A 72,089-nucleotide genomic window follows, 5' to 3' on the forward strand; every position below is an offset into this window, starting at 1 on the left:
ATTTCTAAGACATAAAAATCTGCAGGAAAGATGAGATGATTGACCTGCACTAAAACATCTTCAAGGACTCCCTTGGGATAAACATTAGAACGATCCGCCAATTGAATTACAACGCCATCTTGTTTTAACTCACCAAGGTTCATAGATGCATAAATGGAATATGGCATGACATTAATAGAAGCACCTAAATCTAACATGCATTGTTCAAATTTAGTGTTTCCAATTATGCATGGGATAGTAAAGCTCCCTGGATCCTTACATTTTGGAGGTAACTTTCGTTGCAAAACCGCGGATACATTTTCACTTACTTTCACAACTTCTTTTCCTAGTTGTGCATAACTCTTTTAAAAACTTTGCATTGATGCGAAAATAGTTAAGCACACAAATTAATCCTCTTGTTGTCAAATTGTAGTAAGGATGCAAGTAGGGATCGTTCTAGACCGGGGATTAGGAGGGCTTGCTAAAACCTCTAAACTGACTCAAAAACATAAAAACAAAGTTAAAAACGTTCACAAAGACTCAAAGGACTCAACACAGGTTCAAAAGACTCAAAACTGCCTAAAAACACTAAATAGGCAGTTTCTGACCTTAAACACAATTTTGGACGAATTTAAGGTTATGGTTTGATTCAAAACACTTTAAAACACAAACTAAACAGATTCTAAACCCTATAGAACAAGAAAGTAAAGGGGGGTTTTGATTTGACGAAAATTGAAATAACAAAACAAGTTATACAACTAGGCAGATTGTAAAACGAATTTTGGAAACAAGATGATGGATGGATTAGTTAGAGGTCCATTCTCCACACATGACACATTTATATATGAATTGATTTTCTAATTGCTTTTCATTAACTATGATGCTCAACACCCCAAGTTAGCCGTGGATTGCACTTTTCGAACTTTCAAGTTTTCCTTAAGTTATTGAATTGGATGGGAATGCGCATACAACAACTCAAAACATTCTCTAAAAGTCCCTTACGTGAAAAGCACAATAAAGGTACAATCAAAGATCATTAAGTTTAATGAAAACTATAAGTATTGACGAGGCAATTGTTACTATGAAAAGCATGAAACTCTTGCCAAGAATTCAATTAACGCGGTTGTGACTAGCAACCTTCACTACTCATGTTTATAAACTTGTGACGATTAGGTGAAACTCGTTTATAAACTAGCATCAAGTTTATGCATGAAGACTAAGTATGCATCCCTAATGAACATACAAAAACAAGTTTTTAATAAACAGATAATTGAATTGCAATCACAACTTAACAAATCACAATTGGAAGAAATCAATTCATATTTCAAACATGTTCATGGCTTCAAACTTTCCCCTAACTAATTAGGGGTTTAGCCACTCATGATTACCGCAACCTTAGAAAGTAATAGCAAAGTAAACATTGAAAACAAGAACGAAGTACACCTAAACACTCCAATCTGCAAGCATGAAACGTTTAGGCTTCCTTCCTCTCCTAGTTGCTGCGGCACAAGGGGTTATGGTGAGTTTTGGGGATTATGGATGATGTAGAATGATGTGTTTAGGATAGGGATGGATGTAGGGGACGGCAAGGGTTGTTTTTGGGCAGAAAGTATGAAGAATGGTGAAGTATGGATGTGTTAGAGGGATGGCAAGAATTTCTGGCGTGAATGGTGAATGAATGAATGTTTTGTGGCTGCAACAAGGAGGTTTATTAATAGGATTTCAGGAAATAAAACCCTAGGTTATTTAGGTAATCAAAAATTAAGTCAAACACTCTAGAAATAGGAAAGAATCCTCCCCCTTGCACGGTAAGGAAGAGGAAGGGTCAAAGGAAGTGCACGGCAAGGCTTGCATGAAATAAGTAAGTGTTTAATTCCCTAAATCAATTCTAAGAATCAGGAATTAAGTTAAATCCCTTTAGAATAGGTAATTGAAATCAGGAATTAGGGGAAAAAGGCTAAGTCTTGCGGCACAAGGGAGGAAAAGAAGGGGAAAGTGCCAAACTTGCAGATTTTGGGAGAGAAGAGGAAGGTAAGGTGCGGCACATGTCTAGGGCTTCTAGAACATGTGATTTAGGCAACCACATTATTTGGAAACTTGCATAATTGGAAACCTTTCAAGAATAGAAACTCCCCATAATGGAAACTAGTTTCCAATTCTTGATTCCTCATTCTTCCTTCGATTCTAGGCTCACTTGGTTTTCAATTTCGTCCAATGCTTTGGCTCCAAGCATAAGCTATCCATCCTTAGCCCAAAAGTGCTCCAAAAGGCTCCAAAATGCACTTCTTTGCTCCTTTAGCCCTTAGAACCTGAAAACATACGAAAATGGCTTAAAAGACTTAAAGAACTAAGAAATAACAACGTAAATGCACAAGAACAAGCCAACAAAGTCGCCTAAATATGCTCCTATCAAATTCCCCCACACTTAGCTTTTGTTAGTCCTCGAGCAAAACAAAACAACAAAAGAACACAAAACTAGACAAAACGAACAAAACACAACCTAAACCTTCCAACATTTACCTCAGGGATTTCCAATGCACATGACATGTTAAAAATCATCATTCCCACAGATTTTAGTCATCTTCACACTTAAGTACATTCTTAATCATAGTCACCACATACTAGTTCACAATTAAGCATTTAAAACCATGTTTTGAATGTAGTAACATGCCTTAGAGAATTTGCTCAATTCCTCACAAGATATGCACTCAATTTTCCCTCAGATTTTCTAACTACACACCCTAATCTAGTTATATGTGAGAAGATTGATGTAAACATGAAAACGAACACTCACATATATGTATCACAAAGAAGGCAATTTCTGGAGTTAATAAGCATGTTTAGATATGATCTCATGATAGGAGCATATTCATGCGACTTAAATGGCTTGTTCTCGTGCATTTACGTTATGTTTCTTTAGTTATTTTAGTACTTTAAGCTATTTTCGTGTGTTTGTAGGTTCTAAGGGCAAGGTATGCAAAAGGATGCCTTTTGGAGCCTTTTGGAACAAATTAGAGATTGGAATAGATATCATATGCTTGGAGCCAAGAGGATGGACGAAATTGAAGACTTGAAGTAGGAAAGTTAAATCCTAAAAGACCTCGTGTTTGAGCATCATTGAAGACTCCTACGCATTTTAGAACACAAAAACAACATTCCTTGCAACCATAGGACATTGTCGTGTGTTTCCTTGTGTCTCCCTTCCTTGTCATGCAAGGAAGGGCTTTGTTCCCTATTTTAAACACTTAAACCATTCACCACATATCATTCACTTATCATTGATAGGAGCATATTTAGGCGACTTACTTAGCTTGTTTTCGTGCATTTATATTGTTAATTCATAGTTGTTTTTAGCGTTTAAGCCATTTTCGTGTGTTTTTAGGTTCATGTGGCTAAGGAAGCAAAAAGATGCATTTTGGAGCATTTTGGAGCAAAATTGGAATTAGATGTGGTTTACTTTTCTGTTTTGATTAAGAACTTGTTTATGTATGTGGGTTGAGGGTCGACACTTAATTTGCATGCCTAAACTTGATGCTAGGATATAAGGGAATTTCACCTAATCGTTATGAACTTATATTCATGAGTAGTAAAGATCGCTAGTCACGATTGTGTTTAGTAAACCCTAGGCTGGATTAACATGCGTATTCCATAGTTATGAATGCCTAGTCGATGTTTATGATTTCCGTTGAACTTAATGATCTTTGTTGAATGTCTCTATCATGCGTATTCCATGGTTAGGGACTTTGATTAGGAATAATTTGGTTGTAATGCGTATTCCATTCAATCCAATGAATCTAGGGAAATCTGAAAGTTAGTTTAAGCGAACCTAATTAACTTGGAGCATTGTCATTCATCGTTCGTTGAAGTCATAACTGGGAATCAAATTATATGCTTATGTTCATGTGTGGATAAGGAACCTTCTAACTAGTTTTTCATGATTCTATTTCATCACATTCATATTTACATTTTGCTTTAAATTACAATTTGTTCATTTAGTTTAATTTCGTCCAAATTTCAATCCCCCTTTACTTTATTGTCCAAATTAGTTAGAAAGTGTCTTAGTTTGTGTTTATAAGTGTTTTGATTCAATTTGTTGCACAAATTCGTCCAAATTCACCAAAGTGCTCAAAACTGCCCAGAAAGTGTTTTTAAGGCAGTTTTGAGTGTTTTGGGTGATGTTTGAGTCTTTTGGTTTGTTTTAGTGTTTTAAAGTTTAGTTTTACATTCTTTGAGTCTAGTTTAGTGTTTTATATTGTGTTTTTACGTTTTTGAGTCCAATCCAAGTGATTAACAATCCCTCCTAATCCCCGGTCCAGAACGATCCCTACTTGCACCTATACTACAATTTGACGAAAAGAGGGTTTAATTTGTGTGCGTATAAATCTCGCATCAAATTTTGGCGCCGTTGCCGGGGATTAGCAACTTTGCTAATCCCTTGGATTGTTTTATTTTCGTTTGTTTTTATTTTTCCAGATTCTTAATTTTGTTTTGTTTCTTGTTTTAGGTACTAGTTCATGACTCGGAGTTCTCATCCGATTCGTGAACATATCCTGGTGTGATTGGGTTCTTCGTCCGGCTGCAAGACGTAAAAGAAAGCGCTACTTGGGAGGCAACCCAATGCATGTTCATAAAAAATAAAAAAAATAAAAAAAAAATTCATATATTAAATAAAATAAAAGAACATGGCAGAATGATGGAGCCTTCACAAAGGATGTTTACGTGAAGCCCCACTACGAGGCGTCGGAGCGGAAGGCGTCGGAGCAGAAGGCATAGAAGCGGGAGGCATAGAAGCGGAAGGCATCGGAGCTAGAGCATTCCAGGCCTCAATACTTGGCCAAGCGCTAGATGACCCAGGAAAAAGGTGCCTCTGGAGATAAGCCGCAAGCCTTTGACGGTCACTTTGAATTCGACCCTCAGATTCTTGCAGCTTATCAAGCTTCCTCTTCATGCCCGACGAATAGTTATTTGCAAGCACATGCAAACTTCTATTCTCGTACTTAAGCTGCTGGATCTCTTGCTTAAGACTTTCCACCTCTGCCATCAATGATTCCACCTGACGGGAGCGGGCAAGCAGGCGTTGGCCCATGTTGGACACAGAGCTCGCACACTGAACACTAAGAGCGAGGGACTCTTGAACGGCCAACTCATCGGACCGTCCTGACAGCAGCCTACTATCTTTTGGAGTGAGGAGGTTCCTAGCTACTATTGTAGCTGTTGTGGCGTCCTACATCACGGAGTCTTCACCTGTAAGAGGATCGTTAGAAGATAAGAAAGAAGGGCGCCATATGTTACCTTGACGCGGCGCGCCCGTATCACTGCTGAGACTCAATTCTAAGCTAAGGTTCGATGGGTTTGCCATTTTTCAAAAGTGTTCAAAGAGAAGGGGTGGATGGAGTTAAAATTTCAAAGGGCCGGAGACGATGCTCAAGAATGGGAAATCTTCAGAGTGTGTATGTTGGCGGTGATCGATACCTCTATAAGAAGCCAAGGCGACGCGTCCATCGATTCAAAAAGCCGGAATTTCCGGCGTAAGTTTGGCGACGCTTTCTCGGCTTTTCAGAAGACGCGTTCAACTTTGTCAAAAGAATTCTTCTTTTCAGAAAACACGTGGTGGCCATCATCGCAACTACACGTCTTTAGCCGACAAGCGCAAAGTTCGGCGACGCTTTCTCTGCTTTTCAGAAAACGCGTGCAGCTTTGTCAAAAGGAGCCGCATCCGCACTACTACGTGTCGTTCAGAAATCGGAGGGGCGTCTGCTCAGAAATCGAAGAGGCGTTTTCAGAGATCGAAGAGGCGCCACTATTTCAAAAAGCCGGATTTGCGGGATCAAAACATTTGTCGACAAGGGTAAAAGAACAGTACCACCACTTGATATTATCTCTATATATGTCGACCTTCATCTTTTATGGCAAGGCAAACCTGAAGAAAATGCCCAACTCTTCCTCACCTCTGAGGCCGCAAAGCCTTTCGAAATACTCATTTTTTTCTTCTTCCCCAAAGATGATACCAGATGCCTGGAGTACAGATGACCCAGGAGGAAACAACACAACAAATACATGTGCTGATTCATTCACCGCTTCTTCAAAAGCAAAGGTATCTCATATCATCAAGGTCAAAAGCAAAAGTATCTCATATCATGCTCTTTCCCTGTCTTTTTCTTTGTCCTTGTTCTTACTCGCATGGCAAAGTGAAAGAAGCAATCAGCTGGCACTTGGAGTCAGTCTTTCGATCTGGAGCCAACTACCTGGAATCTATTCCTGGTTGCTTACCTAGCGTTGCTCTCGAGTAGTCATCTTCAACGGAGCAAGTAAGGCAAGTGAAAATGATACATTGAAGCATGTGGAGACAAGGAACAACTGCATATGCTGAGCTATCCTCTAACCCTCTTCAATAAGAATTGGAAAGATTGAACAAAGAAACAGATAAAATGAGGAAGCTCAGACCTTCGGGGAAGACGAAAAGAATCCTGCTGCCCAGTTCAAGAAGTAGCACAAAGGAAAATCAACGATGGGCAGAAACCAGTTCAAGAGTAAGCCTGTGGAATCACAAAGATCAAAGCCTCAATGCAATCACCAAGGAGAAGAGGGAATTTACACTCCATAACCAGATTTGCGTCCCTAAACTCTTCTCTTTGTTAATTACATTCTGCCATGTTTAGTATGTTTAGTTGCTTTTTGTGTGTTTACTTATGTTTTGTGTGAATCTATGCTCAAAACATTGAGGACAATGTTTGATTTAAGTGTGGGGGGGTAACTAAGTATATTTGATGCAAATTCGTGGGATTTTATCACCCATAACTTCAAATGTTGTTCCTTGCTGTTTTAAGGTGTTTTTAAGTTGTTTTAGAGTGTTTTAGTATGTTTTGTTTTTATAACTCCGAAAATCACATAAAAATTTGAAAAACATGTTTTAAAAAGCCTAAAAAGAGTGTTTTGAGTCGTTTTTGTGTGTTTGTGTCTTAGGGTACCTTCCAACACAATGATAAGGATTTGGTTTGTAATTGCATGACTGTTAAAAAGAGTTATAAACATGGATGAAAGTTTGATTTACTCTTGGTATGTGCTTGGTTATGGTTATAATGTATGACTTCACATACAATCATAAAAGAAAAATTCGTTTTTGTAACATGCTTGAAGGAAGAAACTCATAATAACGCTACATCCCTGTGAGACTCGAGCCATTACTTTCTTTGGAGAGTTATTTTCTGTGATTCTTTGTTTTCTAAAGTTGTTGCATGATCTCATTATCCTTGCTTGGTTGCTACTTAGAATGCAATTGTATCATGATAGAACTAAATGCTAGAACTTATATCCGTTTCATTCAAAGCATGACATTGAATTGCATAACATATATCAAGATGAAGTTGTGTAGTTGCCATCATAGCCAAATAGCCTTACTTCCCATATTTCGTATATATTAGTTTTAACCGTGTTGAGCCTCGTTTAGCCTATTTTCTTTGCTAACCACATCACCCCTTACCTAGCCTAGAGTAGGACTTTCCTATACCCTTGTTCTTAAAGTATAGTGAGCATGACTTAAATGAATTCCTTTTGAGTTACATTATGCAAGAAAATGAGTGTGGGGGAGTAAAAGTTTGTTCTTACGTTTATATGTATGTTTTGAGATTCAAAAGAAAAAGAAGAAGAAAAGAAAAAAAAGGAGTGAAAATAAGTAAGAATGAACTCACGAGCGTTGATGGTTGAAGAAACGGTCCAAAAAGTTGAATATGGCCCTAAGGTTTGTGTGACTTCCCCTTGGGTGTTCAAAGTCGACTTCTGCGTTCTAAAGGGAATTCTAAGTGCCTAATTCAATACTTTGCTCACTATTGCTTTAAGAATGTTTGTTTATCCGTCACCTTTCATTGTTAGCCAATACCCTAGCCCCGTTACAACCCTTTGACTTCTATCTTGAGTGTTATGTGTTTCAAAATGTGGAGTTTGGAATTGATATGAGCTTATGGAATCACTGGTTCTCATTCTAAGTAGTAGCATTCCATTCATGAGATCATATTCATGTCATTATCGTAAATCCAGAAAATGCTTTCTTTGTTATAACATACGTGAGATACTAGTCTTTCATGTTTACATCAATCTCTCACATATAACTAGTGTAGGGTGTGTAGTCAGAAAATCTGTGTGAAAAACGAGTGCATATCTTGTAAGGATTTGAGCAAATTCTCTAAGGCATGTTACTACATTCAAAACATGGTTTTAAATGCTTAATTGTGAAATAATATGTGGTGACTATGATTAAGAATGTATTTAAGTGTGAAGATGACTAAAATCTATGTGACTAATGATTTTTAACTTGTCATGTGCATTGGAAATCCCTGAGACGATTGTTGGAAGGTTTAGGTTGTGTTTTTCTTGTTCAGTGTCGTTTTGTTTTTGGTTTCTTTTGTTTTGTTTTGCTCGAGGACTAGCAAAAGATAAGTGTGGGGGTATTTGATAGGAGCATATTCATGCGACTTAAATGGCTTGTTCTCGTGCATTTACGTTATGTTTCTTTAGTTATTTTAGTACTTTAAGCTATTTTCGTGTGTTTGTAGGTTCTAAGGGCAAGGTATGCAAAAGGATGCCTTTTGGAGCCTTTTGGAGCAAATTAGAGATTGGAATGGATATCATATGCTTGGAGCCAAGAGGATGGACGAAATTGAAGACTTGAAGTAGGAAAGTTAAATCCTAAAAGACCTCGTGTTTGAGCATCATTGAAGACTCCTACGCATTTTAGAACACAAAAACAACATTCCTTGCAACCATAGGACATTGTTGTGTGTTTCCTTGTGTCTCCCTTCCTTGCCATGCAAGGAAGGGCTTTGTTCCCTATTTTAAACACTTAAACCATTCACCACATATCATTCACTTATCATTGATAGGAGCATATTTAGGCGACTTACTTAGCTTGTTTTCGTGCATTTATATTGTTAATTCATAGTTGTTTTTGGCGTTTAAGCCATTTTCGTGTGTTTTTAGGTTCATGTGGCTAAGGAAGCAACAAGATGCATTTTGGAGCATTTTGGAGCAAAATTGGAATTGGAAGGGATAACTTATACTTGGAGCAAAAGGAATGGACGAAATTGAAGAGTTGATGTCACAAGGATTCCTACTTGAAGTAGCCTCACACCTTCCACATTTCAGCCACATGCACTTGTTCCTCCATCATTGCACCAACAACAACATTGCACATGCAATCCCTTTAATTAATTAACCCACATGCACCCTTTTTTCTTTCATCATTCCAGCCACTCCACATCCCTCACCAAGAAATCATTCAACACATGCATCCATAATCATTTCTCCACACCAAAACCGTGCACATGCATTCCCCTTGTGCAATTCCATCATTCCACACCTCCATGGCAGCCACCAACCAACCTAGCTGTCATGTTTCCCCTTTAATCATTCAAACATTCACCCACATGCATTTTCGTGTGTTTTTAGGTTCATATGGCTAAGGAAGCAAAAAGATGCATTTTGGAGCATTTTGGAGCAAATTAGAGATTGGAATGGATATCATATGCTTGGAGCCAAGAGGATGGACGAAATTGAAGGATTCCTAATCCATTGCAGCCACATGCACATTCAATCATTCACACCAAAACCTTGCACATGCTTTCCCATTTCATTATTCATTCACTTTGCAGCCACCATTCACTCTTTAATCCACATGCATTCATCATCATTCACCACACCTTGCAGCCACATGCATTCCCCTTTTATATTTCCAACCCACATGCACTTCCCCCTTTAATCATTCAAACATGCACTCCCTTTAATCACATGCATAAATCAGCCACATGCATCTCCCATCACCATATCAGATTTCCATCATATTCACATGCATTCCATCCTTTAAAACATTGCACATGCACTCCCTTTAATTAATTAAGCCACATGCACTCCCATCCATTTCATCATTGCAGCCAACACATGCTTTCACATGCATTTTCAGATTGTCCCCTTGCACATGCAGCCACATATTCATTGCACATGCAATTCCAACCCACATGCATCCTTTAATCATTCAAACATGCAGCCACATTCCCTCCTAGCTGTCATGTTCCCCCCATTTCACCTATAAATAAGCATTCATTGCATTCATTCTCATTCACTCCTCCATTTCAGAAATTCATCCATTGTACATACCACAACACAAACCCTTCCATTTTCAGAATGTAGACCATCACAAACTGCCCTTGGTGCCGTGGCCTTGAGGCACCACTCCCTTACAATCCAAACACCATCCTTCCATCTTCACCACTCCCCAAACCATTCACACCATCAAACTATCCTTAGACCTTGTGCTACAACGAAGAGGAAGAGAAAAGTGCCTAAACGTTCATACAATTCAAGTTTGAGTTGTTGGAATGTTTAGGTGTTTCTTTGATTTCAATGTTTAATTTCAATACTCTTTGTTTTGTACGAATGAGGAATGGAAGAGAAGAGGACCTAAACGTTCATACAATTCAAGTTTGAGTTGTTGGAATGTTTAGGTGTTTCTTTGATTCTCTTTGTTTTGTACCATGAGGAACTAAACCCCCCTTGGTTAGGGGGTAATTCGAAATATATGTTTATGCTTGCATTTTGATTTGATTACTTCTAATTGCGTTTCATAAGTTGTGGATTCAATTTGTTTAACTGTTTGATTGATAACTTATTTATGTATGTTTATTGAGAGTGCACGCTTAATTTTCATGCATGAATATGACGCTAGAATATAAGTGAGTTTCACCTAATAGTTACGAACTTATATTCACAAGTAGTGGAGGTTGCTTATAAACAATCGCGTTAAACGAATTCTTGGCATAAGTTTCATGCAATCATAGTAATGAATGCCCCGTCAACACTTATAATTTTCATAGAGCGTAATGATTCTTGCTTGTATCTCTATTATGCAATCATGTAGGGGACTTGTGGGGAATGTTTTGGGTTGTCGTATGCAATCATCCAATTCAATAACGTTAGGAAGATTTGAAGGTTAATTAGTGCATCACGGTTAACTTGGGGTGTTGAGAATTCATGGTTTATTGAAATGCAATTGGAAATCATTTTATTATGCAAGTGTAACATGTGTGGAGAAGAACCTTCTAGCTAGCATTCATCCATTCATTTTCATCGCATTCATATTTACATTCTGTCTAGTTTATTAAACTTGTTTCGTTATTTCAATTTTCGTCAAATTAAAATCCCCCTTTACTTTATTGTCTAATTTAGTTAGAAAGTGTCTTAGTTTGTGTTTATAAGAGTTTTGAGTCATTTTGTTACACAAATTCGTCCAAATTTGTGTTTGTGCTCAAATCTGCCCAGAAAGTGGTTTTTAGGCAGATTTGAGTGTGTTTGTGTTGTTTTGAGTCTTTTGGTTTGTTTTAGTGTTTTAAAGTTTAGTTTTGCATTCTTTGAGTCTAGTATAGTGTTTTATATTGTTATTTTACGTTTGAATCAAGCCATAATCTTAAATTCGTCCAACATTGGGTTTAAGGTCAGAAACAGCCTAGTTAGTGTTTTTAGGCAGTTTTGAGTCTTTTGAACTTGTTTTGAGTCCTTTGAGTCTTTGTGAACGTTTTTAACTTTTTTTTTATGTTTTTGAGTCAAATCCAAGTGATTAACAATCCCTCCTAATCCCCGGTCCAGAACGATCCCTACTTACATACTTACTACAATTGATAAAAAGAGGGTTTAATTTGTGTGCGTATAAATCACGCATCATTCTTGCATCTTTAAACAAAGTAGGCCAATAAAAACCACATTCAAGAACTTTTAAAGCTGTCCTTTGGGTGCCAAAATGACCCCCACTAGCATATGTGTGACAAAAACTTAAAATTGAATGAAAATCTGATTCATGCACACATCTCCTTATAATCTGATCTGGGCAATGTTTCCACAAGTATGGGTTATCCCAAACATAAAATCTAGCATCCTTTTTAAGTTTATCACGTTGGAATTTGTTGAGGGTGCTAGGAACTTGTCTAGATACCAAATAATTGACCAAATCGGCATACCAAGGGGTACTTACCTGAATGGACATAAGTTGCTCATCGGGAAACGTCTCTAAAATGGGAATGGGCTCTTCCTCACGCACCATTCTACTTAGGTGGTCAGCCACCACGTTTTCACACCCCTTCTTGTCTCGAATTTCAAGATCGAACTCTTGAAGTAGGAGCATCCATCGAATGAGTCTTGGCTTGGCCTCCTTTTTCGTGAAAAGATACCTCAAGGCTGCATGGTCAGTGAAAACAATGACTTTAGTACCAAGAAGATATGATCTAAACTTATCTAATGCAAATACAATAGCCAAGAGTTCTTTTTCGGTTGTAGAATAATTTAGTTGTGCATCATTCAACGTCCGTGAGGCATAGTAGATGACATGCGGCCTCTTGTCTTTTCTTTGCCCTAAAACAGCCCCTAGAGCATAATCAGAGGCGTCACACATCAACTCAAAAGGGAGACTCCAATCCGGGGAAGCAATGATTGGTGCCGTGGTCAACAACTCCTTGAGTTGATTGAATGAAGCCGTGCACTCCTTGGTGAATTCAAACGCCACTTCTTTTTGTAGGAGACGGCAAAGAGGTTGTGCAACTTTTGAGAAGTCTTTGATAAACCTACGATAGAATCCTGCATGGCCAAGAAAAGAACGAACCTCTCTAACCGAAGTTGGAGAGGGTAAGTGACGTACAAGATCTATTTTGGATTTGTCTACTTCAATGCCGTTTTCAGAGATGATATGACCTAAAACTATGCCTTGTTTAACCATGAAATGACACTTTTCCCAATTAAGAACAAGGTTAGTTTCAACACAACGTTTTAGAATCAAACTAAGATTATGCAAGCAACCATCAAAAGAATCACCAAAGACGCTGAAATCATCCATAAAAACTTCAATGATTTTCTCAACATAATCAGAAAATATACTCATCATGCATCTTTGAAACGTAGCAGGTGCATTACATAAACCAAAAGGCATGCGACGATATGCAAATGTACCAAAAGGGCATGTGAAAGTGGTTTTTTCTTGGTCCTCGGGTGCTATGACAATTTGATTATAACCAGAGTAACCATCAAGAAAACAATAGAAAGCATAACCCGCTAACCTTTCGAGCATTTGGTCAATGAACGGCAATGGGAAGTGGTCCTTCCTTGTGGTGGCGTTTAGCTTCCTATAGTCGATGCACACCCTCCAACCAGTTTGAATACGTGTAGGAACAAGCTCATTCTCGGCATTTTCAACCACAGTCACTCCAGATTTCTTTGGAACGCATTGCACGGGCGAAACCCACCTGCTATCAGAAATAGGATAAATCACTCCACAATCAAGTAATTTGATTACCTCTTTCTTCACTACTTCCATCATCGGAGGGTTGAGACGGCGTTGAGCCTCTCGAGATGTTTTGGACCCCTCATCTAGAAGTATGCGATGCATGCACATAGTAGGGTAATTCCCTTTATGTCGGCCAAAGTCCATCCAATTGCTGTTTTGTACTCTTTAAGCACTCGCACCAATTTATTCTCCTCTTGTGCCGTGAGAGAGGATGAGATGATGACGGGCAAAGTCTTATCCTCGCCCAAAAACACGTACTTCAAGTGACTAGGCAACGGCTTAAGTTCAAGTGTAGGTGGCTGCACAACTGAGGGAAGCATCTTATTAGCCGAAACTGAACTTAAAATAGGGTAAAAAAACTTACTTGAATGTGATGGCAAGGACTCGAGGGCAGCCACCATCTCAATCATATCTTCACTAGGGGGCACGGCCAAGGATTCCCCATGCATGCCGTGGGGTTCCTTGGTGGTTATTTCGATGTTTTGCATGTTCCTTCCTTGTGCAATGACCAATTCAAGTGCATCGTTCTTCAAATTGTCTAAATAGTCCTGCGCCAAACAGTCAATTATATCAATAGCAAAACACGAATGATTCTCACTAGGGTACTTCATAGAATCAGAAAGATTGAAATTAATAACTTCCCCATCAAATTCCATGGTCAACGTGCCATTATATAAGTCAATCTTCGTACGAGCCGTTTTCATGAATGGCCTACCAAGGAGGATGGGCAATGAAGGGGTATGTTCGGATTCATCCATTTCAAGCACATAGAAATCTGCCGGAAAGACTAAATGATTGACCTGCACTAACACATCTTCCAAAACTCCCTTTGGATAGGCATTAGATCTATCGGCCAATTGTATAATAACACCATCATTTTTTAATGCTCCTAGATTCATAGATGCATAAATTGAATATGGCATGACATTTATGGATGCACCTAGATCTAACATGGCAGATTCAAAATGAGTATTACCAATGACACATGGAATTGTAAAACTACCCGGATCCTTGCATTTAGGGGGCAGTTTTCTTTGCAAGATGGCTGAGACGTTTTCACCCACTTTGACAACCTCCTTGGTCGAAATCTTCCTCTTATTAGTGCAAAGTTCCTTCAAGAACTTGGCGTACCTCGGGACTTGCTTGATTGCATCCAAAAGAGGGATATTGACTTGAACTTTCCGAAACGTCTCGAGAATGTCCTTTTCGGCTTCATCTTTCTTTATTTGCATGAACCTACTAGGAAAAGGCACATTCGAAGGAAAAACATTAGTAGGAATTGAACTTAACACGTTTTTACCTTTATTGGACAGATTGGGTGATTTAGGGCCACTAGAAGCTTGCGGCAAAGGGAGTTCCACCTTTGCCGTGGGTTTGGTTGCTTCCCCTTCTTCAAAATGCAGTTTTTCATCCTCTTTGTGACCTGTTTTTGATGAAGAACCTGCCCCAACTTCTTTTCCGTTTCTCAACACTATGGCCTTGGCAGATTCGAATCCACCTTTCGGATTCACTTGTGTTGAACTTGGTAACTTACCTTGTTCTCTACTAAATTGCCCCATGAATTCAGCCATTTGTCCCACTTGTCTCTTTAAATCCGTCACTTCTCGAGCTTGATTTTGTACCTCATTGGCGTAATTTTGCATGTCCTTGGCTTGTTTTTCTTGCCCCTGCGCCAATGTAGTTAGTAATTGAATAACTTGAGAATTATCAAAAGACGAACCTGAGTTGTTTTGGGACGATGGTGGTTGGTTAGATTGGTATGGCCGTGGTAACCCAGGGGGGTTTTGTTGAAATCCCCCTTGTGGTGCAGATTGTTGGGGCTCTCTCCACTTGAAATTAGGGTGATCTCTCCATCCGGGGTTGTAGGTGTTGGAGTATGGATCATGTTTGGGTTGGTTTTGGCCTTGGAAACCAATGGCATTGGCAGATTCCCATCCTCCATTCTCTATGAACTGAGGGCATGTCTCGGATGGATGCCCTTGCATTGAACACACGCCACACACTTGGTTTTCTTGTGGTTTTGACCCCTTGACAACCTGAGACACAAGAGAAGTAAGATTAGCCAATTGTGATTGAATATCAGAAATTGCAATTACCTCATTCACACTTTGTTGCCGTGGCCCCTCTTTTTGTCCAACACCTTCATATTGTTGAGCGTTGTGTGCTCGGTTGGCAATTAAAGCTTTGGCATCCAACAGAGTCTTGTCCACTAATGCACCACCCGCCGAAGCATCTAGCATTTGACGTTCCATGGGAAGGAGTCCCTCGTAGAAATATTGAATGAGCAGCTCCTCCTTCATTTGGTGTTGTGGACATGAAGCAACAAGTGATTTAAAACGTTCATAATAAGATGGAAACGACTCACCTTGCTTTCGTTGGATGCCACTAATTCGTTTCCTCAAGAGAATGATCTTGGCAGTGGGAAAGAATTTCTCTAAGAATGCACGTTTCATACTTTCCCAAGAATTTACAATTCCAGGGGACAATTCAAACAACCAATCTTTGGCCTTGTCCATAAGTGAGAATGGAAAGGCCTTCATCTTCAAAATACTCCCATCCACGTTGATGGGTGTCATACTTGAGCAAACTACTTCAAATTCCTTAAGATGTTTGTTAGGATCTTCCATGGACAACCCATGGAATTTAGGAATATGATGTAATAAACTAGACTTAAGTTCAAATTCTTCCGTCTTACCTTCAGCTGCCGTAGGGTATTGTATGCATAAAGGAACGGCATTGCCCATACCTGAGGCAGAGAGCTCTTTGATGGTTCGATTGTCCACGGCCATGGTTTGTACTTCTTCCACAACCTGTGCCGTGGCTTCTCCTTCCTCACCTCCTTCGTTAAGCTCGGATGTGGAGCTAGAAGACGGTGAATTAGGGTTTGGTTGATGCTTTTGCTTCCTTAAGGTCCGCTCAAAATCGTCGTCAAAGTCAAGGATGTGCTTACTAACAGTTTTTGAACACCTAGTCATGCACTAGTACCTAAAAACAATGAAATAAACAAATCAGTAACTAAGATAGAAAACAAATGAAAAATAAATAAAAAGAAATAACGAGGGATTAGCAAAGTTGCTAATCCCCGGCAACGGCGCCAAAATTTGATGCGAAAATAGTTAAGCACACAAATTAACCCTCTTGTTGTCAAATTGTAGTAAGGATGCAAGTAGGGATCGTTCTAGACCGGGGATTAGGAGGGCTTGCTAAAACCTCTAAACTGACTCAAAAACATAAAAACAAAGTTAAAAACGTTCACAATGACTCAAAGGACTGAAAACAGGTTCAAAAGACTCAAAACTGCCTAAAAACACTAAATAGGCAGTTTCTGACCTTAAACACAATTTTGGACGAATTTAAGGTTATGGTTTGATTCAAAATACTTTAAAACACAAACTAAACAGATTCTAAACCCTATAGAACAAGAAAGTAAAGGGGGTTTTGATTTGACGAAAATTGAAATAACAAAACAAGTTATACAACTAGGCAGATTGTAAAACGAATTTTGGAAACAAGATGATGGATGGATTAGTTAGAGGTCCATTCTCCACACATGACACATTTATATATGAATCGATTTTCCAATTGCTTTTCATTAACTATGATGCTCAACACCCCAAGTTAGCCGTGGATTGCACTTTTCTAACTTTCAAGTTTTCCTTAAGTTATTGAATTGGATGGGAATGCGCATACAACAACTCAAAACATTCTCTAAAAGTCCCTTACGTGAAAAGCACAATAAAGGTACAATCAAAGATCATTAAGTTTAATGAAAACTATAAGTATTGACGAGGCAATTGTTACTATGAAAAGCATGAAACTCTTGCCAAGAATTCAATTAACGCGGTTGTGACTAGCAACCTGCACTACTCATGTTTATAAACTTGTGACGATTAGGTGAAACTCGTTTATAAACTAGCATCAAGTTTATGCATGAAGACTAAGTATGCATCCCTAATCAACATACAAAAACAAGTTTTTAATAAACAGAAAATTGAATTGCAATCACAACTTAACAAATCACAATTGGAAGAAATCAATTCATATTTCAAACATGTTCATGGCTTCAAACTTTCCCCTAACTAATTAGGGGTTTAGCCACTCATGATTACAGCAACCTTAGAAAGTAATAGCAAAGTAAACATTGAAAACAAGAACGAAGTACACCTAAACACTCCAATCTGCAAGCATGAAACGTTTAGGCTTCCTTCCTCTCCTAGTTGCTGCGGCACAAGGGGTTATGGTGAGTTTTGGGGATTATGGATGATGTAGAATGATGTGTTTAGGATAGGGATGGATGTAGGGGACGGCAAGGGTTGTTTTTGGGCAGAAAGTATGAAGAATGGTGAAGTATGGATGTGTTAGAGGGATGGCAAGAATTTCTGGCGTGAATGGTGAATGAATGAATGTTTTGTGGCTGCAACAAGGAGGTTTATTAATAGGATTTCAGGAAATAAAACCCTAGGTTATTTAGGTAATCAGAAATTAAGTCAAAGACTCTAGAAATAGGAAAGAATCCTCCCCCTTGCACGGCAAGGAAGAGGAAGGGTCAAAGGAAGTGCACGGCAAGGCTTGCATGAAATAAGTAAGTGTTTAATTCCCTAAATCAATTCTAAGAATCAGGAATTAAGTTAAATCCCTTTAGAATAGGTAATTGAAATCAGGAATTAGGGGAAAAAGGCTAAGTCTTACGGCACAAGGGAGGAAAAGAAGGGGAAAGTGCCAAACTTGCAGATTTTGGGAGAGAAGAGGAAGGTAAGGTGCGGCACATGTCTAGGGCTTCTAGAACATGTGATTTAGGCAACCAAATTATTTGGAAACTTGCATAATTGGAAACCTTTCAAGAATAGAAACTCCCCATAATGGAAACTAGTTTCCAATTCTTGATTCCTCCTTCTTCCTTCGATTCTAGGCTCACTTGGTCTTCAATTTCGTCCAATGCTTTGGCTCCAAGCATAAGCTATCCATCCTTAGCCCAAAAGTGCTCCAAAAGGCTCCAAAATGCACTTCTTTGCTCCTTTAGCCCTTAGAACCTGAAAACATACGAAAATAACAACGTAAATGCACAAGAACAAGCCAACAAAGTCGCCTAAATATGCTCCTATCATGCATACCTGGGCACTTGCTTAATGGCATCAAGTAAAGGAATGTTTACTTGGACCTTCCTAAACGTCTCAAGAATGTCTTTCTCCTGCTCCTCCTTCTTTGTTTGCATGAACCTACTAGGAAAAGGCACATTCAAAGGAAAAACATTAGTAGGAACCGAATTTGACACATTCTTACCCTTTTTGGCCGAATTGGACATTTTTGGATCAATAAAAGCTTGCGGCAAAGGTGTTTCCACCTTTGCCGTGGGTTGTCCTATTTCTTCCTCTTCAATTCTCAGTTTTTTGTCCTCGTTAAGACCTGATGGTGATGGTGTAGGACCTGCCCCGACTTCTTTTCCACTTCTCAAGAGTATGGCATTGGCCGTTTCGAACCCTCCCTTAGGGTTTGGAATGGTTGAGCTTGGGAGCTTGCCTTGGTCTCGGAATTGCCCTACAAACTCTGCAATCTGCCCAATTTGTTTCTCCAATTGATCCACCCTTTTTTCTTGATTTTGCATTGCTTTGGCTTGGTTTTCTTGCCCCTGAGACAAATTCGTTAGTAACTTAAGAAGTGTATCATTGTCTAAAGTGTTACCTGAACTTGTTTGGGAAGATTGTGGAGGTGCTTGTGTGGGTGCGTATGGCTTGTTGTAGAAGCCCGAGGGTTGTTGCCTAAAGCCTCCTTGTTGTGGTGGTTGTTGGGGCTCCCTCCACTTGAAGTTTGGGTGGTCTCTCCAACTGGGATTGTAGGTGTTGGAATACGGATCGTTCCTTGGTTGGTTTTGGCCTTGAAACCCAATAGCATTTGCGCTTTCCTATCCACCATTTTCAATGAGTTGTGGGCACTTCTCATAAGCATGTCCTTGGATAGAACACACTCCACACATAATTGGTCCTTGAATCCTCATTCCTTCGGCCATCTGAGACACAATGGAAGTAAGATTAGCTAATTGTGAATGAATGTCGGGTGTGGAACTTACCTCATTTACTTGCTGCCATGGGGATCCTGATAGGAGCATATTCATGCGACTTAAATGGCTTGTTCTCGTACATTTACGTTATGTTTCTTTAGTTATTTTAGTTCTTTATGCTTCTTTTGTGTGTTTTCAGGTTCTAAGGGCTTAGGGAGCAAGAAAATGCATTTTGAGGCTATTTGGAGCATTTTTGGGCATGGATTGAATAGCTTATCCATGGAGCCAAAAGGATGGACGAAATTGAAGGCCATTTATGCAATTTAGGACATACAACAAAGGGCCTAGCCCATTCTCTCTTATTCTCTCCCTTATAGCCATGCAAAGAACCATCCATTCCATAAAAAACAACCCTATTTTAAGCCCATTCTAAAACCTTGCCATGCATCACATGCATTCCCCTCATAACCTAGTTGTCATTCCACTTCATCAACACATGCATTCCTTTCATAAATCAGCCACATATTCACCCACATGCACTTTAATCATTCAAACATGCACTCCCATTAATTAAACCATTCAAACCAACACAAAAACACCAACATTCCCTCTTTGCCGTGCAAACACATGCATTTCCCTTGCCATTTTCAGCCATCACACTTCATCATTACACCACCATTCATTCTTTAATCCACATCCATTCATCATCATTCTCCCTAACTTCAATTCACATGCAAACAACACCCATTTCTGCACCAAAGAAGTCTATGCCGTGACCTTCCTAGCCATTTCCAGCTTTTCCCTTTACATTTCACATGCATTCCATACTTCTCCTAGTTGTTTTCCATCATTATTTTAGCCACCATTCACTCTTTAATCCACATGCATTCACACACACTTCACACAAACAACATCTCATTTTCATACACAAGATACCACAAACACATCCCCTTTGCCGCAAATTCCCTTCCATTTCTACACAATCTCTTCTCGGTTTCATTCCATCCACTCTCCCATTCGCAGAAACCATTCAACCTTAGCCGCTCCACCTTCCTTTACAACACACTTGGAGCACCACACCGAAGGCAACTCTTAAGGGATTTCAACATCAGTTTTGCTTCAAGGGTTCGTTCTCCTTAATTCTATGTTCATTCATGTTGTATATTTTTATATCAAACATTCTGTAAACATGAAGTGTTAACTAATTTCTTTCTAGGGATTCGATGTAGCCTTGCAAGATTGCCATGTAGTTATTTCAGAATGCTCAGTTGATCCATCTATTTCTTGTTTCATTCTCTGATTTAATTGTGACTTTGTGTGTTGATTTTAATGTTTGATCACCATTTGATTTAACCACAGGTTGTTTAGCCAAGAGTAAAGCACACATCATGCATACTCTTGGTGGATATGTGAATGAATGAAGGGAATGCTTTGCAAACAACCTGCCGAGTGTTTCCTTTGGTTTTATGAAAGTTTCTTGTGCGTGTCATGTTCTTGATTAGGGACCAAAGTTGCACATCACACTTAGGTTCATGATTAGGAACATTTGATCAAGTCCACACATCATATGGTTGATCATATCTAAGTGAAACAAACCCAAGAAATAGGTAGATGGATGAGTATAATCTGACTTAACAAGCATGGACTTGGCTTAGCAATGGTGAAACCGAATCCCTAGCTTCATCTCCATTTGTGCTATCTCATTTTATTAATTGTTGATTCATTTATTTGCGTCTACTTCATTTTCTTGTGCTTTCAAGTTACAACAACAAATCTGCCTAAATTGATTAGTTTTATTTCTCTTATAGAGTTCTTGTAAAACAAGTAGTTGTATAGGTCCAATTAGTCCCTGTGGATTCTTGCACGAAGAAGGAAAACATCAATCAAAATGGCACCGTTGCCGGGGACTGATTTCAGTCCCTTATAATTGCTTGTTTTGATATTAAACCTTGTTCTTTTCATTTCAAGTAGATTTCTGATTTTTATTCAAACTTGTTTTATCTTGTTTCAGGTAGTATATGTCAAATAGACTTGCTGAATTAGGCCAAAGAATTGAACGGTTAAAGGGCAACACTTTGGAAAGCTTTGTGCCAACAAGTTCCTCCATTGTCCGTGAAGAAGAGGAAGGGAAACCGTCTAGTCCAACAAGTGAAGGATCTGAGCACTTTAATTGGGAAAGAGAAGAAGAGATGGCGGGCAACCAAGATGATCTTCGAGCTTTGGAGGATTTTGCTCAACCAATCATACAAAATTCACCTTCATGCATCTTGCTGCCCATAGAAGCTAGAAACTATGATCTTAAATCTTCACATTTCCATATGTTTCCTTCTTTTTATGGCTTACCTAATGAAGATCCTTTAGCTCATATTAAAGAATTTTACAATGTTGTGAGTGGTTTACCTTTACAGGGAGTAAGTGAAGCAAATCTGAGGATGAGAGTGTTCCCTTACACCTTGAAAGATAGGGCCAAGGGTTGGTTAATGACTCTAGTACCTGGTTCACTCACCACATGGGATGCCGTGGCTAAGAAGTTTTTGGAAAAGTTCTTTTCCACTCAAAAGACAGCCACATTAAGGGGACAAATCTTCAACTTCAAACAAGATGATGGAGAACCTTTCAATGAGTGTTGGGAGCACTTTAAAGGCCTTTTGTTGCAATGTCCACACCATGGGTTACCTCTTCACTTACAAATGCAAATTTTCTGTGATGGACTAACCCAAACATGTCAATCAACTGTTGATAATGCAGCAGGTGGAGCTTTGAAGAAAAAGAATGCTCAAGAGTCATATAACATTTATGAGATGTTGGGATCTAGTGCTCAACACAAAGATGTAAGGGGTAAGAGAGTTGGAGTATATGAAACAAGCTCTAATCATGATCTTTCTTTGCAGGTAGCTAACCTAGAAAAGAAGCTTGAATCCGTGCTCAACATGGTGCCAAAAGCAAGTGAACTGTGTGCCATTTGCAACATACCAAGCCACCTTACTCATCAATGTCCATCTAGGGAGGCTTACCCCGAGTATGTCCAAGAGCAAGTGAACCTCATGAATTCTTACAATCAAAGGCCAAGGAATGATGTGTATTCCAATACATATAACCCAAGTTGGAGAGATCACCCCAATCTTTCGTGGAAGAACAACACTCAATTCCAAAACTTCCAACCAAAACCTACTCTTGAGGATACGGTTAAATTGTTAGCCCAAAATACCTTGCAATTCCAACAAACCACCAATAGCATTCTCCAACAACATTCAGCGGCTCTAACCAAAATGGAGACACAATTGGGGCAGATTGCAGATGCCTTAAGCCAAAGAGAGGTTGGAAAGTTTCCAAGCCAACCCGTGATACTCCAAAGGAACCAAGAGCAAGCCAAAGCAATCACTACACTTAAAAGTGGTAAGGTTATCAATAATAGAGTTGGCAATGAAGTTACTAATGAATCTGATCATGTGAATGCAGGGGTTACTCAAGGAGAAAATGAGAAACCAAATGAGGAACAAAGCCATGCTACTCCCTCGTTTGAAGCACCAAATCTTCACAAGGCTGAGAAACCTTACACTCCACCAATACCATTCCCTGGAAGACTTGCCAAGAGCAAGCAGGATAAGTCATTTAAGGAGATTTTTGATATTCTAAGTAAGGTGAATGTTAACTTACCTTTGCTTGATGTCATTAGGAACATGCCAGCTTATGGGAAGTTCTTCAAAGAGTTAAACAACTACAAAAGGAAATATGGACCACATGAGAAAGTAGTGGTGTCCGATAATGTAAGTGCCGTGTTGCAAAGAAAACTTCCACCAAAGCTCAAGGATCCAGGAAGTTTTTCTATCAACATCACCATAGGGGACAAGAAGGTAGAGAAGGCGATGCTTGACTTAGGTGCTAGCATCAACTTAATGCCTTATTCCGTGTACCTTCAACTAGGTTTGGGGGAATTGAAAGCCACCACCATCTCATTACAACTTGCGGACAGATCCGTGAAATATCCAAGAGGTATAGTAGAGGATATTCTAGTTCAAATTGATAAACTAATCTTGCCTGCGGATTTTGTAGTGTTGGACATGGAAGAAGCTCCTATACATGACCGAGAGTTGCCTATTTTGCTTGGGAAACCGTTTATGGCCACGGCCAAGACCATCATTGATGTGCAAAATGGACTCCTCACTATGACAGTGCTAGGAGAGACCGTTCAATTCAAAGTGTTTGAGTCTCTTTCACATCCTTCTTCATCTCTTGATTGTTATGCCATTGATGTGCTTGATTCGCTTGTTTTCTCTAAGTTCTTGCAGGCACAATCTAATGAACCATTACAAACTGTTTTGAGTCAATCTCAAGATGAGTTTGATGAAGAAGATGTACTCATGGAAGAGGTAGCTGCCTTGGAAGCATTGGCACCGTATCCTTTGAATATTTTACCTCTTTTAGAGCCTTTAGAACCATCGAGGTCACATTTAACCCCTTCCACTGTTAAGGCACCAAAACTTGAACTTAAACCACTTCCACCACATCTAAAGTATGCATATCTAGCTGAATTTGAAACTCTTCCAGTTATCATAACTTCTGACCTCACCCCAAATGAAGAAGATAAACTAATTAGGGTGTTAAAAGAGTTCAAATCAGTTATTGGTTGGTCTATTGCAGATATCAAGGGAATAAGCCCTACCATGTGCATGCATAGGATTCTTTTGGAAGAGAGAGCAAAGTCAACCCGTGAACCACAAAGGAGGCTCAATCCACACATGAAGGAAGTTGTGAGGAATGAAGTGTTGAAGTTGTTAGATGTGGGGATCATATATCCCATTTCTGATAGCAAATGGGTGAGTGCTATTCAGGTGGTACCTAAGAAGGTGGGAATCACGGTGATGAAGAACGAAAACAAAGAGCTTGTGCCCACAAAGCCCACGGCTAGTTGGCGTGTTTGCACCGATTACAGGAAGTTGAATTCTAGCACTAGAAAAGATTACTTTCCTATGCCTTTCATAGATCAAATGCTTGAGAGATTGGCAGGTTACTCACATTATTGTTTTCTTGATGGTTACTCAGGTTACAATCAAATTGCAATTGCTCCGGAGGATCAAGAGAAAACTACCTTTACTTGCCCGTTTGGCACATTTGCATATAGGAGAATGCCTTTTGGACTTTGCAATGCTCCAGCAACATTCCAAAGATGCATGTTGGCAATATTTTCTGACATGGTAGAAAGATTCATTGAGGTATTTATGGATGACTTTTCAGTGTTTGGTTCCTCTTTTGATGAATGTCTTAACCATCTCTCTTTAGTACTTCAAAGATGTCAGGAAACAAATTTGGTTCTCAATTGGGAAAAGTGCCAATTTATGGTGAAACAAGGAATTGTGTTGGGGCATGTAATCTCTAGCCAAGGAATGGAGGTGGACAAAGCCAAAATTGACATCATCACCAATATGGCAGCTCCCACAACCGTTAAGGGAGTAAGAAGTTTTTTGGGACATGCGGGTTTTTATCGTCGTTTCATTAAGAACTTTTCAATGATCACTCGTCCATTATGCAATCTGTTAGCTAAAGATGTTGTATTTCATTTTGATAAAGCTTGTATGGATGCATTCAATACTTTGAAACATGAATTAACCTCGGCCCCTATTATTATGGCACCAGATTGGTCTTTACCTTTTGAATTAATGTGTGATGCCTCTGGCTATGCTATTGGTGCAGTTTTATGGCAAAGGGTGAACAAGCTCCCACACGTGATCTACTATGCAAGCCGGACTCTAAATGATGCTCAACTTAACTATTCCACAACTGAAAAGGAGTTGCTTGCTATTATTTTTTCCTTAGAGAAGTTTCGGTCATATCTTGTTGGATCTAAAGTTATTGTGTTTTCTGATCATGCAGCCCTTAGGTACTTGATGACAAAAAAGGATGCTAAGCCACGCTTAATTAGATGGATACTCTTACTACAAGAGTTTGACTTGGAAATTCGAGATAAGAAGGGAAGTGATAATGTTGTGGCTGACCATTTGTCACGGCTCAATGAAAACCATGGAGTTGGACAACCTTTGCCTCTAAATGAATCATTTCCAGATGAACAACTCCTTGTTATTCAAGAAAAAGAACCGTGGTATGCTGATTTTGTTAATTATCTTGTTTGTGGTATAATTAGAAATGATCTTTCTTTTCAGGAAAGAAAGAAGTTCCTTGCCATGGTAAAGCACTACGTTTGGGACGAACCATATTTGTTTAAATATTGCCCTGACCAAATCATTAGGAGGTGTGTCCCAGAGAGTGAGCAACAAAGCATTCTAACGTTCAGCCATACATTGGCATGTGGAGGACATTTTGGTGCCAAAAAGACATCTCTAAAGGTTTTACAATCTGGTTTCTTTTGGCCTACTTTATTCAAAGATGCTTTTGATTTTTGTTCTAAGTGTGATAGGTGCCAGAAAATGGGGAACATTAGCCGAAGAAATGAGATGCCATTGAACAACATTTTGGTGGTGGAGCTCTTTGATGTTTGGGGAATCGATTTCATGGGACCATTTCCATCCTCTTTTGGTTACTTATACATATTAGTGGCAGTAGATTATGTATCCAAATGGGTTGAAGCCATTGCTACAATAACTAATGATCATAAGGTTGTTTTGAATTTTCTTAAAGATGTGATTTTTTGTAGGTTTGGAACCCCAAGAGCTATTATTAGTGATGGTGGCAGCCATTTCTGCAACAAACCCTTTGAATCCTTGATGAAGAAGTACAACATCAACCACAAAGTGGCAACCCCGTACCATCCTCAAACCTCAGGACAAGTGGAGATTAGCAATAGGGAGATCAAGAACATTTTGATGAAGACCGTAAGCCCTACAAGGAAGGATTGGTCACTGAGGTTGAATGATGCACTATGGGCATATAGAACAGCATATAAGACCCCCATTGGCATGAGTCCTTATCGCCTTGTGTTTGGGAAAGCTTGTCATTTGCTAATGGAGCTTGAACACCGTGCATATTGGGGCATCAAGAAGTTCAACTTTGATTACAAGGATGCTGGAATAGCAAGGAAGCTCCAACTTAATGAGTTGGAAGAACTCAGAAATGAAGCATATGAGAATGCCAAAATCTACAAGGAACGGACTAAGCTCTATCATGACAAGGCCATCCTACGGAAGGAGTTTCACCAAGGTATGAAAGTACTGTTGTATGACTCACGTTTGAGACTTTTTCTAGGTAAATTGAAGTCTAGGTGGGTGGGACCATTTAAGGTGCTGCAAACATTTCCCCACGGAGCTGTGGAGATAGAGAACATGAAGAATGGCACATTTTTTAAAGTCAATGGGCAGCGATTGAAACCATATTTGGAGAAAGTGGAGGAAGAGCAAGTTTATCAAGTTGTAGATTTTCTTGAGTTTACAACACCGTGAACAAGCCACCATGTCTTGCCTAGACATTAAATAAAGCGCTTACTAGGAGGCAACCTAGTGTGGTTTGTGTTCTTTCCTCATTTTGTGTTTATGTTGTCACCATTCCATATTCTTTGCCTACTTGCCTTGTGTTAGTTGTGGTTAAGTGTGTTTTTGCTTACTAATACGAATGTATATGAGGGCTATGTTTGTAGATAAACTATTGGGTTGCTATGAAAAAGGGTTTTATGACACGGGACATGTCATAACTTTCGAAGGGGTGTTTATTTGTAAGTTCATGTCGGAGCACAAAGGTAAGCCGCCTCCCCGAATTTCAATTTTCTTTTATACTAATATGTTGTTAATGATTCAGACATCCACTCTAGAATTTAAACCATTACCGGATCATTTCAAGTATCACCCTCCATTCAAAGATCAATTCCATGCCGTTTGATTTGATTAAAAAAAAAAAAAAAAAAAAAAAAAAGAGATACTAAACATGGAGAAAGATGGAGCTTCACAAAGGTTGTTTACGTGAAGCCCCACTACGAGGCATAGAAGCGGGAGGCATCGGAGCGGAAGGCATCGGAGCTAGAGCATTCCAGGCCTCAATACTTGGCCAAGCGCTGGATGACCCAGGAAAAAGGTGCCTCTGGAGATAAGCCGCAAGCCTTTGACGGTCACTGTGAATTCGACCCTCTGATTCTTGCAGCTCATCAAGCTTCCTCTTCATGCCCGACGAATAGTTATTTGCAAGCACATGCAAACTTCTATTCTCGTACTTAAGCTGCTGGATCTCTTGCTTAAGACTTTCCACCTCTGCCATCAATGATTCCACCTGACGGGAGCGGGCAAGCAGGCGTTGGCTCATGTTGGACACAGAACTCGCACACTGAACATTAAGTGCGAGGGACTCTTGAACGGCCAACTGATGCGAGATTTATACGCACACAAATTAAACCATCTTTTCGTCAAATTGTAGTATATGTATAAGTAGGGATCGTTCTGGACCGGGGATTAGGAGGGATTGTTAATCACTTGGATTTGACTCAAAAACATAAAAACAAAGTTAAAAACGTTCACAAAGACTCAAAGGACTCAAAACAAGTTCAAAAGACTCAAAACTGCCTAAAAACACTAACTAGGCAGTTTCTGACCTTAAACCCAATGTTGGACGAATTTAAGATTATGGCTTGATTCAAACGTAAAATAACAATATAAAACACTATACTAGACTCAAAGAATGCAAAACTAAACTTTAAAACACTAAAACAAACCAAAAGACTCAAAACAACACAAACACACTCAAATCTGCCTAAAAACCACTTTCTGGGCAGATTTGAGCACAAACACAAATTTGGACGAATTTGTGTAACAAAATGACTCAAAACTCTTATAAACACAAACTAAGACACTTTCTAACTAAATTAGACAATAAAGTAAAGGGGGATTTTAATTTGACGAAAATTGAAATAACGAAACAAGTTTAATAAACTAGACAGAATCTAAATATGAATGCGATGAAAATGAATGGATGAATGCTAGCTAGAAGGTTCTTCTCCACACATGTTACACTTGCATAATAAAATGATTTCCAATTGCATATCAATAAACCATAAATTCTCAACACCCCAAGTTAACCGTGATGCACTAATTAACCTTCAAATCTTCCTAACGTTATTGAATTGGATGGGTTAGCGCATACAACAATTCAAAACATTCCCCACAAGTCCCCTACATGATTGCATAATAGAGATACAAGCAAGAATCATTACGCTCTATGAAAATTATAAGTGTTGACGAGGCATTCGTTACTATGGAATACGAATGAAACTTATGCCAAGAATTCGTTTAACGCGATTGTTTATAAGCAACCTCCACTACTTGTGAATATAAGTTCGTAACTATTAGGTGAAACTCACTTATATTCTAGCGTCATATTCATGCATGAAAATTAAGCGTGCACTCTCAATAAACATACATAAATAAGTTATCAATCAAACGGTTAAACAAATTGAATCACAACTTATGAAACGCAATTAGAAGTAATCAAATCAAAATGTAAGCATAAACATATATTTCGAATTTCCTCATAACTTTGAAATCAAAGAAACACCTAAACATTCCAACAACTCAAACTTGAATTGTATGAACGTTTAGGCACTCTTCTCTTCCATTCCTCATACGTACAAAACAAAGAGTATTGAAATTAAACATTGAAATCAAAGAAACACCTAAACATTCCAACAACTCAAACTTGAATTGTATGAACGTTTAGGCACTCTTCTCTTCCTCTTCGTTGTAGCACAAGGTCTAAGGATAGTTTGATGGTGTGAATGGTTTGGGGAGTGGTGAAAATGGAAGGATGGTGTTTGGATTGTAAGGGAAACTCACGGCACAAAGGGGGAAGTGTTGGTGGTATGTACAATGGAATGGAAGTGTTTATGGAATGGATGAATTTCTGGCACAAAGGCCTTATTTCTGTGGTGAATGGATCCCCCCTTTGTGGCTGCAATGAAGGGTTATTTATAGGTGAAATGGGGGGAACATGACAGCTAGGAGGGTGGTGGAAATCTGGAATGGTGATGGGAGATGCATGTGGCTGATTTATGCATGTGATTAAAGGGTGGAAATGCATGTGCTTTGAATAAGTGGCTGCATGTGCAAGGGGACAATCTGAAAATGCATGTGAAAGCATGTGTTGGCTGCAATGATGAAATGGATGGGAGTGCATGTGGCTTAATTAATTAAAGGGAGTGCATGTGCAATGTTTTAAAGGATGGAATGCATGTGAATATGATGGAAATCTGATGGGAACTCATGGCAAGGATGATTTCTGGTGGTGAATGGGTGTATGTTTGAATGATTAAAGGGACATGTGGGTTGGAAATGATGAAGGAAATGCATGTGAGTGACAACTAGATATGTTGATGAATGCATGTGGAATGTTTGTGGTGAGTGAATGTGGTGGTGAATGTGGCTGATTTGATTTATGGAAGATGCATGTGGATTAAAGGTGAGTGAATGATTATGGAATGCAATCTGAAATGGGAGATGGAATGGGATGTTTTGCATGTGAATTAAAGAGTAAATGCATGTGAATTAAAGAGTGAATGCATGTGCAATGACAGCTAGGTTGAATATGCATGTGGAATGGCTGATTTATTTGAAGATGCATGTGCAATGAAGTGGAATGACAGCTAGGTTATGATGATGAATGCATGTGGCTGATTTAATTGAATAGGAAAACATGTGGATTTAATGGTTTAAAGGGTGAATGCATGTGGATGCATGTGTTGATGAATGGGATTAGGAAAGGTTTAAATGTCCTAAAACTAAAGGGAACAAGGTTCCAACACTTTGGTCTTCAATTAGGTCTTCAATTTCGTCCAACACTTTGGCTCCAAGCATAAGCTATCCATCCTTAGCCCAAAAGTGCTCCAAAAGTCTCCAAAATGCATCTTTTTGCTCCTTTAGCCCTTTGGACCTACAAACACACGAAAATAGCTTAAAGTACTAAAATAACTAAAGAAACATAACGTAAATGCACGAGAACAAGCCATTTAAGTCGCATGAATATACTCCTATCAAATACCCCCACACTTATCTTTTGCTAGTCCTCGAGCAAAACCCTAGCCCGTTACACCCCTTTGACTTCTATCTTGATCGTTATGTGTTCAATAATGTGGAGTTTGGATTTGATATGAGCTTATGGAATCACTGGTTCTCATTCTAAGTAGTAGCATTCCATTCATGAGATCATATTCATGTCATTATCGTAAATCCAGAAAATGCTTTCTTTGCATATGTGAGATACTAGTCTTTCATGTTTACATCAATCTCTCACATATAACTAGTGTAGGGTGTGTAGTCAGAAGATCTGTGTGAAAATAGAGTGCATTCTAGTAAGGAATTGAGTAAATTCTCTAAAGCATGTTACTACATTCAAATCATGGTTTTAAATGCTTAATTGTGAACTAGTATGTGGTGACTATGATTAAGAATGTAGTTAAGTGTAAAGATGGCCAAAATCTGTGGGAATAATGATTTTTAACTTGTCATGTGCATTGGAAATCCGTGAGACGATTGTTGGAAGGTGTAGGTGGTGTTTTGTTCGTTTTGTCTAGTTTCGTGTTCTTTTGTTGTTTTGTTTTGTTTTTCTGTTTTGCTCGAGGACTAGCAAAAGCTAAGTGTGGGGGTATTTGATAGGAGCATATTCATGCGACTTAAATGGCTTGTTCTCGTACATTTACGTTATGTTTCTTTAGTTATTTTAGTTATTTATGCTTCTTTTGTGTGTTTTCAGGTTCTAAGGGCTTAGGGAGCAAGAAAGTGCATTTTGAGGCTATTTGGAGCATTTTTGGGCATGGATTGGATAGCTTATCCATGGAGCCAAAAGGATGGACGAAATTGAAGGCCATTTATGCAATTTAGGACATACAACAAAGGGCCTAGCCCATTCTCTCTTATTCTCTCCCTTATAGCCATGCAAAGAACCATCCATTCCATAAAAAACAACCCTATTTTAAGCCCATTCTAAAACCTTGCCATGCATCACATGCATTCCCCTCATAACCTAGTTGTCATTCCACTTCATCAACACATGCATTCCTTTCATAAATCAGCCACATATTCACCCACATGCACTTTAATCATTCAAACATGCACTCCCATTAATTAAACCATTCAAACCAACACAAAAACACCAACATTCCCTCTTTGCCGTGCAAACACATGCATTTCCCTTGCCATTTTCAGCCATCACACTTCATCATTACACCACCATTCATTCTTTAATCCACATCCATTCATCATCATTCACCCTAACTTCAATTCACATGCAAACAACACCCATTTCTGCACCAAAGAAGTCTATGCCGTGACCTTCCTAGCCATTTCCAGCTTTTCCCTTTACATTTCACATGCATTCCATACTTCTCCTAGCTGTTTTCCATCATTATTTCAGCCACCATTCACTCTTTAATCCACATGCATTCACACACACTTCACACAAACAACATCTCATTTTCATACACAAGATACCACAAACACATCCCCTTTGCCGCAAATTCCCTTCCATTTCTACACAATCTCTTCTCGGTTTCATTTCATCCACTCTCCCATTCGCAGAAACCATTCAACCTTAGCCGCTCCACCTTCCTTTACAACACACTTGGAGCACCACACCGAAGGCAACTCTTAAGGGATTTCGACATCAGTTTTGCTTCAAGGGTTCTTTCTCCTTAATTCTATGTTCATTCATATTGTATATTTTTATATCAAACATTCTGTAAACATGAAGTGTAACTAATTTCTTTCTAGGGATTCGATGTAGCCTTGCAAGATTGCCATGTAGTTATTTCAGAATGCTCAGTTGATCCATCTATTTCTTGTTTCATTCTCTGATTTAATTGTGACTTTGTGTGTTGATTTTAATGTTTGATCACCATTTGATTTAACCACAGGTTGTTTAGCCAAGAGTAAAGCACACATCATGCATACTCTTGGTGGATATGTGAATGAATGAAGGGAATGCTTTGCAAACAACCAGCCGAGTGTTTCCTTTGGTTTTATGAAAGTTTCTTGTGCGTGTCATGTTCTTGATTAGGGACCAAAGTTGCACATCACACTTAGGTTCATGATTAGGAACATTTGATCAAGTCCACACATCATATGGTTGATCATATCTAAGTGAAACAAACCCAAGAAATAGGTAGATGGATGAGTATAATCTGACTTAACAAGCATGGACTTGGCTTAGCAATGGTGAAACCGAATCCCTATCTTCATCTCCATTTGTGCTATCTCATTTTATTAATTGTTGATTCATTTATTTGTGTCTACTTCATTTTCTTGTGCTTTCAAGTTACAACAACAAATCTGCCTAAATTGATTAGTTTTATTTCTCTTATAGAGTTCTTGCAAAACAAGTAGTTGTATAGGTCCAATTAGTCCCTGTGGATTCGACACCCTTACTTGTGCCATTATACTAAACATATTCTAGCACGAAGAAGGAAAACATCAATCAGATCCTCTTTGGCCTACTCCTTCGTATTGTTGAGCGTTCAACGCTTGGTTAGCGATCAAGACCTTGGCAGCCATGGGTGTCTTGTCCACCAATGCTTCACCCGCCGAGGCATCGAGCATTTGACGTTCGATTGGTAGGAGCCCCTCGTAGAAGTACTGTAGAAGTAACTCCTCCTTCATCTGATGCTGTGGACAACAAGCAACAAGTGATTTAAAACGTTCATAATACGTAGGAAAAGACTCACCTTCTTCTTGTTTGATTCCACTTATCCTTTTTCGTAAAAGGATGATTCGAGAAGTTGGGAAAAACTTCTCCAGATATGCCCTTTTCATACTCTCCCATGATGTGACGGTTCCGGGAGCTAACTCGTACAACCAATCTTTGGCTTTGTCCATTAAAGAGAATGGAAAAGCCTTCATCTTCAATATACTTCCATCAACGTTGACGGGAGTCATGCTTGAACACACCACCTCAAATTCCTTCAGGTGCTTGTTCGGATCCTCCATGGACAACCCATGGTATTTCGGAATATGGTGGAGCAAACTCGACTTCAACTCGAACTCTTCAGTCTTCCCTTGGGCAGGTGGGGGATATTGGATACACAATGGTGCGGCATTATCCAATCCCGAAGCCGAAAGCTCCTTGAGTGTCCGGTTGTCCATGGCCATGACTTGTGGTTCTTCAAAAACCCTTGCCGTGGGTTCCTCCTCCTCTTCTAGAACTTGTTCTTCGAGGTCAGGTTCCGGGCTTGGTGGATTTGATTCGTGTTGCTTCCTCTTTCGTCTCAAAGTCCTCTCAAAATCGCTGTCAAAGTCCAAGATATGCTCATGAATCGATTGAGAACTCCGAGTCATGCACTAGTACCTAAAACAAGAAAAACAAAACAAGGTCAGAATCTTTAACAAATTAAACTAAACAGAAAGTAACAATCCAAGGGATTAGCAAAGTTGCTAATCCCCGGCAACGGCGCCAAAAATTTGATGCGAAATATTTAAGCACACAAATTAAAACCCTCTTTTGACAATTGTAGTATATGAATAAGTAGGGATCGTTCTAGACCGGGGGATTAGGAGGGATTGCTAAATCACTTGGAAACTGACTCAATAACGTAAAACAAAGGTTAAAACACTAAACTAGACTCAAGGAATGGAAAACTAAACAATAAAAACACTAAAACAAACCAAAAGACTCAAAACAGCCCCAAAACACTCAAAACTGCCTTAAAAACACTTTCTGGGCAGTTTTGAGCACTTTCACTAATTTGGATGAATTTGGGTAATAACTTGAATCAAAACACTTAGAAACACAAACTAAGACACTTTCTAACTAAATTGGACACTAAAGTAAGGGGGGATTTAGTTTTTGACGAAATTAAATAAAATGCATAGATTGTAATTTAAAACAGATTGTAAAGATGAATGTGATGAAAATATGGATGGAATGCTAACTAGAAGGTTCTTCTCCACACATGTCACACTTGCATATAAGATGATTTTCAATTGGTCTTTCGATGAATTATGAAACTCAACACTCCGGGTTAATTAGGTCTGCTTAAATTAACCTTCAAGTTTCCCTTAAGTTAATGAATTGGATGGGACAGCGCATACACAATTCAAAACATTCTCCAAAAGTCCTTTACGTGAAAAGCACAATAAAGATACAATCAAAGATCATTAAGTAACATGAAAACTATAAGTGTTGACGAGGCATTCGTTACTATGATGAGCATGAAACTAGTGCCAAGAATTCATTTAACGCGATTGTTTATAAGCAACCTCCACTACTTGTGAATATAAGTTTGTAACTATTAGGTGAAACTCACTTATATTCTAGCATCATATTCATGCATGAAAACTAAGCGTGCACTCTCAATAAACATACACAAATAAGTTATCAATCAAACAGTTAAACGAATTGAATCCACAACTCATGAAATTCCAACCAAAGGTAATCAATTCATATTGCAAGCATAAACATAGTTTCGAATCACCCCCTAGCTAATGATAGGAGCATATTCATGCGACTTAATTAGCTTGTTCTCGTGCATTTATGTTGTGTTTCCTTAGTTATTTTAGTGTTTAAAGTCATTTTTGTGTATTTTCATATTATAAGGCCAAAGTGTGCAAGAAGATGCAAATTTGAGCCTTTTGGAGCAAAAGAGGAATGAATGAGTTGAAGACCTTGAAGAAACGATGAATTCCTACTCCAACGATGAATTCCTACCAAAACGAGGATTCCTACTCAAACAAGGATTCCTACTTAGGAAAGTTAACCCTAGGTTTCCTATTTTGGTAACCTTTCCTAATCTTAAACGTCCGTATTTTCTAGCCACTTTGAAGGCCTTGTAGGCACTTTAGGACACAAAACGAAGGCCCTAGGCCCCTTAAACACCCTTGCCGTGCCCTTTTATCTTCTCCCCTTCCCTTGCCGTGCAAGGGAGGGCAATTTTGTCCTAGGTTTGCACTTAAAACACATGCTTCTAAACGGGTGGAAGCAAAAGCCACCCGAACTAATGATTCTCGAGTGGTTGCAGATTTTGTGAAAACTAACATTTTTACAAGGTTTGGAATGCCACTAGTGCTAATCAGTGATGGAGGTTCCCATTTTTGTAATCGAACCATCGAGGCGTTGCTCAAGAAATACAATGTCACGCATAAGGTGGCCACACCTTATCATCCTCAAACGAGCGGGCAAGCCGAGGTTTCGAATAGGGAAATCAAGCAGATTCTTGAGAAGACCGTGGGGCCTACAAGGAAGGATTGGAGTTTGCGCTTAAACGATGCATTGTGGGCGTATCGCACTGCCTACAAAACCCCCATTGGGATGTCACCTTTTCGGCTCATCTATGGGAAGCCATGCCATCTTCCCGTCGAACTAGAGCATCGTGCACATTGGGCCGTCAAAACGTTCAATATGGACCTTGATGCCGCAGGTTTACATAGGAAGCTTCAATTGTGTGAGCTTGATGAAATCCGAAATGAAGCATATGAGAATGCTCGGATTTACAAGGAGAAAACGAAGGCATTCCATGACAAGATGATTCGTGCCAAGACGTTCTCTATTGGGCAGAAAGTGTTGTTGTTCAATTCTCGCATTCGGTTGTTTCCGGGTAAGTTGCGTTCCAAATGGGTTGGTCCTTTTATTGTCACTAATGTTTTCCCTCATGGTGCAGTGCAAATCAAAAGTTCAAGGACGCAGCAAGAATTCAAAGTGAATGGGCATCGATTGAAGCCCTATTACGAGACGCTTGAGGAGCATGTCGTGGAGGAGGTACCCCTCCATGCCGTGGAACCTAGTCAAGCTTAAACGGAGGTACCGTCCGGCTGGAAGACGTTAAAGCAAGCGCTTCTTGGGAGGCAACCCATGTGTTGAAACATGAGAAGAAGGAACTTTCACTCCAAACCCAGATTTGCGTCCCTAACCTATCTCTTTATTGCTATTACTTTGCCATTTGTGTTATGTTTGCTAGTTGTGTTAGTTGATTGTTTTTGTGTTAATCTAAGTTTGAAACATTGAGGACAATGTTTGGTTTAAGTGTGGGGGGGTAAACAAGCTGTTTTTGCATGAAATTCGTGGGATTTTATCACCTATCACTTCACATGTTGTTTCTCACCGTTTTAAAGTGTTTTTAGTGTGTTTTGATGTGTTTTAGTGTCATATAACAGAAAACCTTAGAAAAATTCGAAAAAGTTTGAAAAATACCAAAAAAAAAGAGTCGTTTTTGAGTCATTTTTGTGTTTTAGGGTACCTTCCAACACAATGATGAGGATTTGGTTTTAAATTACATGACTATTATAGAATGTTGTAAACATGGCTGGAAGTTGATTTATGTTTTGGTTTATGCTTGGTTATGGTTATAGCTTATGAATTCACATGTAATTACAAAGAGAAAATCTGTTTTTGTAACATGCTTGAACGAAGGAACTTAAACTAAAGCTACATCCTTGTGAGACTTGAGCCTATAACGTTCTTTGAAGAGTATAAATCTGTGATTTCTTGTTTTCTAAAGTCGTTGCATGATCTCATCATTCTTTGCTTGGTTGCTACTTGGAATGCATTTCATTATAGTTCCAAATACTAGAACTCATGCCCAATTCATTCAAAGCATGATATTGATTGCATAACATACAATAAGATGAAGTTGTTAGTCAAGCCAAAGCCAAAAAGCCTATCCCTTTTCACATGTATTGTAGGATTACCCCTTTTGAGCCTTTTCAAGCTTATTTTCTTTGTTAACCACATTATCCTCACCTAGCTTAGATTAGGACTTTCCATACCCTTGTTCTTAAAGGATAGTGAAGCATGACTTAGAATGAACTCCTTTTGATCAATATATTGCAGAAAATAAGTGTGGGGGAAGATAATAGGGCACGGCCAAAGAATGAAATAAAGAAAAAAAAAACAAGAAAAAATTCGTGGAAAAATAAAAAGAAATTAGAAAAGTGTTGAAAAGAAAGAAAAAGAGTTGAAAAATAAGTGAGAATGATCTCACAAGTATTGGTTATTGAAGGAAGGGTCCAAAAGAGTGAATTTGACCCTAATTGTGCATGAATCTTCCCTTGTGTTTAAAAGTTGATTTCTGCCATTAAAAGTGAGTTTAAGTGTCAATTTCATTACTTTGCTTCCTATTGCTTTAAGAACCTTTGTTTGTCCTTTGCTTTTCCTTGTTAGCCATTACCCTTAGCCCCGTTACAACCCTCAACTTCTATCTTGATGTTATGTATTCAATATGTGGAGTTTGAATTTGGTATGAGCATATGGAATCACTGGTTCTCGTTCTAAGTAGTAGCATTCCATTCATGAGATCATATTCATGTCATTGTCGTAAATCCAGAAAATGCTTTCTTTGATATAACATATGTGAGTGTTAGAATTCATATTTACATCAATCTTCTCACATATACCTAGTGTAGGGTGTGAAGTTAGAAAATCTGTGTGAAAATAGAGTGCATTCTAGTGAGGAATTGAGGAAATTCTCTAAGGCATGTTACTACATTCCAAATGTGTTTTAATTGATTAAATGTGAAATAATAAGTGGTAACTATGATTAAGTGTTTGTTGAAGTGTAAAGTAAGCTAAATGTTGTGGGAATGATGTTCTATATTGTGTCATGTTCGTTTGAAATCCCTGAGATACATGTTGGAAGGTTTAGAATGTGTTTTGGTTTGTTTTTAGTTTCTTTCGTTTTGTTTTGCTTGGGGACTAGCGAAAGCTAAGTGTGGGGGAATTTGATAGGAGCATATTTATGCGACTTAATTGGCTTGTTCTCGTGCATTTACGTTGTGTTTCTTTAGTTATTTTAGTCCTTTATGCCATTTTCGTGTGTTTCTAGGTTCATATTGCTAAGGAAGCAAAAAGGTGCATTTTGGAGCATTTTGGAGCAAAATTGGGCTTGGAATGGATAGCTTATGTTTGGAGCCAAGGTGTTGGACGAAATTGAGGCACTTTAGGACACAAAACAATGGCCCTAGCCCAATTACATAACCTTGCCATGGCTTATCCCTTCTCCCCTTCCCTTGCCATGCAAACCACCCTATTTTAGGCCCATTCTATGTACTTAAACCTTAGCCCTTTAACCTTGCAGCCATATCCCCTCTTTTATCCACATGCATTCATAATCATTCATAATCATTCACCACCAATTCAGCCACATGCACTTGTTCTTTCATCATTGCACCACAATCCTTTACCATTGCAGCCACATGCACTTCCCCCTTTACCATTGCAGCCACATGCACTTCCCCCTTTATCATTTCAGCACATGCATTCCCATCCTTTAATCCATTGCAGCCACATGCACTCCCATTAATTAATTCAAGTCCATATCTGATTACCCTAGGGTTTTAAGTGCCTATATATACTCATATTAACCCCTAGATCAGATCACCATCTCTCATACACATTCATTCACGCCAGAAATTCATTCCCTCTCTCTAACACTGCCATACTTCACCATTCTTCATATTTTCTGCCCAAAAACACTCATTGCCTTCCCCTACATCCATCCCTACCCTAAACACATCATTCTACATCATCCATAACCCCCAAAACTCACCAAAACCCCTTGTGCTGCAGCAACTAGAGGAGAAGAGGCCTAAACGTTCATACAATTCAAGATTGAGTTGTTGGGATTTTTAGGTGTTCTTCGTTCTTGTTTTCAATGTTTACTTTGTTATTACTCTCTAAGTTTGTTGTAATCATGAGTGGCTAAACCCCTAATTAGTTAGGGGAAAGTTTGAAACCATGGACATATGTTGGTTATGATTTGATTTACTCCAGTTATGAATTCATGAACTTTAGATGTGGTTTACTTTTTCGTTTTGATTAAGAACTTGTTTATGTATGTGGGTTGAGGGTCGACACTTAATTTGCATGCCTAAACTTGATGCTAGGATATAAGGGAATTTCACCTAATCGTTATGAACTTATATTCATGAGTAGTAAAAATCGCTAGTCACGATTGTGTTTAGTAAACCCTAGGCTGGATTAACATGCGTATTCCATAGTTATGAATGCCTAGTCGATGTTTATGATTTCCGTTGAACTTAATGATCTTTGTTGAATGTCTCTGTCATGCGTATTCCATAGTTAGGGACTTTGATTAGGAATAATTTGGTTGTAATGCGTATCCCATTCAATCCAATGAATCTAGGGAAATCTGAAAGTTAATTTAAGCGGACCTAATTAACTTGGAGCCTTGTCATTCATCGTTTGTTGAAGTCATAACTGGGAATCAAATTATATGCATATGTTCATGTGTGGATAAGGAACCCTCTAACTAGTTTCTCATCATTCTATTTCATCAATTTTGTTTTTACAATCTGTTTTAATTAGAATCTGTGCATTTAGTTTAATTTCGTCCAAAACTCAATCCCCCTTTACTTTATTGTCCAATTTAGTTAGAAAGTGTCTTAGTTTATGTTTCTAAGTGTTTTGATTCAATTTATTACACAAATTCGTCCAAATTCACCAAAGTGCTCAAAACTGCCCAAAAAGTGTTTTTAAGGCAGTTTTGAGTGTTTTGGGTGATGTTTGAGTCTTTTGGTTTGTTTTAGTGTTTTAAGCGTTTAGTTTCGCATTCTTTGAGTCTAGCTTAGTGTTTTAAACTTTATTTTACTTTTTTGAGTCAATTTCACATTGATTTGCATCCCTAGTTAATCCCCGGTCTAGAACGATCCCTATTTGCTCATATACTACAATTGTCATCCATAGGGTTTAATTTGTGTGTCAAGTTAATTTTCACATCAAATTTTGGCGCCGTTGCCGGGGATTAGCAAAATTGCTAATCCCTTGTGTTTTTGCTGTATGTTTTTAGTGTAATTTACCTAGTTTTCTTATTTTGTTTTGTTTTCTTTGTTTAGGTACTAGTGCATGACGCGGATGTTGGAAATGTGCCCTAAAACCAATCATATGATGATACTTTATGGACATTTCACATGTTAAACTAATCTAGTTTAATATTAAGGGCAAAGATTATTGTTTGAGCCGTCTCATATAAGTGTTATATGCTTAAACGATAAGTCCAAGGAATATGTGATTGGAAGAATGCGATCTAAAGAAGTTAGATTCATGAGACCATTCTTTCGTTGACACATCCTAAACGTTCCTGATCATAGGATTGTCAATTGGGCATTGACAGTCCGTTAAGATCAGTACGTGCTATGTCTTCTCTCAGGGAGAGTGACTAGTCTCGAGTCATTGGTGTGTGTGACATCAAGACAAGTACGTAGGTGCTCAATAGAGAATGAGTTCACTGAACACGATTGATAGGAGCATATTCATGCGACTTAAATGGCTTGTTCTCGTGCATTTACGTTATGTTTCTCTAGTTATTTTAGTCCTTTATGCTTCTTTTGTGTGTTTTCAGGTTCTAAGGACAAGGTATGTAAAAGGATGCCTTTTGGAGCCTTTTGGAGCAAATTAGAGATTGGAATGGATATCATATGCTTGGAGCCAAGAGGATGGACGAAATTAAAGACTTGAAGTAGGAAAGTTAAATCCTAAAAGACCTCGTGTTTAAGCATCATTGAAGACTCCTACGCATTTTAGAACACAAAAACAACATTCCTTGCAACCTTAGGACATTGTCGTGTGTTTCCTTGTGTCTCCCTTCCTTGCCATGCAAGGAAGGGCTTTGTTCCCTATTTTAAACACTTAAAGCATTCACTTCACATATCATTCATTTATCACTTAACATATCATTCATTTATCACTTATCACTTATCAAACCATTCACTTATCACTTATCATACTCATAATCATCTACACATTTCAACCATTTAAACATATGCATTTCAACTCACATGCACACCCACCTCTTTCCACCTAATCCACATGCATTCACACACATGCACATCATTCATTCTTCTTCTAGCCGTGCATCCCCTTAGCCATTTCCAACCACATTCTTCCACTTCCCACTTCATCATTACACCACCTAACCCTACATGCATTATTTATTAGCATCTTCACATGCATTCACACACACTTCACACAAACAACAAGTCTTTGCCGTGCCTTCCACACCAATTCCAGCTTTTCTTCATCATTGCAGCCACTTTGCCCTTTTATTTATGCATTAAACCTATTTCCTTTCCCTAAATTGCAGCCACAATCCACACCTTTCCAACCTAGCTGCACCCTCCATACATTAATTAGTCATTCTTTTCATATTGCACTCACATGCATTCACATGCATTTCAAGAAGCAAAACAACATTGTGCCGTGAGCTTCCCTTGCATTTTCAGCTTTCCTCCTTGCATTCACATGCATTTCCAACCTAGCATTCCATTCTTTAATCATTCCTAGCTGCCATTCACATGTTCTCCCATCCATTCTCTCCCTATAAAACCATGCATTGCATTCATACAATTCATTCATTCACTCCCCAATCCATCTCTCCATTTCTCACACCACAACTAACACAAACACTTCCCCTTAGAATCCAAAACCGTGAGTCCCCCTTCCACCATTCCTCATCCATTTCCATAATTCCCCAAACCTCACCTTAGACCTTGTGCTACAACAACGAGGAAGATAAGAGGGCCTAAACGTTCATACAATTCAAGTTTGAGTTGTTGGAATGTTTAGGTGTTTCTTTGATTTCAAAGTTTAAATTCAATTCTCTTTGTTTTGTACGTATGAGGAATGGAAGAGAAGAATGCCTAAACGTTCATACAATTCAAGTTTGAGTTGTTGGAATGTTTAGGTGTTTCTTTGATTTCAACGTAATGAGGAACTAAAACCCCCTTTAGCTAGGGGGTGATTCGAAATAAATGTTTATGCTTGCATTATGATTTGATTACTTTTAATTACGTTTCATAAGTTGTGAATTCAATTTGTTTAACTATTTGATTGATATCCTATTTATGTATGTTTATTAAGAATGAACGCTTAATTTTCATGCATGAATATGACGCTAGAATATAAGTGAGTTTCACGTAATAGTTATGAACTTATATTCACAAGTAGTGGAGGTTGCTTATAAACAATCGCGTTAAACAAATTCTTGGCATAAGTTTCATGCAATCATAGTAACGAATGCCTCGTCAACACTTATAGTTTTCATGTTGCTTAATGATTCTTGCTTGTATCTCTATTATGCAATTCATGTAGGGAACTTGTGAGGAATGCTTTGGATTGTCGTATGCAATCATCCAATTCATTAACTTAAGGAAAACTTGACGGTTAATTTAAGCGGACCTAATTAACCCGGGGCGTTGAAAATTCATGGTTTATTGAAAAGCAATTAGAAATCGTTTTGTATGCAAGTATAACATGTATAGAGATGAACCCCTTAGCTAGCTTCCCATCCATTCATTTCCGTCAAATCCATATTTACAATTTGTTTTGTTTCCAAGTATCCATTTTAGTTTAAATTCGTCCAAATCCAATTCCCCCCTATTTCGTTGAAGTCTTAGTCTTAATCTTTCTTATTTTTAGTTTTGCTTTCTTCGAGCATTAAATAGTGTTTTATATTGTGTTTTTACGTTTTTAAGTCAAATCCAAGTGATTAACAATCCCTCTTAATCCCCGGTCCAGAACGATCCCTACTTATACACTTCACTACAATTTGACAAAAAGAGGGTTTAATTTGTGTGCGTATAAATCTCGCATCAACGATCAACGAAGAGTTCTCATATTCATGTCACATGAGAACTCATGGTTGGGATAATGCAAATTAGTCTTTTGACCTGAGGCATCACAATTGTCTTGTGGTTAGGTCCTTAATCTTTGATTATGTCAAAGTCACTCCATCAGGAGGGTGTCCACGACATCGTTGGGGTTAAGCCACTTAGCCATGGAGGCAAGTGAATGCGCAACAAGGGATCTCTAACCTTCAAACTGTTTGAGGGAGAATACTCTATGATATGATTAAGAATCTTTGGCCAAAGTATGAATGAGTTTTAGGAATGTGTTCCAAATCACATTCAAGGTAATCATATAAGCACAAGACTCACATTGGATAGTAGACATGAATAAACTATCAAACCAAACAATGTGGTCAAGAGTATTGTATTAGAGAAAGACCGTATTGCATTTGTAATCCTAAAACTGAATAGGTTCTCCACCTCTTCTGATTAGCTTGGGTAACCATGACATGCTGCTAGGCGTCAACCATGGTTTGTGGAAGCCCTAAAAGTGTATTATCACTAACGGGAGAATTGAAAGTAAGTTTCAATTCACAATCGATTTGAAAGAGTTTGAATCGCCCACTGCCTCGCTAAAAGGAACCTAATGGATCGTACACCGTGTAAGGTAGAGATTGAAGATTCAACGGAGATGAGTAAGAATAATTAAATGGTTTAATTATTTATGGCAAGGATTAATTAATATGATTATTAATCAAACGAATAAGTTCGTTAAAAGACCTCGGGATAGTTTTGGACCTTAAGGCCCAATGGGCTTCGAACGTCAGTCCATTGACTTAAGTTGTGTGACAACTTAATGAATAATGATTCACAAAGGCCCAAATAGCCCAATAAATCCCATGTTAAAGAAGGAGTGGTTTTGGACTTATTTACAAGTTTGCCACTCAAATGAATTAAGGAATAAGTATGACTTTATAGCCAAAATTCATTAAGGGTTGTTTTTTGGAAAAAGGATGAGAACACAAGCTCTCCTTTCTCTCTAAAATTTCAGCCACCTTGGAGGGATCATCTAGCAATCAAACTCCTCCAAGGTCACTCATTTCTTCTACAATATGCCTTGGTGTGGAGACTTAGAGGTTTTCAATTTTGGGAACTTGGAGAAACCTTTTCATCCATCCAAATCCATGGATCTAAGATGCAAGGAATGAAGGCCCTCTCTTTGGGTGATTAGCCTTTGCTTATGCAAAGAGGAATCTACAAAGGTATTGATTTCTCAACTCACTTTGTTTTGAGTTGAGTCTTGGTTCACCTATCTACTAGGCTTTGAAGTTCATGGGTTAAGTTTTGTTTTTGAGTGCATATAAACATGATTCCGCCTTTTAATTGTTAATTGCATGTTGTTGATGTTGCTCAAATGAACTTGTTTTTCACAAATTTTCCTTCAAGTGGTATCAGGGCCTAAGTCTAGTAGTTGGTGAATCCTTTTAGGTTTTGTAGTTCATAGTTTGTGATTTGAATGTTGTAATTGTTACAAGCTTTATTCTTGCTTCTTTGAATGTAAATTTTGTTAGAAAATTTGCCATCTCAAATGTTGTAGATGTAGTTCATATGAGCATGAATTTTGGAGCTAAAATTTGGTGCCATGTTTTTGGGGAAATTCGGCCAAATCCAAAGGGTGGATTTTTGGGTTCTTGTTTGACGTGTTAAAAGTGTTTTAAAGTGACTTTTGGAACCCCTATGTACCCTACTATGGTTGTATGTTATTTCCCTTAAGTTTGAGTGGTTTTGGTATGTTTTTGGGTGAAGAATGTTCATGGAGCTCTTATGGGTTTTCATGGATGTTCTTCATTGTTCTTGATATGTTCTTGCCAAGAACAAAAGGTTTGGTGTTTGGATTCAAAGTTTTGATTTATTTCATAAAGTTTTTGTTTTGAAATATTTCTTATGTTTAAATATCTTAGATATTTGTTTTGAAAAATTAAAGAAATTTTAGTGGGTAGGTGTGTAATGATTTATTCCATTTCACCCACCCCACTTACAAAAACTTTGAAATTTTTTTTATTACTTTGCTTCAAAACCGGCCACCCTACTCAATTAGGGTCCTTGATAGGAGCATATTTAGGCGACTTACTTAGCTTGTTTTCGTGCATCTATGTTGTTAATTCATAATTGTTTTAGTAGTTTAAGCCATTTTCGTGTGTTTTTAGGTTCATATGGCTAAGGAAGCAAAAAGATGCATTTTGGAGCATTTTGGAGCAAAATTGGGCTTGGAATGGATAGCATATGCTTGGAGCCAAAGTGTTGGACGAATTTGAAAGCCTTGTATGCACTTTGGACATAAAACAAAGGGCCTAGCCCAATCAAACAATCCTTTGAGCCATGCAAAACCTCTAGCCCAATCAACAACCCTTAGCCACATGCATTCACATGCATCACAACCCCAAAACCATCAAGAAACACCATTCACACACACATGCACTTACTCTTTCATCATTGCACCACCATTCACACACACATGCACTTACTCTTTCATCATTGCACCACCAATTCAACACATGCATTTCCACCTTCCTACTTCATCATTTCATCCACATGCACTCTCAATCATAACAACCACATTCACTCTTAAACAATCACCCACATACACATGCATTTCCACCTTCCTACTTCATCATTTCATCCACTTGCACTCTCAATCATAACAACCACATTCACTCTTAAACAATCACCCACATATTCTCCCATTCCCCCTATAAAAACCCATGCATTCATACACAAAAATCACATCTCATTTTCATACACAACACATCACAAACACATCCAATCTTCCCTCATTGCCTTGAGCTACCATTCCCTTATAATCCAAACACCACTCCTCATCCATTTCCATAATTCCCCAATCCATTCAACACACCAACAACATCCCTTAGACCTTGTGCTACGACGAAGAGGAAGATAAGAGGGCCTACACGTTCATACAATTCAAGTTTGAGTTGTTGGAATGTTTAGGTGTTTCTTTGATTCTCTTTGTTTTGTACCATGAGGAACTTCCTCTCGGCTTCATTCCATTAGATACACTCTCCCATTTCTTAAAGGATTTCGACATCAGTTTTGCTTCAAGGGTTCTTTCTTCTTAATCCTATGTTCACTCATGTTATATATTTTTATGTCAAACCTTTTGTAAACATGAAGTGTAACTAATCTCTCTCTAGGGATTCGATGTAGCCTTGCAAGATTGCCATGTAGTTAATTCGGAATTCTCATTTAATCTATCTATTTCTTGTTTCATTCTCCGATTTAATTGTGACTTAGTGTGTTGATTTTAATGCTTGATCATCATTTGAATTAACCACAGGTTGTTTAGCCAAGATTAAAGCACACATCATGCATAATCTTGGTAGATATGTGAATGAATGAAGGGAATGTTTTGCAAACATCCTGCCGAGTGTTCCCTTTGGTTTTGTGAAAGTTTCTTGTGCACTACATAGTCTTGATTAGGAACCAAAGTTGCACATCACAATTAGGCTCATGATTAGAGACATTTGATCAAATCCACACATCATATGGCTGATCATATCTAAGTGAAACAAACCCAAGAAATAAGTAGAGGGATGAGTATAATCTGACTTAACAAGCATGGACTTGGCTTAGCAATGGTGAAATCGAATCTCTAGCTTCATCTCCATTTGTGCTATCTCTTTTTATTAGCTGTTGATTCATTCATTTTGTGTTTACTTCATTTCCTTATGCTTTAATTTACAATCTGTCATTTAGTTTAATCAAAACCTAAATCCCCCTTTACCTTATTGTTCAATTTAGTTAGAAATCAATTTAGTTTATGCTTTAAAGCATTTTGAGTCTTTGGTTTGTCTTAGTGTTTTAAAGTTTAGTTTTGCATTCTTTGAGTCTAGTATAGTGTTTTAGATTGTGTTTTTAGCGTTTTTGAGTCAAATCCAAGTGATTAACAATCCCTCCTAATCCCCGGTCCAGAACGATCCCTACTTACATACTTACTACAATTGTCAAAAAGAGGGTTTAATTTGTGTGCGTATAATTCTCGCATCAAATTTTGGCGCCGTTGCCGGGGATTAGAAAATTTGCTAATCCCTTGGATTGTTTTATTTTCGTTTGATCTTTTATTTTTTTTATTCCAGATTTTTAATCTTGTTTTGTTTCTTGTTTTAGGTACTAGTTTATGACTCGGAGTTTTCATCTGATTCGTGAACATATCCTGGAGTAATTTGATAGGAGCATATTTAGGCGACTTACTTAGCTTGTTTTCGTGCATCTATGTTGTTAATTCATAGTTGTTTTAGTAGTTTAAGCCATTTTCGTGTGTTTTTAGGTTCATATGGCTAAGGAAGCAAAAAGATGCATTTTGGAGCATTTTGGAGCAAAATTGGGCTTGGAATGGATAGCATATGCTTGGAGCCAAAGTGTTGGACGAATTTGAAAGCCTTGTATGCACTTTGGACATAAAACAAAGGGCCTAGCCCAATCAAACAATCCTTTGAGCCATGCAAAACCTCTAGCCCAATCAACAACCCTTAGCCACATGCATTTCCACCTTCCTACTTCATCATTTCATCATTGCACCACCATTCACACACACATGCACTTACTCTTTCATCATTGCACCACCATTCACACACACATGCACTTACTCTTTCATCATTGCACCACCAATTCAACACATGCATTTCCACCTTCCTACTTCATCATTTCATCATTGCACCACCATTCACACACACATGCACTTACTCTTTCATCATTGCATCACAAATTCAACACATGCATTCACACACCAACAACCTAGCTTTTTTTCCATCATTATTTCATCCACATGCACTCTCAATCATAACAACCACATTCACTCTTAAACAATCACCCACATATTCTCCCATTCCCCCTATAAAAACCCATGCATTCATACACAAAAATCACATCTCATTTTCATACACAACACATCACAAACACATCCAATCTTCCCTCATTGCCTTGAGCTACCATTCCCTTATAATCCAAACACCACTCCTCATCCATTTCCATAATTCCCCAATCCATTCAACACACCAACAACATCCCTTAGACCTTGTGCTACGACGAAGAGGAAGATAAGAGGGCCTAAACGTTCATACAATTCAAGTTTGAGTTGTTGGAATGTTTAGGTGTTTCTTTGATTCTCTTTGTTTTGTACCATGAGGAACTTCCTCTCGGCTTCATTCCATTAGATACACTCTCCCATTTCTTAAAGGATTTCGACATCAGTTTTGCTTCAAGGGTTCTTTCTTCTTAATCCTATGTTCACTCATGTTATATATTTTTATGTCAAACCTTTTGTAAACATGAAGTGTAACTAATCTCTCTCTAGGGATTCGATGTAGCCTTGCAAGATTGCCATGTAGTTAATTCGGAATTCTCATTTAATCTATCTATTTCTTGTTTCATTCTCCGATTTAATTGTGACTTAGTGTGTTGATTTTAATGCTTGATCATCATTTGAATTAACCACAGGTTGTTTAGCCAAGATTAAAGCACACATCATGCATAATCTTGGTAGATATGTGAATGAATGAAGGGAATGTTTTGCAAACATCCTGCCGAGTGTTCCCTTTGGTTTTGTGAAAGTTTCTTGTGCACTACATAGTCTTGATTAGGAACCAAAGTTGCACATCACAATTAGGCTCATGATTAGAGACATTTGATCAAATCCACACATCATATGGCTGATCATATCTAAGTGAAACAAACCCAAGAAATAAGTAGAGGGATGAGTATAATCTGACTTAACAAGCATGGACTTGGCTTAGCAATGGTGAAATCGAATCTCTAGCTTCATCTCCATTTGTGCTATCTCTTTTTATTAGCTGTTGATTCATTCATTTTGTGTTTACTTCATTTCCTTATGCTTTAATTTACAATCTGTCATTTAGTTTAATCAAAACCTAAATCCCCCTTTACCTTATTGTTCAATTTAGTTAGAAATCAATTTAGTTTATGCTTTAAAACATTTTGAGTCTTTGGTTTGTCTTAGTGTTTTAAAGTTTAGTTTTGCATTCTTTGAGTCTAGTATAGTGTTTTAGATTGTGTTTTTAGCGTTTTTGAGTCAAATCCAAGTGATTAACAATCCCTCCTAATCCCCGGTCCAGAACGATCCCTACTTACATACTTACTACAATTGTCAAAAAGAGGGTTTAATTTGTGTGCGTATAATTCTCGCATCAGTCCTTGTGGGGCTTTTATGCAATTACATAAAGTTTTGATACTTTTGTGTATTTGTACTTTGACCCAAAAGTTTACGTTTTTACGTAAAGGTCCAAAATCACTAAAAGGACAAATTGTTTTGCTCCTTTAATGATGTTTTAACAAAGTGACCCAAAAGTGTTGTGGTCATTGTTTTTGGCCCAAAACAAAATGAGAACAAAATGGTTTTGTCTCTTTAAATGAGAATTGGATTTTCATTTCATTTAGCTCCATTTAAATCAATTCTATGGATACAAAAACCAAATGAAAATGTTGCATTCAAGTTTAATTAGTTAAAGCGTTAATTAATTAAAGAAAGGGTGATTATGAACCTAAGCCTACTATAATTGAGCTATGTGAAAGGCCGTTTCAAATTTGTTTGAACCATGGGAATGTGTAGATTAAATTTTGGTTGTAATTTGATATGATCAATTGTTGTAAAAGAGCATAAGCTCTTCTTTACTTTAAAGTAATTTGATTTGATCAATTGTTGTAAAAGAGCATAAGCTCTTATTTACTTTGAAGTTCTCCTTTCTTATTTTATTCGATATGCATGAAATTGGAGTAGTTGGGTCCAACGCCCAATAAGACAACACGCCTTAATGTGATTAAACGCGTAACTAAAATCAATCACCATCCCTAGACCGAGATTCAACACTAGGCTCGTGTTGAGTCGAATCAAAGGTTCATAGTCATCCTAAGGCCCTAAGGCAACTATATAGTCCATCAATGAATGCAAACCTTATGTTAGTAGTATCATATACTCTTGCTTTAAAAACCGTTTTAAAAGCTTAGTGGGAGTATTATATACAACTAAATCAATCAAATGGACCAATAGTTGTAATAGGATCAAAATTGTTTTAATTAGAATAAAATGAATATTTATGTGATGAGACCTAAAACCCTCAACCAAACCATTATTAAGTTGATAAGCGAGAGATGCTTTGAATATCTCTTCGTGGCCTTCCACCGTGGTAGGCTCCAATCGTTTGGGACTTGTACACCGGCTTCACCCTATCATGGGGGAGTACAAAGTGCATGCTTACACTCAGGAGGAGTCTATACGCATATGATGAGGTGAGTGTAGGCAACGAGGATGGCCAACATCATATCATTGTGAGGCTATTCTTGAACCCCTTCATGAACTAAGCATGGTGGGAATAACTTAACTAAGTGCAATGGCGCCGATATCATATCATTGTGAGGCAACATTCTCTAGAGGCCAAATAAGATGGGTACTTGCAAGAGATGCAAATGAGTAAGCGTACTCTCTCATTATTATTAATGCTAGCCAATATCGTATCATCGTGAAGTGGGCTTGGTAATAGTGAGCCTCCCATACCCTACTAAGAGTTTCCTCCAAAACTCTTGAATTCCGATGAGGGATATGGAATTTGCCAAAAATAGTGGGTGGTGCTATTTGATTTAAAGACCCGAATCAAATGGCTTAAAATCAATCAATTTATATTCGTTATGTATTTGTTTACCAATATATTTGCAAACGCTATCCAAAACTTGACAAAGAAAAGCCGAATGCTTTAATTTCCGGACTTAGTTCTACAATCCCATAGATTGTCTTTAATGGCTTGTAGATGTAACTAAGTAGTCTCATCCTCACAATCTTCCTATTGATAATGTATCATTGGAAGAATATGTTAGATATGTCTATCATAAAGAGGACAACACTTTTAATGTCATAATTCTTCAAATACAAATTGTTGTATGAAGAAATAAGAGTTGCTTTGAACAACCCTTAATCAATGCAAACATTAGTGCTTGTTTCTTTGTTACATAAACAAGGAACTTTTGAAGTAAGCACAAGGGCATGGACACTTTATGTGCCATGATTCTTCACTTACAAATTGTTGTATGAAGAAATGAGAGTTGCCTTGAACAACTCTTGAAAGTTTGTAATTGTGTTTAGAACATAATGGTTGGTTGACAAAAATAGTCCATCAACATGGACTTATAATGATTTTGAATCATTGAGTGTTGAAGTGTTAAACCACTTAACGAGACGGAAACTAGGCAAGGACTTCACTTTTGTGTCCCTATCCTAATGGTTCACTAAGTTTATTGTAAACTATATAATGAACGATAACCACACGCTCTCCAAATTGTTTGATGTGTATAACACAATTGAAATAAGTTTCAAGAGAGATAGTGGGAGTTTAGGGACCATGACTATTGTAGTCAAAGGAGAAGTCAAATGAAGAAGGCAAAATAACTCCAAGGGAACAAACTTTCTTTATGAAAGGATGGACATTGGAAGGGGTATTTGCAAGAAATGTCTTGCAAGTGTCAAGAACGCACCTTTCGAAGGTGTTGTAAAATGTTCTTGAATAGTTCAAAACAGTTGGTTCTTCTACTTGAATGTTTGATCCTGTATTAGTAACTATGTTTTACAATTGTTGTAAAAGTGTGCTAATAAAAAGTAGAAGATTAATGAGAGAAGAGAAAGTACTTCACATTCGGAAAGTGAATAAAATATAGATCTCTGCGAAAGCGGATTGTACTTACTTCCTCATATGAACTACCAAAGAAATTGGAAAATACTAAAGATTGTCTTTACATTCCAATTTTAAGGAACTTAAATCCGTCACTATAGTAGAGATGGATAAATGTTTTGTTTGACAAAACATTGTTCTTTATTAATCAATAATTAGATTATTGTAATTTAATTGGTTGTCTCTATAGTAGAGATGATGTGGTAGTTTAACTGTTTAGAATACGATGATGCTTAAAACCCAAAAGGTTGCAAGGTAGTGACTAATCCCAACTGAGTTGTGATACCTCTAAAACATAAGTTACGAGTTGGTCATAGATGGATGCTTTGGATCGTTAGATCCGGATCCAATACCTTCTTGTTAAAATTGTATAGAGGCGAAATGTTCGAATCTTTATTCTTTTGGAAAGAAGAAAGAATCACAAAGTTGTTGAGGTTAATTCACTTAGATGTTAGTGGCACTTGTCCACAACATAATACTACTCATGTTGTATGACATTCACCGAAGATCACTCTCGGTTGGACTGTAGTTTATTTTGAATAAACACAAGTCCGAATACTTTGCAAAAGGTTTCAAAGGATTCAAGAAATGTAAGTAGATGAGTAAGACGTCTAAAGTATTTACCTCCTTAGATTTGATTCAAGGAAAAAGTAACACTTTAGATTAATTTCCTTGAAAAATATCAAGGAAAGTAGCATCGTAAGATAATGAATTTCTCCATTAGGAGAAGAATGAACATGAATAAGATTTAGTTCGTTGGACATTATCAATTACCCATATATATATGATATATACTTCTAAGACAACCTAGTTCCTATACCACAAGCTCCAAGGTAGTCCAGAAGGATTTATAAACTGTCTCAGTTGAATGGTTTGAACTTTATGACTATGTCATAGAGTTGCACCTCTTAATTCGAAAGAAATAAGAATGAAAATCCTTATGACTACATTGAGTGTATATACGATATATACTCAAGGAAATGGTAAAGTACCATTTGACCCGAAATAATGAAACCTTCACAGCTAATTGGTAGCTTAAGGTGACTACACTCAAAGAGAATGGTTGACTTTGAAGAAACCATCTTTGACGTAGTCTTGGTTTCAATTAATTCGAAGATTGCTAGCTACAACTAAAATGGTGATTTAATGTTTGGACATAATATGGGTTTCCGAAACCATTATTAAGATAGTCTTGATAATATATGTCTAAAACTATAAATCACAAGACAGGTTAGTTGTAGAGATCCATCCATCATTGATCTTAGCAAGCTAGTGGGAGCTATAAGCGTCTTATGAGAAAAGATCAATTGTTTGATTTCTCATAAAGATGTAAATGAATCTTTTGTTTACTAGGTTTACAAAAGATTAGTGGGAGTTAATCGTATTCCTAAATTTAAATATATATATATATATATATGATATATTAATTTTTTGGAAATGAAAAGAGTACTTCTTCGTTAAAGTTATTCTATAACGATAGAATGTATATGGGAGATATAGTCTATATAATGGAATGGAAATCTATAATGATATATTTCAAGATATAATTGGATTATATCAATCCCTAAAATAGACAAGAGATGCTAGGAAGTTTCTCATTTGATGATAAACTTCAATTAGAATGACAATTCTAGTGAGACTAGGAAGTTGTTCTTCTCAAAGGGAATGTACCCTTTGACTCCCAAAGAAATAATGCGTAAATAGAATCCTTTATGCATACGCAGAAAGATGATTTATGTATTTCATATTGTATGAAAACATTGATATAAGTTGTACCTAGAACGGTACAAGATGATATCAGTGCAAGCCCAGGATCAGAACCATGGCAACTGTCAAGTGAATCCTTAGTTATTTAAGAAATACTAAGGATGGATTCCTCAAGAATGAGGAAGAATTAGAGTAACGTAATGGAAGCGTAAATGTATTAGATTATGAGTCTAATCCATCATAGAATATCTCTTCATTATGAATGAAGTGATAATGAGATATCTCTTTATTATGACTAAATAGATATTTGGGTGGAAACGTTAAAAGGAATGACTTTAATGTGTTCCATCATGTATGCAAAATATATTGCCATATAGAAGCTTACAACATTGTTGTTTGGATGGGAAAGTTCATTTATGAACTCTCCATTCGGTTCCAACCAGAAAGTGTATGACACTAATGGGGCGATAGCTCAAGCCAGGGAATCAAGGTCTCATCAAGGTCCGAACTCAAATGAGAGACTGAACCACATGATTGAGAATCATGTATAATGGTGACGTCGTTATTCTCAAGGTTGCTTCTATGGATAACATATAGATATCCATTGTCTAGGCCTACTACTCAGCCATTTATGAAATGACTACAGAAGAGGTATCATCACTGATGACTAAGCTGATTGGCTCTAATGCAAGTGGGAGATTGTTGGAAATGTGCCCTAAAACCAATCATATGATGATACTTTATGGATATTTCACATGTTAAACTAATCTAGTTTAATATTAAGGGCAAAGATTATTGTTTGAGTCGTCTCATATAAATGTTATATGCTTAAACGATAAGTTCAAGGAATATGTGATTGGAAGAATGCGATCTAAAGAAGTTAGATTCATGAGACCATTCTTTTGTTGACACATCCTAAACGTTCCTGATCATAGGATTGTCAATTGGGCATTGACAGTCCGTTAAGATCAGTACGTGCTATGTCTTCTCTCAGGGAGAGTGACTAGTCTCGAGTCATTGGTGTGTGTGACATCAAGACAAGTACGTAGGTGCTCAATAGAGAATGAGTTCACTGAACACGATCAACGAAGAGTTCTCATATTCATGTCACATGAGAACTCATGGTTGGGATAATGCAAATTAGTCTTTTGACTTGAGGCATCACAGTTGTCTTGTGGTTAGGTCCTTAATCTTTGATTATGTCAAAGTCACTCCATCAGGAGGGTGTCCACAACATCGTTGGGGTTAAGCCACTTAGCCATGGAGGCAAGTGAATGCGCAACAAGGGATCTCTAACCTTCAAACTGTTTGAGGGAGAATACTCTATGATATGATTAAGAATCTTTGGCCAAAGTATGAATGAGATTTAGGAATGTGTTCCAAATCACATTCAAGGTAATCATATAAGCACAAGACTCACATTGGATAGTAGACATGAATAAACTATCAAACCAAACAATGTGGTCAAGAGTATTGTATTAGAGAAAGACCGTATTGCATTTGTAATCCTAAAACTGAATAGGTTCTCCACCTCTTCTGATTAGCTTGGGTAACCATGATATGCTGCTAGGCGTCAACCATGGTTTGTGGAAGCCCTAAAAGTGTATTATCACTAACGGGAGAATTGAAAGTAAGTTTTAATTCACAATCGATTTGAAAGAGTTTGAATCGCCCACTGCCTCGCTAAAAGGAACCTAATGGATCGTACACCGTGTAAGGTAGAGATTGAAGATTCAACGGAGATGAGTAAGAATAATTAAATGGTTTAATTATTTATGGCAAGGATTAATTAATATGATTATTAATCAAACGAACAAGTTCGTTAAAAGACCTCGGGATAGTTTTGGACCTTAAGGCCCAATGGGCTTCGAACGTCAAGTCCATTGACTTAAGTTGTGTGACAACTTAATGAATAATGATTCACAAAGGCCCAAATAGCCCAATAAATCTCATGTTAAAGAAGGAGTGGTTTTAGACTTATTTACAAGTTTGCCACTCAAATGAATTAAGGAATAAGTATGACTTTATAGCCAAAATTCATTAAGGGTTGTTTTTTGGAAAAAGGATGAGAACACAAGCTCTCCTTTCTCTCTAAAATTTCAGCCACCTTGGAAGGATCATCTAGCAATCAAACTCCTCCAAGGTCACTCATTTCTTCTACAATATGCCTTGGTGTGGAGACTTAGAGGTTTTCAATTTTGGGAACTTGGAGAAACCTTTTCATCCATCCAAATCCATGGATCTAAGATGCAAAGAATGAAGGCCCTCTCTTTGGGTGATTAGCCTTTGCTTATGCAAAGAGGAATCTACAAAGGTATTGATTTCTCAACTCACTTTGTTTTGAGTTGAGTCTTGGTTCACCTATCTACTAGGCTTTGAAGTTCATGGGTTAAGTTTTGTTTTTGAGTGCATATAAACATGATTCCGCCTTTTAATTGTTAATTGCATGTTGTTGATGTTGCTCAAATGAACTTGTTTTTCACAAATTTTCCTTCAGCGGAGTTCTCAAACTGTGCATGCACATATCTTGGACTTTAACGACGATTTTGAACGTGATTTGAGAAGAAAGAGGAGGCATCCCGAACCTAGTGAACCTAGTGAACCTAGTTCAAGTTCAGAGGCCGAATCTGAGTTTGAAAATGTGGAAGAAGAAGTTATGGCAGCGGACAATCGGACCATTAAAGAGCTTTCGGCCTCGGGGTTGGCCAATGCCGCACCATTATGCATTCAATACCCCGCGGCTGCCCAAGGCAAGACCGATGAATTCGAGTTGAAGTCAAGCTTGTTGCACCACATTCCGAAATACCATGGGCTTTCCGTGGAAGATCCAAACAAGCATTTGAATGAGTTTGAAGTTGTATGCTCAAGCATGACACCCATTAACGTTGATGGGAATATTATGAAGATGAAAGCTTTTCCATTCTCTCTTGTGGAAAAGGCTAAGGATTGGCTTTATGAATTGGCACCCGGGACCGTTACTTCTTGGGAGAGCATGAAGAGAGCATTCTTGGAGAAGTTCTTCCCTACTTCAAGAGTCATTCTCTTGAGGAAGAAAATTAGCGGAATCCAACAAAGTCAAGGAGAATCTTTTCCGGCATACTACGAGCGTTTTAAAGCCCTTGTTGCATCATGTCCTCAACATCAAATGAAGGAGGAGCTTCTCCTTCAATATTTCTATGAGGGCCTTCTTCCCATTGAAAGGCAAATGCTCGATGCTTCGGCGGGAGGTGCATTGGTGGACAAAACTCCTATGGCAGCCAAGACCCTAATTGTACCCTCGTTTGATGCGAGATTTACTTGACACTCAAATTAAACCCTCGTTTGACAATTGTAGTAGAATGGATAAGTGAGGGATCGTTCTAGACCGGGGATTAGGAGGGCTTGCTAAAACCTTCTAAATTGACTTAAAAACATAAAAACTAAATTAAAATACTCTTAACAAGACTACTATGACTCAGAAAGGCTTTGAAAAACTCAAATTGTCTAAAACAATCAAATTGACTCAAATAGAAGCTAGAACTTGATTTAGACGAATTTGCAATTGTTTATGACTCCAAAAGCTTAAAGATACAAAACTAAAACACATACGAATGATTAAAACTTAACAAAATAGAGGGGGGGGGAATTGTGTTTGGACGATATTAAATTAAAAAGACAGAATATAATTAAAGGCAAAATGTAAATATGAATGTGATGAAAATATGGATGATGGAATAGCCAAGGGGTTCTTCTCCACACATGTTACACTTGCAAACAAAATTGATTCTCAGTTGGTCTTTCGATAAGTTGTGAAACTCAATGCTCCAAGTTAATTAGATCCGCTTAGATTAACTTTCAGATTTCCCTAAATTCGTTGGATTGAATGGAATACGCATTACAACCAAATTATTCTTAATCAAAGTCCCTAACTATGGAATACGCATGATAGAGACATTTAACCAAGATCATTAAGTTCAACGGAAATCATAAACATCGACGAGGCATTCGTTACTATGGAATACGCATGAAACTTATGCCAAGAATTCGTTTAACGAGATTGTTTATAAGCAACCTCTACTACTTGTGAATATAAGTTCATAACGATTAGGTGAAATTCACTTATATTCTAGCGTCATATTTATGCATGAAAATTAAGCTTGCAATCTCAATGAACATACATAAATAAGTTATCAATCAAACAGTTAAACGAATTGAATCCACAACTTATGAAATTCCAACCAAACGTAATCAATTCAAAATGCAAATATAAACATAGTTTCGAATCACCCCCTAGCTAAAGGGGGGTTTAGTTCCTCATAACTTTGAAATCAAAGAAACACCTAAACATTCCAACAACTCAAACGTGAATTGTATGAACGTTTAGGCACTCTTCTCTTCCCTTCTCATACGTACAAAACAAAGAGAATTAAATTTAAACTTTGAAATCAAAGAAACACTTAAACATTCCAACAACTCAAACTTGAATTGTATGAACGTTTAAGCACTCTTTTCTTCCTCGTTGTTGTAGCACAAGGTCTAAGGTGAGCTTTGGGGATTATGTGAAGTGTTTTGGAGGGATGGGAAGTGGTTGGATAGTGGCTGCAATGAAGGAGAAAAACTGCACAGAAAATGGAAGGGGAATTGCGGCAATGGATGTGTATTTGTGTTGTGTGAAGTGTTGTGAATGGAAATATGAGATATGAATTGAATGGGATGCAAGGGTATTTATAGGAGGAGTGGAGATGTATATGGCTGTTTGTTTAAGGTGTTTGTGGCTGCAATGATGAAGAGTTAGAGCTGGAAATGAAAGGGAAAGCTGGAAAGGTAAATGAAATGCACGGCATAGAATGAATGGTGCTGTTTTTGTATGTGAATGCATGCTGGAATTGAAAGGGAAAGCTGGAAAGGTGATGAAATGCACGGCATAGAATGAATGGTGCTGTTTTTGTATGTGAATGCATGCTGGAATTGAAAGGGAAAGCTGGAAAGGTGATGAAATGCACGGCACAAAAATGGTTGTTGGTGTGTGAATGCATGTGTTGAATGATTAAAGTGTATGTGGGTGAATATGTAGCTGAAAATGCATGTGAATGCATGCTGGAAATGCAATGTGAAGTCACGGCAAAGAGTGAAGTGAATGTGAAATGGGAGTGCATGTGTGTGAATGTGATGTGATGCATGGCAAAGGGCTTTGTTTATGTGTTGGCATGGGAATTTCTGGTTCTAAGGCTTTGTTTACTTGGGCTAGGCCCTTTGTTTTATGTTCTAAAGTGCACACAAAGCTTCAATTTTGTCCAACACTTTGGCTCCAAGCATAAGCTATCCATTCTTGGCCCAAAAATGCTCCAAAAGGCTCCAAAATGCACTTCTTTGCTCCTTTAGCCCTTAGAACCTGAAATCATACGAAAATGACTTAAAACACTTAAAGAACTAAGAAACAACAACATAAATGCACGAAAACAAGCTAAGTAAGTCGCCTAAATATGCTCCTATCAGTGGACAAAACTCCTATGGCAGCCAAGACCCTAATTGTAAACCGTGCTCTAAATGCACAACAATATGAAGGACTTGGGCAAAGGGACCCCCCACGGCAACACTTGAATGAGGTAAGTTCTCAATCCGATATTCAATCTCAGTTAGCTAATCTTACTTCTATTATGTCTCAGATGGCCGAAGGAATGAAGATACAAGGACCGATTGTATGCGGTGTATGTTCTATCCAAGGACACCCTTCGGAAAGATGCCCTCAATTGATTGAGAATGGGGGATGGGAGAGTGCAAATGCCATTGGATTTCCAAGCCACAATCAACCAAGGAATGATCCATATTCCAACACATACAATCCAGGTTGGAAAGACCATCCAAACTTTAAGTGGAGGGAGCCTCAACAACCTCAACAACAAGGAGGCTTTAGACAACAACCCCCGGGGTTCTACACCAAGCCATTCGGCCCCAATTCAAACCAAGCACAACCTGCCCAAAACAATCAAGGTACGTCATTGGACAATGAAACACTTCTTAAGTTACTTACCAATTTGTCTCAGGGGCAAGAGAATCAAACCAAAGCCATGCAAAACCAAGACAAAAGGGTGGATCACTTGGAGAAACAAATTGGGCAGATTGCGGAGTTTGTAGGACAATTCCGAGACAAAGGCAAGCTCCCTAGCTCAACCATTGTCAATCCAAGGGGAGGGTGAGAATCTGCCAAGGCAATCATGTTGAGAAGTGGTAAGGAGGTCGGAACCACCTCAAGGCCATCCAAAACAAGTCAAGAAGAGGACATGTTGCTGCAAGAAGAGGAGGAACAAGCAAAGAAGGCCACGGCAAGGGTGAAAGAAACTTTGCCGCAGCCCCCTATTGTGCCAAAACCGTCCAACACGCCTAAGGTAAGTCCAAATTCGACTTTCTCAAGTTCTATTCCACTAAACGTGCCCTTTCCTGGCAGGTTTAGGCAAACAAAGAAGGAGGAGCATGAGAAGGACATTCTTGAGACGTTTAGGAAAGTTCAAGTCAATATCCCGCTCCTAGATGCCATAAAGCAAGTGCCCAAATACGCTAAGTTCTTAAAGGAATTGTGCACTACAAGGAAGAGGGCGTCACATAAAGAGGTAGTAAGGGTAAGTGAGAACGTTTCCGCTGTTCTACAAAGAAAGTTACCACCAAAGTGCAAAGATCCAGGTAGCTTTACAATCCCTTGTATTATTGGTCAAACTAAGTTCGAACATGCTATGTTAGACTTAGGAGCTTCAATTAACGTCATGCCATACTCTATTTGTGCTTCAATGAACCTTGGTGAATTGAAAAATGATGGTGTGATTATTCAGTTGGCCGATAAATCTAATGCCTATCCAAAGGGCGTATTGGAAGATGTCTTAGTGCAGGTGAATGATTTGATCTTCCCGGCGGATTTCTATGTCCTTGAAATGGAGGAAACCACCCATGCTCCATCCTTGCCGATTCTTCTTGGGAGGCCATTCATGAAGACGGCCCGAACTAAGATAGACGTGTTTAAAGGCACTTTAACAATGGAATTCAATGGGGAAGTGATTGATTTAATATTTCTGAAACTATGAGATTTCCTAATGATGATCACTCATGTTTCTCTATTGATATTCTTGATTCTTTGGCGCAGGCACACTTTGATCAATTACATGGCGATGCACTTGAAACTGTCATTACAAATGGCATAGAAATGAAGGATCACATGGATGTCACCATAACAAACCACGGCACATAATTGAACACCCATGCCGTGGCCTTTGATGAAGATGTAATTGAGACCATGGCAGCCCTAGAGTCATTGCCACGGCTCCAAGGTAAGTCCCCTAGTCCAATTTCAATTCCAATTTCAACTAATAAGTTGTTTCCTTCTATAGAACAACCACCTACACTTGAGCTCAAACCGTTGCCAAATCACTTGAAGTATGTGTTTTTGGGCGAGCAAGACACATTGCCCGTCATTATAGCCTCATCGCTCACGGCACAAGAGGAGGAGAAGTTGGTGAGGGTTCTCAAAGAGCACAAGACGACCATAGGGTGGACTTTGGCCGACATCAAGGGTATAAGTCCTACCACGTGCATGCATCAAATTCTCGTGGAAGAAGGCGCCAAACCATCAAGGGAAGCCCAACGTCAACTCAACCCACCAATGATGGAAGTAGTGAAGAAGGAAATCATCAAATTGCTTGATTGTGGCGTCATCTATCCCATCTCGGATAGTTGTTGGGTTTCACCGGTCCAAGTGGTTCCCAAGAAGTCCGGAGTCATGGTGGTGAAAAATGAAGAAGATGAACTTGTGCCTACACGCATTCAAACCGGTTGGAGGGTGTGCATTGACTATAGGAAGCTAAATGCGGCAACAAGGAAAGATCACTTCCCTTTGCCATTCATCGATCAAATGCTTGAAAGGTTAGCCGGTCATTCTTTTTATTGCTTTCTTGATGGTTATTCGGGATATAATCAAATTGTCATAGCGCCGGATGATCAAGAAAAGACCACATTTACTTGTCCATTTGGTACTTTTGCATATCGTCGTATGCCGTTTGGTTTATGCAATGCATCGGCCACTTTCCAACGATGCATGGTAAGTATATTCTCCGATTATGTTGAAAAGATAATTGAAGTATTTATGGACGATTTTAGTGTTTTTGGGGACTCATTTGATGATTGCTTGCATAATCTTACTTTAATCTTGAAAAGATGCATGGAAACTAGCCTTGTTTTGAATTGGGAAAAATGTCATTTTATGGTTAAACAAGGCATAGTTTTAGGTCATATAGTCTCTGAAAACGGTATTGAGGTTGATAAGTCGAAAATAGATCTTGTAAGTCACTTACCCTCTCCAACTTCGATTAGAGAGGTTCGTTCTTTTCTTGGCCATGCAGGATTCTATCGTAGGTTTATCAAGGATTTCTCGAAGGTTGCACAACCTCTTTGCCGTCTCCTACAAAAAGACGTGACGTTTGAATTCACCAAGGAGTGCACGGCATCATTCAACCTACTTAAGGAGTTGTTGACCACGGCACCCATCATTGTTCCACCGGATTGGAGCCTACCTTTCGAGCTTATGTGCGATGCTTCCGATTATGCATTAGGAGCTGTTTTGGGGCAAAGGAAGGAAAAGAGGCCGCATGTTATCTATTATGCCTCTCGGACTTTAAATGATGCACAATTGAATTATTCTACCACTGAAAAAGAACTTCTTGCTGTTGTGTTTGCTTTAGATAAATTCCGTTCTTATTTGCTTGGTACTAAAGTTATTATTTATACTGACCATGCAGCATTGAAGTATTTGTTCACCAAGAAGGAGGCCAAACCATGACTCATTCGTTGGATGCTTCTTCTCCAAGAGTTCGATATCGAAATCCGGGACAAGAAGGGAAGTGAAAACGTGGTGGCTGACCACTTGAGCCGTATGGTGCATGAGGAGGATGCCGTGCCTATCATAGAGACATTCCCAGATGAGCAACTGATGTCCGTCAAGATAAGTGAACCGTGGTATGCTGATTTGGTGAATTATTTGGTGTCTAAACATGTTCCTAGTGAATTACTTAAACACCAATGTGATAAATTGAAGAAAGAGGCACGGTTTTATGTGTGGGATGACCCGTATTTATGGAAATATTGCCCTGACCAAGTTATACGTAGGTGTGTGCACGATTCTGAGTTTAATGCTATTCTAACCTTTTGGCACACTTATGCTTGTGGGGGACACTTTGGCACTCAAAGAACAGCACTTAAGGTGTTAGAATGTGGTTTTTATTGGCCTACCATCTTTAGGGATGCTAGAACATTTTGCATGTCTTGTGATAGATGCCAAAGAACGGGCAATATTGGTCCTAAACAACAAATGCCGCAAACCCCCATTTTTAGTGTTGAAATCTTTGATGTTTGGGGTATTGATTTTATGGGTCCCTTTCCTTCGTCACATGGGTTTCTTTATATATTGCTTGCTGTGGACTATGTGTCGAAATGGGTGGAAGCAAAAGCCACCCGAACTAATGATTCTCGAGTGGTTGCAGATTTTGTGAAAACTAACATTTTTGCAAGGTTTGGAATGCCATTAGTGCTAATCAGTGATGGAGGTTCCCATTTTTGTAATCGAACCATCGAGGCGTTGCTCAAGAAATACAATGTCACGCATAAGGTGGCCACACCTTATCATCCTCAAACGAGCGGGCAAGCCGAGGTTTCGAATAGGGAAATCAAGCAGATTCTTGAGAAGACCGTGGGGCCTACAAGGAAGGATTGGAGTTTGCGCTTAAACGATGCATTGTGGGCGTATCGCACTGCCTACAAAACCCCCATTGGGATGTCACCTTTTCGGCTCATCTATGGGAAGCCATGCCATCTTCCCGTCGAACTAGAGCATCGTGCACATTGGGCCGTCAAAACGTTCAATATGGACCTTGATGCCGCAGGTTTACATAGGAAGCTTCAATTGTGTGAGCTTAATGAAATCCGAAATGAAGCATATGAGAATGCCCGGATTTACAAGGAGAAAACGAAGGCATTCCATGACAAGATGATTCGTGCCAAGACGTTCTCTATTGGGCAGAAAGTGTTGTTGTTCAATTCTCGCCTTCGGTTGTTTCCGGGTAAGTTGCGTTCCAAATGGGTTGGTCCTTTTATTGTCACTAATGTTTTCCCTCATGGTGCAGTGCAAATCAAAAGTTCAAGGACGCAGCAAGAATTCAAAGTGAATGGGCATCGATTGAAGCCCTATTACGAGACGTTTGAGGAGCATGTCGTGGAGGAGGTACCCCTCCATGCCGTGGAACCTAGTCAAGCTTAAACGGAGGTACCGTCCGGCTGGAAGACGTTAAAGCAAGCGCTTCTTGGGAGGCAACCCATGTGTTGAAACATGAGAAGAAGGAACTTTCACTCCAAACCCAGATTTGCGTCCCTAACCTATCTCTTTATTGCTATTACTTTGCCATTTGTGTTATGTTTGCTAGTTGTGTTAGTTGATTGTTTTTGTGTTAATCTAAGTTTGAAACATTGAGGACAATGTTTGGTTTAAGTGTGGGGGGGGTAAACAAGCTGTTTTTGCATGAAATTCGTGGGATTTTATCACCTATCACTTCACATGTTGTTTCTCACCGTTTTAAAGTGTTTTTAGTGTGTTTTGATGTGTTTTAGTGTCATATAACAGAAAACCTTAGAAAAATTCGAAAAAGTTTGAAAAATACCAAAAAAAAAGAGTCGTTTTTTAGTCATTTTTGTGTTTTAGGGTACCTTCCAACACAATGATGAGGATTTGGTTTTAAATTACATGACTATTATAGAATGTTGTAAACATGGCTGGAAGTTGATTTATGCTTTGGTTTATGCTTGGTTATGGTTATAGCTTATGAATTCACATGTAATTACAAAGAGAAAATCTATTTTTGTAACATGCTTGAACGAAGGAACTTAAACTAAAGCTACATCCTTGTGAGACTTGAGCCTATAACGTTCTTTGAAGAGTATAAATCTGTGATTTCTTGTTTTCTAAAGTCGTTGCATGATCTCATCATTCTTTGCTTGGTTGCTACTTGGAATGCATTTCATTATAGTTCCAAATACTAGAACTCATGCCCAATTCATTCAAAGCATGATATTGATTGCATAACATACAATAAGATGAAGTTGTTAGTCAAGCCAAAGCCAAAAAGCCTATCCCTTTTCACATGTATTGTAGGATTACCCCTTTTGAGCCTTTTCAAGCTTATTTTCTTTGTTAACCACATTATCCTCACCTAGCTTAGATTAGGACTTTCCATACCCTTGTTCTTAAAGGATAGTGAAGCATGACTTAGAATGAACTCCTTTTGATCAATATATTGCAGAAAATAAGTGTGGGGGAAGATAATAGGGCACGGCCAAAGAATGAAATAAAGAAAAAAAAAACAAGAAAAAATTCGTGGAAAAATAAAAAGAAATTAGAAAAGTGTTGAAAAGAAAGAAAAAGAGTTGAAAAATAAGTGAGAATGATCTCACAAGTATTGGTTATTGAAGGAAGGGTCCAAAAGAGTGAATTTGACCCTAATTGTGCATGAATCTTCCCTTGTGTTTAAAAGTTGATTTCTGCCATTAAAAGTGAGTTTAAGTGTCAATTTCATTACTTTGCTTCCTATTGCTTTAAGAACCTTTGTTTGTCCTTTGCTTTTCCTTGTTAGCCATTACCCTTAGCCCCATTACAACCCTCAACTTCTATCTTGATGTTATGTATTCAATATGTGGAGTTTGAATTTGGTATGAGCATATGGAATCACTGGTTCTCGTTCTAAGTAGTAGCATTCCATTCATGAGATCATATTCATGTCATTGTCGTAAATCCAGAAAATGCTTTCTTTGATATAACATATGTGAGTGTTAGAATTCATATTTACATCAATCTTCTCACATATACCTAGTGTAGGGTGTGAAGTTAGAAAATCTGTGTGAAAATAGAGTGCATTCTAGTGAGGAATTGAGGAAATTCTCTAAGGCATGTTACTACATTCCAAATGTGTTTTAATTGATTAAATGTGAAATAATAAGTGGTAACTATGATTAAGTGTTTGTTGAAGTGTAAAGTAAGCTAAATGTTGTGGGAATGATGTTCTATATTGTGTCATGTTCGTTTGAAATCCCTGAGATACATGTTGGAAGGTTTAGAATGTGTTTTGGTTTGTTTTTAGTTTCTTTCGTTTTGTTTTGCTTGGGGACTAGCAAAAGCTAAGTGTGGGGGAATTTGATAGGAGCATATTTATGCGACTTAATTGGCTTATTCTCGTGCATTTACGTTGTGTTTCTTTAGTTATTTTAGTCCTTTATGCCATTTTCGTGTGTTTCTAGGTTCATATGGCTAAGGAAGCAAAAAGGTGCATTTTGGAGCATTTTGGAGCAAAATTGGGCTTGGAATGGATAGCTTATGTTTGGAGCCAAGGTGTTGGACGAAATTGAGGCACTTTAGGACACAAAACAATGGCCCTAGCCCAATTACATAACCTTGCCATGGCTTATCCCTTCTCCCCTTCCCTTGCCATGCAAACCACCCTATTTTAGGCCCATTCTATGTACTTAAACCTTAGCCCTTTAACCTTGCAGCCATATCCCCTCTTTTATCCACATGCATTCATAATCATTCATAATCATTCACCACCAATTCAGCCACATGCACTTGTTCTTTCATCATTGCACCACAATCCTTTACCATTGCAGCCACATGCACTTCCCCCTTTATCATTTCAGCACATGCACTCCCATCCTTTAATCCATTGCAGCCACATGCACTCCCATTAATTAATTCAAGTCCATATCTGATTACCCTAGGGTTTTAAGTGCCTATATATACTCATATTAACCCCTAGATCAGATCACCATCTCTCATACACATTCATTCACGCCAGAAATTCATTCCCTCTCTCTAACACTGCCATACTTCACCATTCTTCATATTTTCTGCCCAAAAACACTCCTTGCCTTCCCCTACATCCATCCCTACCCTAAACACATCATTCTACATCATCCATAACCCCCAAAACTCACCAAAACCCCTTGTGCTGCAGCAACTAGAGGAGAAGAGGCCTAAACGTTCATACAATTCAAGATTGAGTTGTTGGGATTTTTAGGTGTTCTTCGTTCTTGTTTTCAATGTTTACTTTGTTATTACTCTCTAAGTTTGTTGTAATCATGAGTGGCTAAACGCCTAATTAGTTAGGGGAAAGTTTGAAACCATGGACATATGTTGGTTATGATTTGATTTACTCCAGTTATGAATTCATGAACTTTAGATGTGGTTTACTTTTTTGTTTTGATTAAGAACTTGTTTATGTATGTGGGTTGAGGGTCGACACTTAATTTGCATGCCTAAACTTGATGCTAGGATATAAGAGAATTTCACCTAATCGTTATGAACTTATATTCATGAGTAGTAAAAATCGCTAGTCACGATTGTGTTTAGTAAACCCTAGGCTGGATTAACATGCGTATTCCATAGTTATGAATGCCTAGTCGATGTTTATGATTTCCGTTGAACTTAATGATCTTTGTTGAATGTCTCTATCATGCGTATTCCATAGTTAGGGACTTTGATTAGGAATAATTTGGTTGTAATGCGTATCCCATTCAATCCAATGAATCTAGGGAAATCTGAAAGTTAATTTAAGCGGACCTAATTAACTTGGAGCCTTGTCATTCATCGTTTGTTGAAGTCATAACTGGGAATCAAATTATATGCATATGTTCATGTGTGGATAAGGAACCCTCTAACTAGTTTCTCATCATTCTATTTCATCAATTTTGTTTTTACAATCTGTTTTAATTAGAATCTGTGCATTTAGTTTAATTTCGTCCAAAACTCAATCCCCCTTTACTTTATTGTCCAATTTAGTTAGAAAGTGTCTTAGTTTATGTTTCTAAGTGTTTTGATTCAATTTATTACACAAATTCGTCCAAATTCACCAAAGTGCTCAAAACTGCCCAGAAAGTGTTTTTAAGGCAGTTTTGAGTGTTTTGGGTGATGTTTGAGTCTTTTGGTTTGTTTTAGTGTTTTAAGCGTTTAGTTTCGCATTCTTTGAGTCTAGCTTAGTGTTTTAAACTTTATTTTACGTTTTTGAGTCAATTTCACATTGATTTGCATCCCTAGTTAATCCCCGGTCTAGAACGATCCCTATTTGCTCATATACTACAATTGTCATCCATAGGGTTTAATTTGTGTGTCAAGTTAATTTTCACATCAGTTACAAACTTATATTCACAAGTAGTGGAGGTTGCTTATAAACAATCGCGTTAAATGAATTCTTGGCACTAGTTTCATGCTCATCATAGTAACGAATGCCTCGTCAACACTTATAGTTTTCATGTTGCTTAATGATCTTTGATTGTATCTTTATTGTGCTTTTCACGTAAAGGACTTTTGGAGAATGTTTTGAATTGTGTATGCGCTGTCCCATCCAATTCATTAACTTAAGGAGAACTTGAAGGTTAATTTAAGCGGACCTAATTAACCCGGGGTGTTGAGTTTCATAATTCATCGAAAGACCAACTGAAAATCATCTTGTATGCAAGTGTGACATGTGTGGAGAAGAACCTTCTAGCTAGCATTCCATCCATATTTTCATCACATTCATCTTTACAATCTGTCTTAAATTACAATCTGTGCATTTTATTTAATTTCGTCAAAAACTAAATCCCCCTTTACTTTAGTGTCCAATTTAGTTAGAAAGTGTCTTAGTTTATGTTTCTAAGTGTTTTGATTCAAGTTATTACCCAAATTCGTCCAAATTAGTGAAAGTGCTCAAAACTGCCCAAAAAGTGTTTTTAAGGCCGTTTTGAGTGTTTTGGGGCTGTTTTGAGTCTTTTGGTTTGTTTTAGTGTTTTTATTGTTTAGTTTTGCATTCTTTGAGTCTAGTTTAGTGTTTTAACCTTTGTTTTACGTTTTTGAGTCAGTTTCCAAGTGATTTTGCAATCCCTCCTAATCCCCAGTTAAGAACGATCCCTACTGATAGGAGCATATTTATGCTACTTAGTTGTGTTGTTTCCTTACACTTAGTGAGTTAATTACTATGTATTTCAGTCTTTTAAAGTATTTTCGTGTGTTTTTAGGTCCTAATGGCAAAAGGAGCAAGAAAGTGCATTTTGAGGCTATTTGGAGCATTTTTAGGCATGGATTGGATAACTTAATCATGGAGCAAAGAGGATGGACGAAATTGAAGACTAGAAGAGCTAGGAAAGGCTACAAATCTGGTGGAAGAAATTCTATTCCAATGAAGATAAGGAAGAAGCAAGAAACAAGGGATCTTATCCAAACCTTATCTTATCCAAACCTTACCTTATCCAAACCTTATCCTATCCTATCTCTAACATTATCCTATTCTTTCCTATCCAAATCAGGTGGGGACTTAAACTTAGCTATTTAGGTGGGATTAGATATATATCTAAACACTTAGAACAGATTCTAGACCCCCATTCCTTTGTATGCCGCATGTACACCACTCCTAGTAGGTTTAGGAATTGAAAACCTTCTCCTACTGATAGGAGCATATTTAGGCGACTTAACTAGCTTATTCTTGTGCATTTGTGCTATTATTTCTTAGTTAATGTCGTATTACAACTCAATTTCGTGTGTTTGTAGGTCCTATGGGTTAAAGTATCAAGAAAGTGCATTTTGGAGCTATTTTGGACACTAGGTAGTGAGCTTGCATGTGGGCTAACATGGATGGACGAATTTGGACTTCAAGAAGGTGGAAATGTGATAAGAAGAGGAAGGAACTAAGCTAAGGACAAAGTGGATAAGGAAAGTGCAATCCCTCCTAATCCCCGGTTAAGAACGATCCCTACTGATAGGAGCATATTTATGCTACTTAGTTGTGTTGTTTCCTTACACTTAGTGAGTTAATTACAATGTATTTCAGTCTTTTAAAGAATTTTCGTGTGTTTTTAGGTCCTAATGGCAAAAGGAGCAAGAAAGTGCATTTTGAGGCTATTTGGAGCATTTTTAGGCATGGATTGGATAGCTTAATCATGGAGCAAAGAGGATGGACGAAATTGAAGACTAGAAGAGCTAGGAAAGGCTACAAATCTGGTGGACGAAATTCTATTCCAATGAAGATAAGGACGAAGCAAGAAACAAGGGATCTTATCCAAACCTTATCTTATCCAACCCTTACCTTATCCAAACCTTATCCTATCCTATCTCTAACATTATCCTATTCTTTCCTATCCAAATCAGGTGGGGACTTAAACTTAGCTATTTAGGTGGGATTAGATATATATCTAAACACTTAGAACAGATTCTAGACCCCCATGCCTTTGTATGCCGCATGTACACCACTCCTAGTAGGTTTAGGAATTGAAAACCTTCTCCTACTCTTATATCACATGTTCATATCCCTTTAGGATTAGGAATCTGTTCTAAACCCTTCTTTCTAGATGCCTTATCTTATCCCTACAGCCCTTGCCGCACTTATCGTTCTAGAAGGGCCTAAATCTATGCCGTGCACTACCTATCCCAATCCCCTTTGGTTTCTGCCTTAAAATACCCATTTTTCAATAGGATTAGGCAATCCTTCTCCTTCACTAAGTGTGCCAAACTAGCCTATATAAACAACCTTGCCGTGCCATTTAATCACCACCACCCCTTCACACAACATTCATACATTCCTTCAGAAATCAACCTTTGCCGTGACCTTGCAACCAACCATCCATCATTCCCCTACTTCCATACCTCCATCCCAACCTCCATACACCACCATAACCCCTTGCCGCACTGCCATACATACCTAAACCCAGCCAAAATCCAGAAAATCATCCACAAACTCACCATAGACCCTTGTGCCGTGACCTAGCAAGGAGGAGGAGAAGGAAGACCAAGCCTTGGGCGTTTGTGCATTCAAGTTGGAGTGTTGGACGTTTTTAGGTGTAATCTATCTTTTATTTTCAATGTTTAAATCTATATTGCTTTGTTTTGTCATGAACATGAGAGGCTAAACTCATTTTAGCCTAGGGAAGCTTTGAAACCATGATTACATTTATAATATGAGTTGATTAAGTCCAGTTGTGATTTCATAAGTCATGAAAGCAATTTGCTTAACCGTTTGATGGATAACTTATTCTTGTATGTTTATTAGGGAGGCCTACTTAATTTGCATGCTTGAATTTGGGGCTAGAATATAAGGGTGTTTCACATAATCGTTACAAACTTATGTTCACAAGTAGTTAAGGTTGTTTTCACAATCATGTTAAGTAAATTCCTAGCATGCGTATCATGATGTCATAGTTACAAGTGCTTTATCAATACTTATGATTTCCATTGAACGTAATGATCTTTGACCGTATCTCTATTATGATGTCATGTAGGGGACGGTTTGAAGAATGCTTTGGGTTGTCGTATGATGTCATCCAATCCACTAACTTAAGGGAAATCTGAGGGTTAAGTAGTGATGTCATGGTTAATCTGGGGTGTTGAGGTTCATGGTTTATCGGAAAAGCAACTGGAAATCAATTTATGTTAGAAAGTATCATGTGTGGAGAAGTATCCCTTGGCTATCCTATCATCCATTAGTTTTTCTAAAATTCGTCCAAAATCTGTTTTAAAGTTTTAAGTTACTTGTTTTCTTTTAAATTCGTCCAAAATCAAAACCCTCTTTCTTATTTGTTCCAAATCTGTCCAAAAGAGTCTTTTTGAGTCTTTAGAGTCAAAACCAAGTGTATTTTCGTCCAAATTAAGTCCTAGAGTCTAAATTGAGTCTTTGTGGTTGTTTTGAGTTGTTTTGAGTCTTTAAAGTTTGTTTTTGGTCATATAAGTTAGTAAGAGTCTTGTGAGTTTATTTAAAGTGTTTTAAAGCATATTTTCACATCTTTGAGTCAATTTTCATTAGATTAGCAATCCCTCCTAATCCCCGGCCTAGAACGATCCCTACTTATATCTATACTACAATTGTCAAAAAGAGGGTTTAATTTGAGTGCTATTATATTTCACATCAAATTTTTGGCGCCGTTGCCGGGGATTAGCAATTTTGCTAATCCCTCGTTGTTTCTTTTTTGTTTCTTTTTGTTTTCTTTTTGTTTTAGCTACTGACCTAGTTTCTTTTCTTGTTTGTAGGTACTAGTTTATGACTCGTAGTTCTCAACCTATAAGTGCAAACATCTTGGATTTTGACGACGATTTTGAGCGCACTTTGAGGAAGAAGAAGAAGAACCCCAAATTCAACCCGATAAGTTCTAGTTCGGCTACCAATCTTGAGGAGGAAGGAGAACCCACGGCAAGGGAGGAAGAAGAGGTCCGCACCATGGCAGCGGACAATCGTACAATCAAGGAGCTTTCCGCTTCGGGAATGGACAATGCCGCACCCTTGTGCATCCAATACCCAAGGGCGGCTCAAGACAAGACCGATGAATTTGAATTGAAGTCAAGTTTGTTGCACCACATTCCGAAGTTCCATGGATTGTCCATGGAGGATCCCAACAAGCATTTGAAAGAGTTCGAGGTGGTATGTTCGAGCATGACTCCAATCAACGTTGATGGGAGTATTTTGAAGATGAAGGCCTTCCCGTTCTCACTTTTGGAGAAAGCCAAGGATTGGTTATACAAGTTAGCACCCGGAACGGTCACTTCTTGGGAGAGCATGAAGAGGGCGTTTCTTGAAAAGTTCTTTCCTACTTCAAGAGTCATTCTCTTAAGGAAAAAGATTAGCGGAATTCAACAAAGTCAAGGGGAGTCTTTTCCAACATACTATGAGCGTTTTAAAACCCTTGTTCCATCATGTCCTCAACATCAAATGAAGGAGGAGCTTCTACTTCAATACTTCTATGAAGGTCTTCTTCCCATTGAAAGGCAAATGCTTGATGCTTCGGCAGGAGGAGCGTTGGTGGATAAAACCCCTATGGCAGCCAAGAACCTCATAACA

General features: G+C 38.2%; 1 protein-coding gene and 1 non-coding gene across 2 annotated transcripts; one reads left to right on the plus strand and one right to left on the minus strand.

The window, feature by feature from the left end:
* Positions 1–21,852: 21,852 nt before the first annotated feature.
* LOC137720286 (small nucleolar RNA R71) lies at positions 21,853–21,963 on the minus strand. Its single transcript, XR_011066486.1, has one exon. It is a non-coding gene; the product is annotated as a small nucleolar RNA R71 (small nucleolar RNA).
* A 1,006-nt stretch (positions 21,964–22,969) lies between these two features.
* On the plus strand, positions 22,970–36,169 carry LOC137725786 (uncharacterized). The gene is made up of 6 exons (XM_068464577.1): positions 22,970–23,056; positions 24,023–24,110; positions 24,834–25,028; positions 25,230–25,592; positions 25,839–26,184; positions 36,157–36,169. The coding sequence occupies exons 1-6, from the start codon at positions 22,970–22,972 to the stop codon at positions 36,167–36,169; spliced, it is 1,092 nt and encodes a 363-aa protein (XP_068320678.1).
* The last annotated feature ends 35,920 nt before the right edge of the window (positions 36,170–72,089 follow it).

This window comes from Pyrus communis, chromosome 1 (genome assembly GCF_963583255.1).
Source record: "Pyrus communis chromosome 1, drPyrComm1.1, whole genome shotgun sequence".
In the NCBI taxonomy this organism is placed as follows: Eukaryota; Viridiplantae; Streptophyta; class Magnoliopsida; order Rosales; family Rosaceae; genus Pyrus; species Pyrus communis.

What these genes read in the sequence shown, in the direction of transcription:
- LOC137725786 (XM_068464577.1), top strand. Translation starts at nt 22,970, where the DNA reads ATGCCAGCTTATGGGAAGTTCTTCAAAGAGTTAAACAACTACAAAAGG. An exon ending in AAGTAGTGGTGTCCGATAAT is followed by an intron (nt 23,057 to 24,022) that starts GTAAGTGCCGTG and finishes AGGAGGCTCAAT; the next exon opens with CCACACATGAAGGAAGTTGT. An exon ending in GTTCAGCCATACATTGGCAT is followed by an intron (nt 25,593 to 25,838) that starts GTGGAGGACATT and finishes TATACATATTAG; the next exon opens with TGGCAGTAGATTATGTATCC.